Consider the following 67,709-nt stretch of genomic DNA (forward strand, 5'->3'; position numbering starts at 1 on the left):
TGATTTTCATAAAAACAAATAACAAAGACAACCTACGGGAAAGAGACTGGCTTATTATTCTCTCTAAATACCAAGCACTTGTCATTCTGTTCACTATTCGCGACCTCTTGTAACTTGTCTAATAACCAAGAACACGTATATAAAGGAAAACAATGGATGTAGGAATCCCTTTAAACATCCAAACCACTATAAAATTCTCACTGTCATTTATTATTAAGTCTTTGCATGTTATTGTAACCTTATATAACTCTCAAATTAATCACGTGTAACTTCTAAGACCCGCTTAGCATTTTGCATGTACGAGGTCGTTGGTGTCAAAATCAAGCATCAACAATATATATATACTTTTATTTATGTAGGAAATTTAAATAGAATTCATTGTTCCTTGATAACATAGCTTCCATTTGTTATGAATTCTCTATGGTAACTTTTCATTTAATCTTCTGGATTTAAAGAGGACATACACAAAAGAGGCTTCAAAACGAATGATGGTGAACACTAGAAGAAAATATTTCTGCTACGAGCTAACCGAATTTCGGGACTTGGAACAGTTTTTAATAAACATCAAATCAGGCATTATAGTTATAAATAGGTTATGGATACTTGTGATGGCTGTTTGGAGAATCCTCAAAATAATACATCATATGACATATATGATATCTGCACTCTTGACAAGCTAACTAAAAGATAAATAAGAAATCATAGTCCAATAAAATGCAATGTATTGGTTTCAAATAATATTGGAGTAGTTCGGGATTTGAAAACAAATACATGACAACAGATCATTTGGATGTTTGCTTTTCTAGTTCATCTGCATCGGCAATGGAATCACCTCTCTGATTCCCTCTTGTGGTTGTCTGTCTCGAGAATCACCCTGCAAACCGTAAACAACAGGGAAGAGCAAGCAGCAATAGAAGTTCATGTTTGGAAATTCATAAGTGCAGATTTCCCTCAAAGATTGGGTCCTCAAATCGTAAGTGACAATACTACCAGGGAGACGCAGGTACATTGTTTGAGAGTTTCCAATGTAAGCGAATGGAGATATGAAGTAGGGCTCCCAGTGTGACAAAAGATTGTTTCTCTGTCTAATACGAAGAAAGACATCAGAATTTTGTGAAATCAAGTTCTGGTGTCTAGCAGTATGAACTAAATTCCACACATAGTTAGAATAGAAGTCATGATCTTGTTCCTTGATGAGAATCCAAATGTGGATTCCTTCAGAATCAGAGTAGCAGTAGTGCAGACGTCCTTCAGACTCAAACAAACATTGCCCAAAAGTCAGAGAATTCCAAGACCATCTTTGGGGATAGTTTGGCAGCTCAATCACCCTACAGAGCCCATGATTGACATGATAAACCAGTAAGTATCCACCCAGTTCCCAATAAATAGCTCCGTTTGCAAAGAGAGGGGACATGTCGAGCTTGGGAAGATCAGGTGGCAGACGAATTAAAGGCCTGTATCGTCTCCATATGTTAGTTTCAGATGAGAAGATCTCCATTTCTAGAAAACCATCACTTCCAGTTGGAGGAACTGCGGCTGACGACGACTCTGGGGCACATTCTTCTTCAACGTCAACGCTGAATACTCGTACAACTTGATAGCGAAATCCATCAAAAGCCAAACCTGTTCTAATACTACGTCTAGTTATCTGGGGTCGTGGAAGAACCTCCCTTCTCTTAGAAAATAGATTGAATAGATTATAGCTCACCTGGTTATCCTGAACACTTGACAGCAGAAGCAAACCATTGGCAGAAGCACAAACGTGTAGATTTCTTGTAGTACAAAAACTCAGGGATCGGTTCACAACGGCAGACCCTTCATCAACCAAATCCAGGAAAACATATTGAGCGGAGCCATCACTGAACAAGTAATGGCACAGAAGATTCTCACTATAATTTCTGGTGCCAACCCAGTTGGGTTTAGACCATCTTTCCATGGTTTCTGGCAATACAAAACTACTCCTTGATTTTGTAATAGAATATAAACAGCCTTCTTAAAGAAGGATAAAGATGACAACACTATTAGCCAATCAAGCAACATAGTGACTCATCACCAGGGCAATTGACAGTATGAGCCTGAAGACAGAAGCACAGCTTCGATAATTGCAATGACATCCTTTCATTGGCATTTCCACCTATAATATCCATACAAAAAAGGATGCTCACATTGACTACTTCAACAGCATTATTTTATACCAAGAATTGGCATGTGAGTTTTTCTAATCTCATGCCTTTGTCATTATAAAATCTCGTTTTTCAACCTCAACCTTACAGCCGAAGGATGTTCGGTGGACACATGCAATAGAATTTAAGAAATTAAAAAAATACTAGAAAATATGAAAATATAACGCAAACCAAATGAGACTCATTTTGATTATCTTCTAAAGCGTAGACATACCAATTGCATTAAACGAGAAAATAAAAGCAAAATTACTAGTCCATTTTAGAGAAACTGACAACTGAGGCATCACTTTTGAAGCTCTGAAATCATAGATTCATCAGTATAGTATATAAATCTCTCAAGTTTTCAGTGAATTTTAATTACTGTGTAGCGTTGAAGGATCATTGGGATTACAAGTCAAAAGAATATGAAAGTAACTATACAACAAATAAGGCCAGAGCATTTGCTCTGGTTTCTGTCATTCCATAAGTGTAGAAGAATTGGTAATAAGAATCGAGATAAACAAAAATAATATTACCAGAGACCATAAAAGGATTGAGCCTTTTAACTGTAGAACCACCTCCTTTCCCTCCAACATAATAACGAAGGATTAAAACTAAGGGAATCATTCCAATCTACAAATCGTCTTTGACTTATTTTATTGGAAAAAAGCTTATAAGAACAGGATTTTGTATGATTGGAGGCTCTACTTTGATACAAGGCTCCTCTCTCAGTGATTACAATGTGTACAATTTGAAACGTAATTAAACAGTAAGAAAATCATCCAGTAAAGTTAACCCACATCCCACTTGAAGCATTGGAGCTGATATTGCGGGACATAGCATATAAACACTCCCAAGCAGTTGGATTCATTTGTAAACTGGAGAGAATTTTTCTCCATATCAGTCACTCTCTTGTCAACACTTGGCGTAACCCATGCTGCTGCTGTACTCTCGTTCAGCTTGAGCATGGCATTCAGCCTTCGCAATACTGCTTTGGTATTCTCATTCAGCTTCTCTGGAAGGGCATTCAGCCTTTGCAACGCTGCCTCTGTATTCTCATTCAGATTCTCTGGCATGGTGTTCAGTCTCAGCAAGGCTGCCACTGTATTCTCATCCAGTTTATCGGGCATAGAATTCAGAAGTTCGTAGATCTCATCCTTCATTTTTGCATGATTATATAGTTCAATCATGCAAGTATAATGTTCTAAAATAGGCATGATACCATAATTTTCTATCATATACCAGAAGTAATGACAACCCTCATCTACATTATTTGTATGTACACAAGCACATAAAACACCTACAAAAGTGATTGCATCCGGTTGAACATTTGTGTTCTCCATCTGCGCAAAAAGAGCAAGGGCTTCCTCGCCATGCCCATGCACACCCAAGCTAGTAATCATAGAATTCCAAGTGGCTAAGTTCTTAATTTGCATCTTGTCAAACACTTTCCTAGCATCCTCCAAACTACCACATTTGCTATACATGTCAATAAGAGCAGTCCCAAGGAAAACTCCAAGTTCGAACCCATTCTTTAAAGCAAAGTCATGAATCCAACTACCCAATTTTAGACTTCCCAGGTCCGTACATGCTTGTAACAAGCTAACAAGTGTAAACTCATTTGGCCTGACATTATCAAGCTGCATTCTCCAGAACAATTCAAAAGCCTCTTGAGGTTGTTGATTCCTAACATACGCATTAATCATAGCCGTCCACGAAACAACATTTCTTGATTCCATTTGCTCAAAAACAGCTCGGGCAGAATCCAAATCCCCACAAGCAGCAAGGCCAGTAATCATAGTTGTCCACGAAACAACACTACGAACACGCATTTTCTCAAACACCTTACTTCCACTATCTACATCCTCACACTTGAAATAAAGATCCATCAAAGTATTCTGCACAAACATATCTCGGAAAAATCCTGTTTTAACAGCCAAACCATGGACCTCTTTACCCTTCTCAACATCAAAAGCGGCCAAGCAAGCTTTAATAACAAACGGGAAGGTGAACTTGTCAGGTGCACAACCTTTGCACATCATAAGGTTAAACAAATCCATAGCTTTCCGGGACCTGCCACTGTTAGTAAGTGCCCTAATCATAAGATTCCAAGTAAAGGCATGAGGGCGCTGAATTTGATGAAAAACCAAAAGGGCATAATCCATTTTACCATAAGAATAGCAAATATCAAGTAATTTTCGAACAAGTAACTGGTCATCAGTGAGGCCGTGGCGGATAATTCTGGCATGAATTAGCTTCAATTGATTAAAAGTTGTGCATTTTCGAAGTAAAAACAGAGCTTCCTGAGAATTGAACCTCAATCTAGAGCTAAAGCTTATTGAGGTTTTATGGGGAACAGGGTCAGGACAGTATGAAAGGCATATAGCCATGATTATTGGAGAAAATTGTGGGGAGTTGTGGAGAATAGATGTATGTGAGACTTCATTTACCTCTCCAACGGTGCTGGACTCGCCGGCCGGGCGCCGAGATTGAAGAAGAATTGTGGGCCGCAGGCGTGGCCGTCTAATCACTCGACAAACTGGATATTTGTAGAGGAGTTGTAATTTTTAATTTTTCACCCTACTGACACGTGTGAGAAAAGGGTGATAGTTATTCTACTCCTCCGTCCTAACTCCTAACAAAAACTCATTAGTTTTAATATTCTTCAAAATTTAATTCTATTCTAATCAACTCACCTATTAATAATTTTTTTTTTAATAAAAATTTTAAAATAGACAAAAACACTCCACTCAACCACTATCAATCGTCGAAATCGTAACAATATATGATCGACTAAATCTGACCGATCGTATGTTGATTTGTCCATTTTCGTAGATCTGATCGTTGATAGCTAGTTTTGGACGATCAAATATCTTAGTGATCGTTTGTCCGTTAGATTTGTGACTGTAGATCTAATCGTTTCTGACCAGATCCACAAGAGATCTAGCCAAAAAAGCTAGATTGACGCCATTGGTTCGTACACTATTATGACAGATTCTGACCACCTTCCGATAATGATGGCCAACTGTCAACAATATATAGATGAATAGGAGTGTTTTTGTCAATTTATAAATTTTTATTGTGAGAGTGTTTAGTTAAATAAACAAATCTTAAGATTAAACTAATCTAAATATTTGAAAAAAATATTACCAGAATCCTATAATATTTTTCTAAAAATGCTATTTTTAAAAGCTAACCAAGCGGAGCGGTAATTTTGAATTTTGGTGGGATGACTATGCAGTTGCAAGGCTTTGTTTGGGAAGTGGATTGACATTATCCTGGTCTGGTAATAACCCCATTGGAAAACACTAGGTGTATCGCAGATTTTTTCCTTATTAATTGTTGTTATTCACAGCATCAAAATTTAAGAAATTCAATGTTGACTAGAAATCAATCAGCTGTTAATAATATACACCACACCAGGCAACGTGAATCGATTTTCTCATTAGTTTCTTATATTTCATCGTTTTTAAAAAAAAAAAAAAAAAATTAACTTGAAAGAGAAAATGAAAGATGTAAAGTGCTAATATCTCCATCTGCAAGTCGATTTCAAATGAATTTTGTTGCAAGGAAGTAGGCATCATATTAATCGGGAGATGTTCATGGCTTAACTAGAACTGATTTTGCTGCATCCATCCAGATGGTTCATGTCATGCGACAGTTCCCAACAAGAAGTTCCGTGAATCCGTGTGCTGCTCTTCTGTACGTATTTGCCTGCACATAATTCAGGATGATCATCAAGAAAGACAAATTATGTGTCCTTACTTCAATAATGAGAAGTTATATATCGTAAGGTTTAATTTACTTGGGGTATGGTATGGATGATTAAAATTTTAACACTTTCAGCTTCAGCTATTACAATCGTTTGTGCCAAGGTCTAAAGATTTTTACTTGTGTCAAAAAGTCCCCTTTCAATGAACTGATTAATTGTTGAGGTAAATAAAGAACAAGAATAAACCTGCTCCTTGACAATTGAATAGTAATCCCTAGTCGAGATTATATTGAATGATGTCAGAATATAAATGTGATCATTCAACCAACATATTTCTGCAGATATACCTCCAAGTTGTTGTTTTCGTGGAAATAGTTACTTTCTGTGCTTTGACCAATCAAACAAATTTTCTTTCCCAGGCTCTCCATGAGCAACAGCCATAAATTAGAAAGCATGTTGCATGAAACAATCTCTCTATCTGAATTCAGAATGGCAAAAAGAATCTCCTCTTCAGTACTTCAGGAGAAATTCATAAGCATACGACAGACTTATCTCTTTGATGATAATCATGCACATTATGTGTTGAGGAAATAAATATATGCATGTGCTTCTATATATAAATGAGAAGATTTGTTATTAGGAAATTCCTGAAAGATTGCATGATGACATGTTCACAGTTTACCTACAAAACAAGGTGGTACCGGTTGATTACTGCTAAGCATATTGCTTCTCTATTCCCTGTATCTTCTAACTATAAATGAGGTAATCAGGAAACAAAATTTCATGTAGCTATTCTGTGAGGGTCTAGGCAACAATCAATAACCTTAGATATCCATTAGGGCAAAACAATTATATATCAATTCTAGCTTACACTTCTAGAAAATTTATTTTGCAAAGAATTAGAATTGGAATATTTGGTAACTTTCACAAGACAGCAGCTTACAATACTGCAACTATCAATGTGTATAGTCAAGTGAATATATTGAAATAAGCAATTTTTGTAACCTTCAGTATCATTTGATGGTCATGACACAGGAACTGAATGGTGACAGTTTTGTGTAGTTTGTCACGCACACTATACAGAAATTGCCTGTATCAATGAATAAATAAATAAATAAATTGATTCCCTCAGGCTTCAAAGAAGGGAAAGATGGATGAATTGATTGAGCAATAAGGATCGATCATCGTAAAGACAAACATTTTCAATATTTAAACCCATAAGATTCTCAACAAAGTTGGAACGAAACTTATGCATGCATACATTCATACCTGATGTGACTTATGCAAATTAGCCCTACAACCAATTACAAATTCCCTTCGCAAATGAGAATAATAATAATAATTTGCCAAAGCTGATTCCTGAAGTTATTTTTGTGTCTAATTTAGATAAACACTTATTAAGTGTTGGTCAATTAATGCAAAGAGGTTATATGCTTGAATTTGCAAATAATGTGTGTAAAATAAAGGATTCAAATGGCGTGAAGTTCATGTTTGTGCCTATGAAGAATAGAAGTTTTGTGGTGAATTGGAATTCTAGTGATAAAAATGCCTTGACTAGTATATTAGAAAGTGAATCTTGGTTATGGCATAAGAGGTTGGGACATTACAACCTCAACTCCATTAAATTGGCTGAAGAAAAAAAAATGGTGATTGATTCAACCATAGAAGTTAGTGTTGTAATATGTGAGAGTTGTCAATTAGAAAAGCAACATAGAATGCCTTTTCCTAATTTTTCAACTTGTAGAGCCAAGAAGAAATTGCAATTGGTTCATTCCAATTTGTGTGGACCAATGAAGACACCTTTCCTAAATGGAAATAGATACTTCCTTATGTTTATTGATGATGCAACAAGGATGACATAGATTTATTTTTTGTGATTGAAGTTTGATGTGTTTGGAGTGTTCAAGAATTTGAAGGCAATGGTTGAAACTCAAAGTGGTGTGCCTTTGAGGAGTTTGAGAACTGAAAATGGCAAGGAGTATTCCTCTACCGAGTTTGATTTGTTTTGTGCAGATTTTGGAGTCCAGCATCAATTTACAGTAAGCTACTTTCCACAGCAAAATGAAGTAGCTGAGCGAAAGAATAGAACTGTAATGGTGATGACGAGATGTTTGTTGGCTGAGAAGAAAATGCCTAAAGAGTTTTGGGCTGAAGCTGTAGGTTGAAAAATGGAATGCATGGAGAATGATACATGTGATACTATAACATGTATATTAGTATTTTGCAAAAAAATTCAATCATATTGAAAACAAGTAAAGTATAACTTGTTACCTTAAGTTTTTAGTAACCTTGGAGACTTTTAATTTCAAGAGAAATTAAATAAAAGAGTATCCGCACTAAGGTAAAAGAAGAATTAGGCCAAGAGAGACATTTAGGGTTCATAGAAATTTTGATCTCTCTACTAAAATTGATATATCATTTTCTTTATATATGTAGCCTTGTAAACAATTCAATAATTGTTTTAGACTTTCTTAAACAATTCCATAATTATTATGAAGTTATAAACTTCTTTAAATAATAATATATTCTTTAACATTTAATCACAATTCATGGTATGTCAAAATCTTTATCTTAATTTTATATCAAATTGACAATCAATACATACAGAAGGTGTCACCATGAAACAACCTTTCAGGTAGCATTTTATATACCACGGTCGGAGATTTCCCTTTGCCAACGTATCTTGACATTTATCTAGAAACTTGATATCAATCTATACCAAGTCAACGCGTCCCATCTTGACTATCACTTGTCTTCATACATAAACAACACATGGCTAAATCGGCTTATTAACACATGACATGATTAACCTCATGTTTATACACCATATGAGCCATATGCATTTATGCAGAATCCAACCATGATATCTCAGGTCTAAGGATTAATAATACACTAGTGCGATCTTATGATGCATCATTGACTATATTTTAAATGTCCATGTGATTCATCATAAATGGTCATATTCGATAAACAGTCCACTAACCGCTTATCCATGCTAATGCCCTAGTGATATAACTTTTATAATCACCCACACTAATACCATCACATGATATTCAACGGAGGCATTCAACATGCCTACTATGTAATATTATTGCCCAATTAATATTACTTATGTAGGGAATACTTTGATGATTTTGATCTTCTAAAGATTTGTATCATCCGGACATTTCACATATAATACATATATATAAATGAAGCAATAAACCACATGTGAAATACGAACACTTTCTTTTATTAATAAGATAAAAATGTATATACAAAATATATACATTAACATATATATACAAAACATAATACCCTAGAACTAACAACACGATTGGTTCCTAGGGCATACACTAACACATATAAAACAGTGTATTTGTTGAATAGGTTACCAACCAAGGCTGTGAGGGAGATGACTCCGTTTGAAGCTTGGTGTGGGATGAAACCAACACTAAAACATACAAGAGTATTTGGTTGTGTGTGTTATGTGAAAGTGCCAAATGTAAAAAGAAGTAAACTTGATGAGAAGGCGAAGAAAGAAGTGTTTATCAGGTATTGTAGCCAAGCCAAGAACTATAGAGTCTATGACCTGATTTTGAAAAAAAATGCAGTTAGTAAGGATGTTGTGTTTGATGAAGGAGCATCCAAGGAATTAGAAGACTAAAGATGAAAATAATGTTGTGACTTCCTTGAAAGAAGAATGTGTAGAAAATGAGAGAATAGATGAAGTAGCCGTGAGGGGTACTAGGTCTTTTGAAGATGTCTATCAAAGGTGTTGTAGTGCAGTGTTAGAACCAGCATCATATGAAGAAGCAAGTAAGATAGAGGGCTGGAGAGATGCAATGGAAATTGAAATAGCAATGATAGAAAAAAACAAGACATGGGAGCTTGTAGATGCACCAACCGGAAGGTAAGAAAATAATCGATGTAAAATGGGTTTATAGAACTAAGTTGAATCCTAATGGAACCATTCAAAAATTAAAGGCTAGATTAGTGGTTAAAGGGAATGCTCAAATGGCAGGTGTAGACTACTTTGACACGTTTGCATCGATGGCAAGGTTAGACATAGTTAGATTGATTATTGCATTGGCTGCTCAAAGGAAGTGGGAGATACTACACTTGGATGTCAAGTCGGCGTTTCTAAATGGTTGGCTTAAGGAGGAGATATATGTTGCTGAACCGGAAGAGTTTGAGGTACAGGGAAGTGAAGAGAAAGTTTACAAGTTGCATAAAGCCTTGCATGGGTTGAAACAAGTACCAAGGGCTTGGTATAGTAGTATTGATTCTTGGTTTGTGGTTCAAGGATTCAAGAGGAGCCAAAATGATGCAACATTGTATGTAAAGGAAGATGGAAGAACTATGATTGTTTCTCTGTATGTTGATGATTTGTTGATTACGGCTGATGTTAAAAAGAAAATTGAAGACTTTAAGAGAAGTGTGATGAAGGAGTTTGAAATGAGAGACTTGGGGGAAATGAATTATTTCTTAGGTCTTGCAGTAAGTCAAGAGAAGGATTGCATTTTCATATGTCAACAGAAATACGCTCAAGGGATTTTGAAGAAATTTAAAATGGAGGATTGTAAACCTACAGTAACTCCCCTGCCATTAAATTTGAAGCTTTCACAAGTTGATGGAAAAAAGAAGGCAAATGGAAAAAATTATAGAAGCCTTGTTGGAAGTTTAATGTACTTGACGGCAACAAGGCCATATATTATGTTTTCCACTAACCTTTTGTCTAGATTTATGCAAGAACCAAGTGAAGAACATTTTCACAGAGGAAAAAGGGTTTTAAGATACTTGAAAGGGACAAAGAACCAAGGTATTTGGTTTAAAAGAGTTGAGGAGGAGAAGCTGACAGGTTATGTTGATAGTGATTGGGTTGGAAGTGCAAACGACATGAAGAACACTACTAGTTTTTGTTTCACTCTTAGGTCTGGGGTGTTTTGTTGGTGTTCAAGAAAGCAAGAGATTGTGGCTCAGAGTACATCAGAGGCTGAATATGTTGCAACAACAACAGCTACAAACCAAGCCTTGTGGATAAGGAAGCTCATGAAAGATTTAGGAATAGAGTAGGAAGAAGCCACTTCAATTTTGTGTGATAACAAATCAGCCATCTTTATTGCTGAAAATCCAGTCCACCATGGAAGAACAAAGCATATTAATATAAAGTACCATGTTGTTCATGAAGTTGAGAAGATGAAGGAAATCAAGATGATGTTCTGCAAATTGGAATTTAAAGTTGCTGATATCTTTACCAAATGTTTAACAAAATCCAGATTTGAGATGTTAAAAGACTTGCTTGGGATTAATACCAAAATGGTTCAAGGAGGAGTGTTAAAAGATGAACCATTTTTGGTTGAAGGAGTGATTGCCACAATGGTGAAAAAAGGATGTCACAGCGAGTGTGATGATGTTCTCTGAAATAGAAAAGAGAACGATCGCTGCGGCAACAAGAACTGTCGCAGCAAGCATTGGGCAATTAACGCAAATGTTGGGCAATTGACGATCGATGTAACAAAAGTTTTTATCACTGCAGCGAGTGTTACTTCATGAAGATAGCGACGTTCAGATTCTTTTGGATAATTGTTGGAGAAGTTACAACTTCCTCTTTCTAAACTGATTGTTCAATTATTTATTATTATCTTAGCTTTTAGATAAACTATATATGTGTGTAACGTTGAATTAGTTTTAAGTTTTTGATGTAGTTGATTTTTAATGAAACTATTCTTTTAACTCATCTGTCTTTTGTGTGTTCTTTGTTTATTTTTTGCTTCCAATTCTAACAATGGAAAGATCTTCACTATTCAATTCAAAATGCTAGAACTAGCTGCTGCTCTCTTCGTTGCAAAGCATTAATCTCCTTGATAACCATTGATCTGTCTATTTCAAACTCTTCATTATCAATATCAAAGCCGCCCACGAATTGAAAAAGCTTGCTCCTATTTCTGAGTAGGACAGTTTTGATCTCCTGAGACTTGCTTTCATTCGCAACAAACATGGTGAAAACATGAAAGCTTTCCAACTGTATACATTTGTTTGAATCTTTGAGAAGATTCATCAGCACTAGCATGTTCTCCAATGAACTCAAATATTTTACCCTCACATTAGAATTCGATCCATGAAGTAAAATATCTCCCAGCAACTTCACCGCTTGCCTTCTGTTAATGTAATTACCAGTTTCCAACAACCGCGAATTGTATTCTTGGAAAAACCATTCATAATTCACAAAAAGAAACTGAGCCACAATAGTTCTATGCCTCGCTAGAAGCCCTTTAAAAGTTGCTTGCGCATCTGAAGCCACGTTAAAATCCGGATTTTGTAGATACACAAAGAACTTCTTCATATGCGGTGATTCTAATACATACTTCGCAACACACTAATGACGAACATACTCTCTCGCAAGAGCGCCATAAGTGAGAGTAATATCATCATCATCAGGTTCATAACTAGGTATCAAAATATCCATAATATCCAAGTTCTTTTCCAAATATTGGCAAGCAATCAAGTGTGAATTAACCTTTTGCTTCAGAAAATTAGCGATCACGTGAATCACATCGAGTTGAAAACCTAACTCCAATTTCGAAAAACAAATTACGATCAGACGGAGTTTGTCTTCTCTAAAGAACTTGCTCGTCAATTCCTGACAAGAATTCAAGTTTGGTTCTGAATCCTCATTGCCAAAAAGAACGGTTCTTAGTTCCAAGATAGATTTATTTAACTCAGAAATCTTGCGCTCGCATGCCGTTTTGGTGTTCCTGGTAACGTAGAGGAGAAGTTCTCGGAGGTGTTTCACCAGCTCTGCCGGCGTCTTCGTCTTTGTCGTCGGCATTGACTTCGAATTCTTGAATAATCTCTTCATCAGTCATCTTTGATCTTGCGTCGAGTGTTTAGAGAGTGTTGGCGTATGATTGTTTTGAAAATTGGGGTTTTTATATGTTATCGCCAGGAAAAAGGAGTATTTGGCGGTAATCAAGTAGATTTTACATTTTAGAATATACGTTGTGTTAATTCTTTAGGGAGTAATTTAATGGGCCAAGATTATTAGGTCGGTGTTGAATGGGTAGGGCCAGATAGCCCAAAACAATTATATTTATAAAAGACTTGATGAATTAATAGTTTTTAGTTTTGTTGAAAAAATAGAAGAAAATAATAAAATTGCATACACCAAGGTGTAAAGCTCGTAAATTCATTCAATTTGGATGGAGTTGTTACAAAGAAATATATATATATATATAAGTTGATGGTATTTTTTGCATTAATGAGAAGTACGAAAATCTTTTGAGGAGATTTACGCAAGGGCTTGTTGTAAACTGGAAATTTTGGTGCTGGAGTAATATGAAAATGATAAAGAAATACAAAGCACAAGGAATTTTTAAAGTGGTTCGGATGCAAGGTGGAAATCCTATGTTCACTGTTATGTTATTGCTTTTTTTTTGTTTTTTGCAAGTACAAACGACCTCAATTTTAAGTACAAATGAAGTGATTTCTTACAGTAGAAAAAAAATATTGTTGCCCAAGATTGAAAAAAGGAACCCTTCCTTAGCGTGTGAGACCCTTTTATATACTCTTGCCTTGGTGGACTTATTGGCGAAGTAATCATTTCAAAGAGGGACACGCAGCCTAGGGTGATCTCGTATATGAAGTAACCTTCTCAGAAGGGGACATGCGGCCTGACTGACAACACAAGTTGCTATTTACCAATGAAGTAACCTTTTGGTAAACTTAGAAGTGAAATGGCCTCTAATGGAGTGACAAGCGGCCTGGTGACAATGCATCCCTAAGACACGTGGCGTGAATCTAGGCAAGATGGATTTATCACACAACTAAATTTTATGTCCGCCCAAGTTACCATTAAAGCAAACCAAGGTTGGAAAACCCGGCTAGGGGTGAAACCCAACAAAGTAGCCAGGTCTCGGGTTGACTGGTTGAACCGGTTTGATCGGTGGGTGAAACCGGTGACGTTAGCATATCCAAATATTTGAAATCCAGCAAAAATACTCATGAAAATTACACAGAAGTCCCTATTGGTTTAAAATCCTGCAAAACACCCTAAGTTACACCGTCGGTGTTGACAACCCAGGCCAAATAGGGCATGTTTCTAGTGTCAACAACACACCCCATCACCACGCAAACTCTCCCCTCAGCCTCCTGGTCAAAACCTATCTCATCCCACCCCCGTTTGCCTCGCCAATCGCTGACAACAACCGATTATTTTTGCAATTTTTGGTTGTTTCATTTAGTGAAAATTACCTTCGTCGCCACCTTTCGACTCACTAGCCCTTCCTCTTCAAAACTCCCAACATCCTAGCCACCAATTGTTTGCCGATCGTTGTCCTAATCTCTAGGGTTTGCCATGAATAGTAAAATTAGTAACTCGGCCAAGTGAAGGCCTCAGGTCCTGGTTGAATCGATTAAATCGGTCGGGCCGGGTTTCAAAACTATGAAACAAACAACACTATTAGCATTTCCTTATTAGAAGGAAAAATCAATGGGATAAAAATATAAATAAAGTAAAACAAAATTTTAATGTATTTAGTAGTATTTGATGTGTTTAAACTAACCCTTTTATTTTTTGGAATATTATACATAGATTGGATGATATAAAAGAATATAAGTCCATCTAAAATCCACCAGATTGCGCTAAAATTTTCAAAAAAAAAAAAAAAATTGTTGACAAATATGTTATTTAATATTGCATTATCATAATACCAAATGTCTTAATTTTATATTAGAGCACAAGTTGTGGCATTATTTTCCAAAACCATTTGATAATCGAAGTTTCGATTTCACTAATCACTATCACATGAGACGGTCAAGTAGTGGTTTGACAAATGTGTTAAGAGTCTTGAGTTGGCCACAATTCCGCTCTTCTTATCTCTAGCATTCGCCAACTCATCATCCCTCAGTTTCAGATATCCCCATATTGACACACAAGTATCCAAAATATGGGTGCTAGTAGTGACCCGAATCTTGATGGTTCGGACGAGCAGCAGAAAAGATCCGAGATCTACACCTACGAGTCTCCATGGCACATCTACGCCATGAACTGGAGCGTCCGTCGCGACAAGAAGTACCGTCTCGCTATTGCCAGCCTCCTCGAGCAGTACCCCAACCGGGTCGAAATCGTCCAGCTTGATGATTCCACTGGCGAGATCCGAGCCGACCCGAATCTTTCTTTCGAACACCCTTACCCGCCCACTAAGACCATCTTCATCCCTGATAAAGAGTGTCAGAAACCCGACCTTCTCGCCACCTCCAGTGACTTCCTCCGCATCTGGAGGATTTCCGAAGAAGACCGGCGCGTGGAGCTTAAGAGTCTCTTGAACGGCAATAAGAACAGCGAGTATTGTGGGCCGTTGACGTCTTTTGACTGGAACGAAGCTGAGCCTAAGCGAATCGGAACATCAAGCATCGATACCACCTGTACAATTTGGGATATAGAGAGAGAAGCTGTTGATACTCAGCTTATCGCACACGATAAAGAAGTGTACGACATAGCGTGGGGCGGCGTCGGAGTTTTCGCTTCCGTTTCCGCGGACGGTTCCGTTAGGGTTTTCGATTTGCGCGATAAGGAACACTCGACGATTATCTATGAGAGCTCGGAACCGGACACGCCGCTGGTTCGGCTGGGCTGGAACAAGCAGGACCCGAGGTACATGGCGACGATAATCATGGACAGCGCGAAGGTGGTGGTGCTGGACATTCGCTTCCCGACGCTCCCGGTGGTGGAGCTTCAGAGGCACCAGGCGAGTGTGAACGCGATTGCGTGGGCCCCGCACAGTTCCTGCCACATATGCACGGCGGGTGATGATTCGCAGGCGTTGATATGGGACTTGTCGTCAATGGGTCAACCCGTGGAGGGTGGATTGGATCCGATATTGGCATACACAGCAGGGGCTGAAATTGAGCAGCTGCAGTGGTCGGCTTCGCAGCCGGATTGGGTTGCTATTGCGTTCTCGACCAAGCTTCAGATTCTTAGGGTATGACCAGATATTGTTTTGTTGGGACGATCATGTATCCGAATATTAGTTGGATTTCTATTCCTAAATGATCAATTAAGAGTGTAAGACTCGAGGATCAATATAGTTTGTCTATTTTGCATGCATGCTGTGTCTTTTTGTTAGATATACAGAGCATTCGAGACTAAACCTAGGTATAACAACTTAGATACTTATGTAATGAACTTATTCAATTTAACACAGTAGGAATGATTTTGCTCATGAATTTAAGGATATAGTCTGCGAATATGCATTAATTTTCTTCTTCTTTGTTTGGGTAATAATGTGGAATAGATGAGTTGCGACCATAGAACTTGGTTTTGGGTTGGCAAACTTCTTATTAATAGAAAAGAGAGTTATTTATTATTTGTGTCAATGAAGGGTTTTGAGGATATGGTGTTGACATTAATGATACTGACCTGATGGCAACAAAAGGATAAGTTGACAGCTGAAAGAACAGGGTAAAAGAAGTGAGATTTGATTTTATGATTAGCTTGTTAATGGAAACCAGGTTTATTTATCTGACCTCTAGTAGTTGGGTGGATTTGGTTTAATAGGGTTAAGTTAATTCTCATTATGGATATACTGCTTATAATTTTGTCATCTGTTATCGTTGTAAGTACTGGAAAATTGTAATATATGTATGCGTAGAATGCAACTCTAACATCCTAACAGTGCCACTACGGATGTTGCTGGTGGTTTCCTCATGTGGCCAAACCTTTTTTTTTTTTTTTTTTTCCAGTGGTTGGTTCTATCTTGTGTCTAAATTGACATATAAGCTTGTTCTTGTGGTAGTAATTAGTTTATCAGGTAAGATTGGGCTATAATCCCACTTTTGTTGATGCCTGTTTTTCCTAACTTCGAATTATTCCAAGTGGACATATTCACCCATTTGATAGTTTGATTTTAAAAAGCCTCCACGAAATGTGATCACTATATAGCTACTAGTTGGCTGCAGTGAAAAGATTCCAATCCGATTTCGTTTTTAATCCTTTCCTGCGCGGTACATAATTTTATAAAGCATCGCACTTGTTCACCTCCAGTCAAGCTGAAAGGTGAAAGGTCTAAAGCTTATGCATACCTACCTCAGGGATCAAAGTAAAAGCCAACCCACAAGGATTTTCTATCAATTTGACATTTGCTTTTTTGATAAGGCTCCCAATAGGTTAATGGGACGTTATAGTGATGAATATTCAAGGCTTTTGTTAAAGAGTTAAATTGGGAGGAGAGTAAAATGGGATGCCCATAGCCATTAATGTTGTTGATTGAGGCTTGGGAATCCTTGACCACCACTTTGTAAATCATGCCAAAAGAATGGATGTTAATCAACTATTGTAGTAGACTAATCTAGATAATCATATATTATACTCGAAGTCATTGAATTACAGGAGGAAAAAAGAATGAAGACGGTTACAAAAGAGAACCTTCAAAATGAATAATAGAACAAATAAATATTACACCTTTGAAATTGAATCCCCACCTCAGAACCTACATCACTGAGCATCCTACGGTGTTATCATCACTAAAATAATCCTCGACTCGTGTTGCTGGAGCCAGGAATGATGGGTGAAATACTGGCCTTTCTGGGCAGTAATATTGCTGAGCAAAACATGTTGGAGGGAGAGGATGGGTTGTGTATGAAGGTATTGCATAATAAGGAATGGCCATTGGGTGTGCCTCAACCATGTAACAACACTGATTGTTAGTTCTGAGATTACCGGCATCGTTCAAAGTGTTTGGATATATTATGCCAGTCATTTCTTGCTTTGTTGGAATGAAATTTTCATTCTTAGTTACTTCAGGAGTGGAAGAATTTGCAGTGATTTCCTTTGCTTTGTATTGCTCATCCTTTTTGGTAGTTTTATCTCCGTTTCCATCTCCGCCAATTTTACTTGCTTTATCTTTATCAGTTGTTTTGGCACATGAGTCTGAGGATTTTGCTTGCTCACATTCAGGTTTTGATATTATTTTCTCTTCTGATGTGGGCTTGTCTACTACTTCTTTCTTTTCCTTGGCAGCATTTTGATTACCATTGCTCCATAGTTCTGCTTGCTTTCCAGCTTTAAGAAGCTTTTTGATCAAAATTTTTGGATCAACATTTCCCAAGGCGGTTACTTTGGGCTGCAGAGGATCGATTTCTGTCTTCAACACTCCTGATAAATTTGTTTCCAAGTAAATTAGCCTCTAGTACTTTAAGAAAGTACAAACAAAAGGGAAAAGTGAAAGCTAAGCATTAGCTTGTAGTTGTTACCTTCAACGCCCTGCAACGCCTTCTTAACTTTCCTCTTGCAACCGTCACAGCAGCTGACAGAAACCCTCAGTTCAATCTTCTGGAACAAAAGATAAATGGAACTTAAGTTTAGACGAAGAAAAACTAAGAATTGGAATGGAGAAACTAAGAGGAGTAGTCATCAGGATATAGCACCTTCAAGTCAGCTTCTTTCCCCGCCATGCTTCTCAGTAGCTTACAAAAGCCAAAGCGCAGCTGCAAGTAGAAGAGCCCAAGAAGAAAAGAGAGGGAAACTGTAAAACAAAAAGCTCTCTTTGCAACTACTTGTTGGACCGTTTGAAGGTATTTATATGGCCAGAAATCTTCATCGTAGGGTCAATACATAGTGGAATTTGTTTAATAGCCTTTGCTTTTTTTTTTTTAATAATAAATGTTTCTTTATAAGTTGTTCCAACCCAAAAAGCATCAGAGACAGCTTTCTCTGCAAGCAAAAAAATGCAACCTCACCCTTCTTTGAATGTTCACAAATGCATTTCCTCTCCTGTCTGTAACACCCCCATGTAACTTAAAAAGTATATTAGTACCTTTAGGTACATTGAGCAGTTTAACATTTGATTGCTCATTATCAGAAACTTGATATTGCTCTGACAATCACCCAGAAAAAAACCTTTTCAATTTCAGCATCTGCATCTGTTCCAGTCTTTGGCCCAATTCCAATATAATAATAAAAATAATTATTTAGTGTTTGACCTTGATTTCAAACATATAGACTGTCACTTACTGAGGTTAAGTTGCAGTTTCAACCTGTCTTTTTTCTTGAACAACAAAGCAAAGCAAATCTAATGTTTAGGACTGTTGGTTTATTCTGGTGGATGGATGGTAATGACAACAAGGACCCCATAATCAGTATTAATTAAACATTAAATCAACCGTAACCACTCTGGCTTTATCTGATATTTGTGTTGCGAGGGAATGAGAGCCGTTCACCTGGAATCATTTACATATAAAATTTTCGTTTAGAAAACAAAAGAAATGAGTGCAGTTGAGTTTGACCCTCAAACGGTGAATAAACAAATAAAAAAATGGGATTTGAAGCTAAGCTAGCAAATGTTGATTCCATAATATAAATATACACAAAAGCACTGGAAGTAGCTTTGAATCACATCATATGCAATTTATATACATCAAACTGTTAAACAAGTGCAGGGAATTTGTACGCAGAGATTAATATACGACTGGGATTTTGTTCGTTTTGGGTAGACCTTACGTGTTTGTGTTGAGACAAGAAAAGATACTGTACCTTTTCAACCCAACTCTCATGTTTATTTGAAACTACCTATGTTTTACTTGAATATTCTGCTATAAAATTTTGTTCGCCATGCCCAACTTTTGCTTCTTTTGAATTCGACCTCAACTCTTTCTCTTTGTCATACACATTTTCTACCACACCCCAACCCCAACAGTAGCCAGTAATTTGATATTCAACTGTGTTCTTGAGAATCGGCATTAAAACCCAACAATTATTTTCATAATGACGCCATTGTATGTTTTAGTTTTGTTTACTTTTGGACTGTATATTTAATAAAAATGTAACTTCTGATTCCTTGCTTTCTCATCAGGCTTCCTCCTTAATGCATCAGGCATATTTTAGAAAGCTTGATTAACAACCAATGCATGTGCAAACATTCTTGATTCCATTGCTATTTTAAAAAATTAACAAAACAAAACATATATACAGTACTATCTCTGAATATTATAACTTTTATATACTAGAAGTTTCGTCGTTATCTTTGAGATATATATATATATATATATAGAAGCCATTTATTTCTTATATATTCTGAGTATATAGCCATACAATTAGAATGTAGAGATTGTTGTGATTTTATAGATTTCCAATGCCGTTTGATAAATAACCACACAAGATGATGCAGAAAATTGTGGTTGATGATTAAGTGGCTGAGAAGAAGGATAACAAAACCCAAAAGCTCATGTCGAGCCAAACAAAGATAGGCCATGCATCCCATCCCAGATCCCACTCACCATTCACTTCTCAAAATTTGTTCCCACTGTACATATATATACTTATTCGATAAACAATGGCCTCCCATAAGATTTTTAATACAATTGGGAAAGTAAATTTCTGAGAGTTAAGTGGCCATACATAGTTCATCTTTTAACAAGTCAACTCATAAGTTGGACTTACTGATGAATAGACTTTTCGAAAGGATCTAAATTAAAAGAGTTGGATATTCCTAACCAAACACACGAGACAATGGTTCTCCTCTATTTTACTCTTAAGGAATTACAAATTACAATACCAATCTTATATCGACCCTGAATATATATTTTGATGGAGTAGCATCAAGCATACAAGTAACAAGATAATAGTCAAACTGTAAAAAATTATGTTAATTACAGTCGGCTAAATGAAGGTTAACTGAGAAGAGTAAATATTTATCCAATATTTGAGAATGAAATTGTATCCACAGACTGAAATGGCAGTAAGTTGGCCCACTAGAGCCAAACATTGAAAAACAGTTGGGAGTCATATGACGAAAATTGAAATAGTTAGAGAGATTGAGAGACACTAACACTAGCCACAAACTACAACCATACGTTGGATGAGAGGCTATCCATAATCTCATCCTCTCTTTCGCATCCACCATTTCACTCCTACCCACTTCATTACTTGATCACATTATAATCTTTTCAGCATCTTCTCACGTTTGTCTTTCCTGCTACAACTCCTTTGCTAGCTACCTTCTCCTCCCATAATCAACATGGCTTCGGCTACTTTCTCTGTAGCCAAACCATCTCTTCAGGTTCACTTCACTTCACCTCACTTAACTAGTTTCTTTTTTTTTTTTTGCTCTTTTATCAGTTTTACGTGTAAATTCTTGTGAGATGATTATGTTTAAGTGAATATTTGTTTATATGTCTTGCAGGCTAATGGAAAGGGATTTACAGATTTCTCTGGTCTACGCAACTCTGCAAGCCTTCCCTTTTCGAGGAAAACTTCAGAGGATTTCCTTTCAGTCATTGCTTTCCAGACTTCTGCTGTGAGTACACTTGTTTTTTTAACTCTTTACTCTTCCTGCAGATTTTGTTTCATTTTATGTGTCAACTGTAAACTGTCAACTGAAAGACTAAATATTTTCAGTTAGTTCAACAATGTCATTTGATCACTTATGTTACTGTTTTCACTACTATTATATAAAATAGCAAACATTAAATGATAGCTACTATGTCCCAGAATCCTACATAGATTAGGTTCTATACCAGCTGAATCTCTCCAGGATTAAGCATATCCTACCAATGTCAACACTCGCATCATTCTTATGTCACCAATCCTTTTATCAAAATTTTGATTGGATAACTTGGAATAAACATTGGAACATTGTATTCTGTCTAGACAAAATCTGTTTTTAATATAAAAACTCATCAGATGATGTGTGACATGTGAACAATGGTCAATGTGTTAATATTAATTCTCTTGTTTTACTCCCTGTCCATCATAAAGAAAAGTGTGTATCCTCATATCTTTTTCAGGAATTTGGAGTGTTTCAAATTCAGTAATATGTTATGGTCATCTGTCCTGCAAAAATTGTTTGAAGTTTGTTACTTATATGGGATTTGGGGAATTTACCCATGACTTGTGATATTCTACAGGTAGGAAGCAGTGGATACAGGAAAGCTGCAGCTGAGGCAAAGCTAAAAGTGGCAATAAATGGGTTTGGTAGGATTGGGAGGAACTTCTTAAGGTGCTGGCACGGACGCAAGGATTCCCCCTTGGACGTCATTGCCATCAATGACACCGGAGGTGTCAAGCAGGCCTCCCACCTTCTCAAGTACGATTCCACTCTTGGCATATTTGATGCCGATGTCAAACCTGTTGGTGACAATGCCATCTCCGTAGACGGCAAGGTCATCAAGGTTGTCTCTAACCGCAACCCCGTCAATCTCCCCTGGGGGTAAGTCAGTTTATTCTCTCCTCTTTTCACTTTATTAGGTTTCAAATGGATACTATTCACATACTAACCAATTGAAACCTTTAAGCAGCATTTGCTATTCAATAATGATTTTATATTTTGATTGAAATGATGATTGTGATTCAGGGACTTGGGCATCGATCTTGTTATTGAAGGAACTGGAGTGTTTGTAGACAGGGACGGTGCAGGCAAGCACATTCAGGCAGGTGCCAAGAAGGTGCTCATCACTGCCCCTGGCAAGGGTGACATTCCAACCTATGTCGTTGGAGTCAATGCTGATGCCTACAGCCCAGATGAGCCCATCATCAGCAATGCTTCTTGCACAACTAACTGCCTTGCCCCCTTCGTCAAGGTCCTTGACCAGAAGTTTGGTAAATTACTCTGACACTTCTTTATCTACCACTTTTACCTCTTCTTGGCACGTTTTAATTGAGTTGGCTATCTTAAAATTAGCTGAAAATGGAAAACAATGGTATTTTGGTTGTAAGAGACAAGAAGTATAGCAGGACTCTTTTAGTGTGGAGATATAATTTAACAGGACAAAATTTGCAGGTATTATCAAGGGAACCATGACTACCACACATTCATACACTGGTGACCAAAGGCTGCTTGATGCTAGCCACCGTGACCTCAGACGTGCAAGAGCAGCTGCACTCAACATTGTCCCAACTTCAACTGGTGCAGCAAAGGCTGTGGCCCTTGTCCTCCCATCTCTCAAAGGAAAACTTAATGGCATCGCCCTTCGTGTGCCAACACCAAATGTCTCAGTTGTTGATCTAGTGGTCCAGGTCTCCAAGAAAACCTTTGCAGAAGAGGTGAATGCTGCCTTCAGAGAAAGTGCTGACAAGGAGCTAAAGGGTATCCTTTCTGTCTGTGATGAGCCCCTTGTTTCAGTTGACTTTAGGTGCTCTGATGTATCCTCAACTGTTGATTCATCACTCACCCTGGTAATGGGAGATGACATGGTTAAGGTGATTGCCTGGTATGATAATGAGTGGGGTTACTCACAAAGGGTTGTGGATTTGGCTGATATAGTTGCCAACAAGTGGAAGTGATGAGATTGGGTGCAAGTTGCAATGTTGTTTTTCATTTTTGGTTGCCTCATTCCTTGTTCTGCTTTAGAAGTTGTATTTTTGTCAAGAATGTATAACTATATCATGGAACCATTTCTCTTGTGTCATTATGCAATAAAATTCTTACTTCCACACTGATGGATAACGATCCCCAAGCTAGACGTTTATTATTTGCGCGGAAAGAAACACCTTTGCATCAACTTTTGTTTCTTGTTCCTGATTTGAAAAGCTTTTGACGATATAGTTGCCTTTGTTTGGCAAGGGTGGCAATTAAGGTCCCAGATTCTGTAACTGCCCTGTACCAGAATGCAATGAAAATTCTGTTTGTATCATGATTTCAGCCACCTTAATGAACATATATTGTTGAAGCTCATGTCAAAATTCTGATGTTCTTGATTGAATGTGATGATGTTTAGATCTTAAATGGTTTTCTGGAGTAGAAATTTAAGGAAATAGGTTTCTTGGTTCAAAGGAAGTTGAGAGAAAATCTAGATAATGCTCTAAAAATTTTGCTCGTAAACTGTGTCTACATGCCCATTGTATAGACCTTGGACCTTAGAACCGCAGAAAAAAGACAGAGAAAGGTATGAGGACATACCTTTTTATCTATATTTGGGCTCATACAACTTAGGCCTATTTTTCATTTTTCGAAGCCCATCTTATTATAAGTCCTCCTAACTTCTATATTAGGGTTGAAAACGAGTCTCCCAAACCAAGCGTACAAGAAAGGATTAGACAATCTTCTTTCTGATATGAGACGCTCAATATGATTCCATTTCATTTCTGAGCCAAAGATTACCTGATCTGTTCACTGCTTCTTGAGGCTATTTAATTTGGTTTAAAACATGACGTACACATAACAGATAACAACCTGAATAGATAAGAGCCGTAAAATATGCAATAACATCAACAGAGTTGACGGCTTGACGCTAATGACATAGCCTCACTGACTGCTGAGTTTTAAACCCAAAAATGTCAATTGGGTAGACCTATTTATCTGCAAAGGACTTGCTCGTGAAGCCGGTAAGTGACACACCAAAATCCAAATGGCAGCCGTGGCTACTTCTGCTACGAGGACTCTCCTTAGTTCCCATCACAAACTCTTTATCTCGCCAACTTCCACAAGTTCAAAGATAACTAACCTTTTCCTTAACAATTACCGAAACAAAATTAAGACTTCTGTTTGCTTTTCTTCCATCAGCTCCCTCCAATCTTCTCAAGAAACCCAAACCCAAACTCACAGCCGTCTCAATGTAATTGATATCCTTGAAAAACGAGGCTTGCTTGAATCAATCACCAGTGACAATCTCAGGTCTCTCGCTTCTTCCCGTGACAAAACTCTCAAAGTCTACTGTGGTTTCGACCCTACTGCCGAGTCTTTGCACTTGGGTAATTTACTTGGCATCATTGTTCTCTCTTGGTTCCTCCGCAGCGGCCATCAAGTTGTCGCCTTGATAGGCGGCGCCACCGCTCGTATAGGAGACCCATCTGGGAAATCGCTTGAAAGGCCGGAACTTGATCCCCAAACATTGGATAAGAACGCTTTAGGTATCACTAATATTATTTTAACGATTTTTAATTCCAGTAATGTTGTGATTTTGAATAACTATGATTGGTGGAAAGATGTTTGCTTGCTGGATTTTCTCAAACAAGTGGGTCGATTTGCTAGAATTGGTACCATGATAGCTAAGGAAAGTGTGAGGAAGAGGTTAGAATCAGAGCAAGGGTTGAGTTACACTGAGTTTACATATCAGTTATTGCAAGGATACGATTTCCTTTACTTGTTTCAAAACAAGGGTGTTAATGTTCAGATTGGGGGAAGTGATCAGTGGGGTAATATAACTTCTGGGACTGATCTTATTCGCAAGATTTTGCAGCCAGATAGTGATAATGAGGCTTATGGCTTGACATTCCCTCTTTTACTTAAGAGTGATGGCACCAAATTTGGTAAATCAGAGGATGGTGCCATTTGGCTCTCTCCATCAATGTTGTCTTCCTACAAGTTTTATCAGTATTTCTTCTCTGTTCCGGATGCTGATGTGATTAGGTTTCTTAAAATTCTTACTTTCTTGGACCTGGAGGAGATTGATGAGCTGGAGAGGGATATGAAGAGACCTGGTTATGTCCCTAACACAGCTCAGAAGAGACTTGCACAAGAAGTTACCCGTTTCGTTCATGGTGAAGAGGGTTTGAATGAGGCTCTTAAGGCTACTGAAGCTTTGAGGCCTGGAGCTGAGACTAAGTTGGATGTGAAGACCATTAAGGCTATTGCTGAGGATGTGCCATCCTGCTCTTTAGCCTATGATCAAGTTCTAAATATTTCACTTGTTGATCTTTCGGTTTCTGCTGGTTTGTTTGATAGTAAATCGGCTGCCCGGCGTTTGTTGAAGCAAGGTGGACTTTACTTGAACAACAGCAGAGTTGATAGTGAGAGTAAGAGGGTTGAGCCTCAGGACATTGTGGATGGCAAAGTTCTCCTTTTGTCTGCGGGCAAGAAGAACAAGGTTGTTGTACGAATATCTTGATTTATTTATTTTTGTAGCTGATTGTTTATTACAAATTTGTTCAATTTATCTTGTGGATTGAATTACTTCCCTCATAACAAAATTTTGAAGTTCCTGCTAGGCAGTAAAATTTCTAAGAAGCTATTTATGAAATGGTTATTTTAAGTTTTGTTAAATTGTTAGTTTAGAGTTACTGTATTATATTTGCAATCTGACAGAAGTATGTTACTTGCTCCTGCGATGGCTGGAGAAGGCTCCAATTTTGAATTTTGAAATCTGGATTGCTAGATAAATGATTAAACCCAAAGAATTTCCTTAAGACCGTAATTGTGGATAATTATATTATAAAAAAGAAATTGGGTTTTTGGAGCATTTTTCCTTAACAATGAGGACATTTAGAGAAGTGTGTTATTTGAAAATGAGTTTCAAATTTGGAACTACGAACTATGAGTTTCTATAGAAACTGGTTTAGAAACAATAGACACATTTTTTGCTTCACTTTCAGGCTTTTTTTTCTCAAAGAACTGTTGGATTGTGAACACCTATTGGTAGAAATTGAAATTGCTGTGGCTGAAGAAAAGAGATGGTGTAGCAAAGAAGATGATGAAAGGCTGGAAAACTTCCAAAATGCTTAATGCCTAGGCATGTTTTAGACAATTTCAGTTTTAGATAAAATCAAATAGAAGTCATTTTCAGTTGAATTATTTTGTAACTTCTTTGCAATGGTTGTGTTTCAGTTATTCTCAGTTATCCCTTTAAACATATAAAAGGGTTTTATTTAGTGAAGAGAGTTTTAAGATGGTGTCTCTTCCTTAGTGAAGAGAGATGTGAGATAGTTTCTCTTCCTCATAAATAAATGAGAGATTGTTAGTGTTTATGATGAATAAATGTTTTCTCTTTCTTTTACACAAGTTCTTCTCAATGCAATTTTATTTTTCAATTTCTATTTGTTTCAACACTCCTCAAATTTCTAACAAGAACTATTGAGCTTTAAAGTCCTAGATTTTGTTGTAGACCAGTTTCAGACTGCTGCAAACGTAGTTTCTTTCACTCAATGGATAAGCTTGAGACCTTTCTTTATTGTTAAGATGCTTTTAATCCTTTATGGTTCGAATTTTTTCTTTCCCCTTTTTTCTTATGACCTGAAGCAGTGAAAACATGAGAGTATTGCTTATTTCAGTTTTACAGTTGGGTCTTGTAGAAAGTAATAGATTTATGAGAATATACTTGATTAATATAGGTTTAAGTAATTGAAAAAAGTTCTGATATGTTGAAGTCCTACTTATAAGAGCCTAAGTAAGTCCTCGTGATAATTTTGAATTATGATTAGTTTTTGAAATTAAAGCAGTGTCACTATTTGTTTCCCAGATGTTATACCTATCCTGAAGTTTGCTCTGGCTCGAAAGAAAAAGGTGCTCTGTAGTAAAACCATTCCGGATAAGATTTTGTTGTCTCCTTTTATCTCAAACTAAAGATGACAGTCGGTCACAGGGATCACATGCTTCCACTCTGCACTCTTACATTTTCAGGATGCCTCATATGGGATGTCAACTTCTGGATTCGCTTTTTTTTCTTCATATTATATTGATGTTAAAAGTTGCTGGGTTCTTTTGTCATAGACATAAAACCAACCGTCCAAATAACCACCACTCCTTCATCTGGTCCTCAGTGTTTTACCCAAGTTAAATATAGCTTATGGACCTTGTTGAGTTGCAGAGAAGATGGATCACTTTTCCGAAATTCAAAATTTCTGCCCTTATTTTCTATTAGTTTCTCACTGCTTTTATCTCACGAAATTCATGTGTTCGATGGGATTCTTTCTTAGATTAATGATCATCAGTGGTGGTGTTTCAGTTCCTTAACGTTCACTGAAGATTTCTTCAAAATAGTAGTTGGTTGCTTACTAAAAAGTTCTGCTCTAGCCATGCTTTGATCTATTACCTTTGTTTTTTTTCCTTTCTCTTTTGAATGTCTTGATGATTTCCTGGATTAAGCAGACCACCATATTCAAATCATTGCACCCTTAAATTCTGCCAAAAATATCTATTTGCTAATAAATAAGTATTATCATTGGTAATTGAAATTTTGATGCTTGCTTGATGTGGTTAATCAGATTTTTTGTCCATCTCATACGGAGCTTAATTTTAACAGTCAAATGTCGGATTTCCTGAATTGCTGATGCATGTAATTCCAATAGGGAGTATATATACATGCAAATATGGACAAAAGATGTAGTCATAAATCTTTCCCTCGTTGCCAGGTCAAATATTTAGTGCCTCCAAATAGATGTAGGCTTCCAAGTTCAAAATTTTTATGTAGGGTACATGGTTCCTTGATAATCTCAGCGGAGATAGCCATGTGCTAAAGAGTTTTTTGGCCCCCCTTTTGCTTAAATATAGTTTTGTGTATCTCGTATCTTGAGTTGACTGTTGGACAAAAGTCCTTGATATCTGTAGATTGCAGTCTAGCGCCGCTTCGCACCACATCACGTGTAATGGGCATTTTGGGTTTAGTGAAACTCAATAACATCAACACATGTAAAAGGCATCCCATCTAACATTAATACACTTTCAAAACACATCTCATGTAAATATTATTTATCCGTAGAAAGAATATCGAGACGGGGTTTGGAACAATTTGAATGAAAAAGAAAACAAGTCAAAGCTACTTGTCTTCTCATCTAGCAAGAACAACTTAAATGTCACGATCTCTTTTGCATTCAGGAGCAGGTTGAGGAAAGCGGACACGATCAGTGCAGTAGTTGTAAATGGTGTATTTCTGGCGAACCCATTTGAGTCTCTTGTATTGATATGCGTCAAGGTCTCGATACTCCTTCTGATCCCACCATTCCTTGCCCTGTGTCTCACAGTACTTGTCATTCACAGATGCCTCACATCCGTCGATGTGAAACCCCCTATAGGACGCCATGAATGGGGCCTTGGACCAGTCTGTCTTCTCCAAACCGCCCCTAGTAGCCCAGTCATCTGCATTCCAAAGGCTTGAATATAACTTCATGGACTGGTTGAATGGGAACTTTACTCCCAAATCTTTGCTATTCTTGAACACCCTTATTGGCACATCGTCCACAAAGAACCTGCAATGAATATTCATTACAAATATCTCAATATTATCACATCTCACAAACACAATCTAAGAATTAGAGTACTTACACAATCTGATAAAGATTCCAGAGAACCGAGTAAGTGTGGTAAGCTTTGGAAGGATCAAACCACAGATATATTCTCTGCTCTCTGTTTCCGCCCCCTCCAGTGAACACATTTGTCTGCAGAATATAGGGCTGTCCACTTCTGTTGCCCAGGAACTCAAAGTCTATCTCGTCGTGCTCTGAGTTTTGAGAAGATAACTGCACAGCAAGCAATACAAAGTGAACAAATGGTCTTCAGGCTTACATCATTGAATATTAGAAGTAGAAGCACTTACATAGAAAGCAGTCACTGTTCCTGCAGAGTCTCCGGGAACCATCTTTATGTGCATGCTGAAGTGACCAAACAAATAAGATCCCTTGGATTGAAAGCCAGTCCCTTTTTTATTATACAAGAGTAAAACAGTGAGATTTTTAAGTAAAATAAAAAAGGAAGGGTAGGAATTAAACAAAAACACAAAGTATCTTAGATGGGGGTTTCTTATTCAATACCTGTGTATTTATCCAGGACCAGCTGAATTTCATTGCCCCCATTGTTGTATTTGATGTGATCAAAAGCCCAAGTTGGGACATAGTTTCTGCCGAATGGCACATCCACAGCCTTCTTTGGAGTAGCGCTTCTAACTCCAGCAGCTAAAAAGAAGAAACTTAGGCACACAGTAAACAGAAAAGAAGCCATCTTTTTTCACAAGAAGAAGCCACATGTTTCATAGTCCAACAGAGTCCCACATATATAGTATATGCAGATACCTTTTGTCTACAGTAATAGGTAAAAGCGAGATGAAATGTGATACTAAATAAAATAATTAAATACTTCACGAGACAATCTGTCAGATATTACGTTGTAATGTGTATATTGTATTTGGTTTTCTTTCAATGAGCCAATGAGAAATCATAGAGTGAAATCTGTTGCATGTAGATATCTTGAGCCACTCCAACCTGATTGACAGATTGAGTAATATTGATTTTTAATTTGTGGGGATTCCTCTGACCGTATAGCATAGGCACATGCATTTTTAAAGAAAGGCTCAGCTTCTTTGTCCCTCTCTCTCCTTCTGTTGCAATCCAAGGGCCGAGCACAATTGGTCACAAACAATCATACCCATTGCCATGCTTTTGTTTCAGGTTCTTTGAAGGTTAAGTGCTGGTGCAATGCCATTGGACCAATTAGCTTATAAGGCAGCAAATAAAATTACGACACTCAAGCACGAGTCTAGACCACACTTCACTACAGCCTTTTAAGTGAATGGGTTAAAAAATGCGAAAAGAAACAGCAGAAAGAGCAAGGCATGTGCGTCGGTTGCGATATGCTTTGATCAATGAGAAGAGCTTACGGCACATGGACAGGATTAGGTTGACACGAACCATGTTCACTTAATTGTTTACTCGTTCGGCACCGGTTGTTGTGCCCTTATTGAGGGAGATAACTCATAATTAAGAGTTCCTAACTGGGCTAGTTGTATCCTAAACAAGGTGGCTTCAAGAGGACTATCTCCCTCCCCATTGATTTCCATCACACTTCACTCATGAATTTTTGGATTCTATATTCACTTTAAGTGTTAAGCAAGACCTAGCAGAACGGTTGTTAATATTGTTGGCCACGAATTGTAAGGTTTATCCTATTTCAGAAACTTTGTTAAGGGTCGAAAGATTAATCAAGATGCGTATAAACTAATATGAATACCTCTGACATAAAAAAAAAAAAAAAAAAAAGACCAAAGGGTGATGATGCTTAGCAATTGATTTTAGTTATTAACATGTAAAATTATTGATCAGTGCAAGGGTGGCATATCTTTTTTTGTACATAAGAACATGTTTTTGCCATTAAAATCGATGGCTTCAAACTGTTTTGTTTTCTTTTAGGTGCAAATATCAATATTCTTGGGGACTTGGTCCGATAAGGCAGATACACAGGCAGCATGTGCCTGGTGTGCTGCCCAACCACGTGTGCTTATATATTTATTATTAATCTGTCCACTCTGCTGGACTCCAGCAATCGAAGACAGTTTCTTTTCTAAATTGCCGTTGTTTGTATAATATTAAAAGGTATATCAGCTTTGGATCTCATAATTTTGATATTAATTAAGGAAAATAAGATAGTGTATTGAATTTATGCATCAAATGACGTGATAAAGTTATGATCGTTGATTAATTTAAATTTAATATCAATCAACGATCAAAATTTTGTCACATCATTCTATACACAAATTTAAATATAAAATTTGACAGTCACAGTTAATGAATCAATTTGATATATGCTGTCAGAGAACATTATCATATTTATATATCAAATTGTGATCCTAAAATCCCCTGGTTTACAACTAAGAATAGGGTTCTTCGATCTCATAATTCATAAATCTGTCATGAATGAAACAATAATAAAATTATTGTTTACAGGAAAAAGCTGCAGCCCGCACTTCATTTTATGGCAAAGCCTAGAAATTGGCAAGAGATTGCTTTAAGATAGCCAACCTACCAGAGATGAGCTATCAAAATAAGAGAGCCAAATGCTGACAGAGAAATGAATTTAGATTAATGGCAATCTCAAGGAGTTTTTGCGGTGTCAGAAGCATTAGAAATAGAGTTAGGATTTTATTTATTGTAGTGGATGAGAATTAAGAAGAACAATAAGGGCAACCCAACTACCATCGGCATAGATACAGAGTTCCAAGCATAATGGAGTTTTCTGTTTTTTCCCATGATTCTGCAGGTTTAAGTTTACCGAGGTTTTTACATGAAGATCCCATAAATTTCAGAAATAGACTTATANGAAGCACTTACATAGAAAGCAGTCACTGTTCCTGCAGAGTCTCCGGGAACCATCTTTATGTGCATGCTGAAGTGACCAAACAAATAAGATCCCTTGGATTGAAAGCCAGTCCCTTTTTTATTATACAAGAGTAAAACAGTGAGATTTTTAAGTAAAATAAAAAAGGAAGGGTAGGAATTAAACAAAAACACAAAGTATCTTAGATGGGGGTTTCTTATTGAATACCTGTGTATTTATCCAGGACCAGCTGAATTTCATTACCCCCATTGTTGTATTTGATGTGATCAAAAGCCCAAGTTGGGACATAGTTTCTGCCGAATGGCACATCCACAGCCTTCTTTGGAGTAGCGCTTCTAACTCCAGTAGCTAAAAAGAAGAAACTTAGGCACACAGTAAACAGAAAAGAAGCCATCTTTCTTCACAAGAAGAAGCCACATGTTTCATAGTCCAACAGAGTCCCACATATATAGTATATGCAGATACCTTTTGTCTACAGTAATAGGTAAAAGCGAGATGAAATGTGATACTAAATAAAATAATTAAATACTTCACGAGACAATCTGTCAGATATTACATTGTAATGTGTATATTGTATTTATTATATTTGGTTTTCTTTCAATGAGCCAATGAGAAATCATAGAGTGAAATCTGTTGCATGAAGAAATCTTGAGCCACTCCAACCTGATTTACAGATTGAGTAATCTTGATTTTTAATTTGTGGGGATTCCTCTGACTGTATAGCATAGGCACATGCATTTTTAAAGAAAGGCTCAGCTTCTTTGTCCCTCTCTCTCCTTCTGTTGCAATCCAAGGGCCGAACACAATTGGTCACAAACAATCATACCCATTGCCATGCTTTTGTTTCAGGTTCTTTGAAGGTTAAGTGCTGGTGCAATGCCATTGGACCAATTAACTTATGAGGTGATTCTGGGTTCTTTCCATCTCAGTTCAGCAAATAAAATTACGACACTTAAGCACGAGTCTAGACCACACTTCACTACAGCCTTTTAAGTGAATGGGTTAAAAAATGCGAAAAGAAACAGCAGAAAGAGCAAGGCATGTGCGTCGGTTGCGATATGCTTTGATCAATGAGAAGAGCTTACGGCACATGGACAGGATTAGGTTGACACGAACCATGTTCACTTAATTGTTTACTCGTTCGGCACCGGTTGTTGTGCCCTTATTGAGGGAGATAACTCATAATTAAGAGTTCCTAACTGGGCTAGTTGTATCCTAAACAAGGTGGCTTCAAGAGGACTATCTCCCTCCCCATTGATTTCCATCACACTTCACTCATGAATTTTTGGATTCTATATTCACTTTAAGTGTTAAGCAAGACCTAGCAGAACGGTTGTTAATATTGTTGGCCACGAATTGTAAGGTTTATCCTATTTCAGAAACTTTGTTAAGGGTCGAAAGATTAATCAAGATGCGTATAAACTAATATGAATACCTCTGACATAAAAAAAAAAAAAAAAAAAAGACCAAAGGGTGATGATGCTTAGCAATTGATTTTAGTTATTAACATGTAAAATTATTGATCAGTGCAAGGGTGGCATATCTTTTTTTGTACATAAGAACATGTTTTTGCCATTAAAATCGATGGCTTCAAACTGTTTTGTTTTCTTTTAGGTGCAAATATCAATATTCTTGGGGACTTGGTCCGATAAGGCAGATACACAGGCAGCATGTGCCTGGTGTGCTGCCCAGCCACGTGTGCTTATATATTTATTATTAATCTGTCCATTCTGCTGGACTCCAGCAATCCAAGACAGTTTCTTTTCTAAATTGCCGTTGTTTGTATAATATTAAAAGGTATATCAGCTTTGGATCTCATAATTTTGATATTAATTAAGGAAAATAAGATAGTGTATTGAATTTATGCATCAAATGACGTGATAAAGTTATGATCGTTGATTAATTTAAATTTAATATCAATCAACGATCAAAATTTTGTCACATCATTCTATACACAAATTTAAATATAAAATTTGACAGTCACAGTTAATGAATCAATTTGATATATGCTGTCAGAGATCATTATCATATTTATATATCAAATTGTGATCCTAAAATCCCCTGGTTTACAACTAAGAACAGGGTTCTTCGATCTCATAATTCATAAATCTGTCATTAATGAAACAATAATAAAATTATTGTTTACATAAAAAAGCCAGGAGAAAGCTGCAGCCCGCACTTCATTTTATGGCAAAGCCTAGAAATTGGCAAGAGATTGCTTTAAGATAGTCAACCTACCAGAGACGAGCTATCAAAAGAAGAGAGCCAAATGCTGACAGAGAAATGAATTTAGATTAATGACAATCTCAAGGAGTTTTTGCGGTGTCAGAAGCATTAGAAATAGAGTTAGGGTTTTATTTATTGTAGTGGATGAGAATTAAGAAGAACAATAAGGGCAACCCAGCTACCATAGATAGAGAGTTCCAAGCATAATGGAGTTTTCTGTTTTTTCCCATGATTCTGCAGGTTTAAGTTTACCGAGGTTTTTACATGGAGATCCCATAAATTTCAGAAATAGACTTATACCCCTCTAGTTAATTTAATAGGAATTAGAGGGTAAAGCTGTTAAAACACTCCGTATAATAAATACATAATAAACTTCTTTTTTTTTTTCTCCTTCTCTCCTCCCTCGTCTTCATCATCTTCTCTCCCAAATAAATGAAAACCCTAGAAACCGACCAAATCTGTGTAATTAAAATTACTTTTGATTTTTTTTAAAACTTCTTCTCATAACATCCATCAATTTGAGGGGTGCAAGTGTAACTTTCCTAAACTTGTGGATCTTGTGGTACTTTTACTAATCCTGACGGGTGTCCAAAAAAGCAACATTAAAAAATCACAAGGGTCATCATCGATCTAGGGTTTTACTCAGTAGGTCAACATAGCTATCAGATTTCCATCTTCCTATTTTTTTAAATTATCAAGAAACTAACCCAAAAGGGAGAAACAGTAGACAATTTTATTGGAAGTCTACCTCTAGTTGATGGAATCAACAATACCCTTCTTCACATAATCACATGTTACCTAAACTTTCTTAATTAAGAAATCAACATTAAAAATGGCTGTCATGATAATCATAATTCATTAGTAATCTTAAACTGTCCACTGTAAGGAAGCAAGAGATCCAAAAAATGCATCTGCCAAATAAAGTCAACAGTTCAACAAGATTCCATCTATTAGATCAATGTTGGGAATGTGCACTGCTACTACTAACATATTAGTAATGTCCTCGACTTTCATGGTTGGCAAAACTCAAATGTGTCAACATCAATTAGATATTATTTGCTAGCTATTGAGATGAGAAATTTGGCAGTCGATATCAAATAACTATTATGGTGTTACGCAATAATTCTTGCCATGGAACATGAAGATAAGGTCCAGAAAAAAAAATGCATCAGGTTTAATCGAATCATCAAAATTTCACAGTCAAGCCAACCTCAAGGCCGTACCATTTCAAGGTACCCATCTAAACTCAATTTTTCCACCCCCATGATATGTATAGAAATAAAAATTTGGAGGCACAAGAAAATTTCTGAATTTGTTTTTCCTCTGTTATCAGTCAAGGAGAGCAAACAATCAACACTATCAAAAGTTTTAAATGGTAATTTTAATTATTACTTTAATATAAATTGCACGAGATAAAATAAATAAGCTTCTCCCAAATGGAAGACAAAAATTAGTCTTGAAGCAAGAATATGATGAACATGGTACATCTCAAAACTATCGTATAGTATTTATAGTAGTAAAATCAAACTATCGCTGAAGAATATAATAGTAAGAATTAAGAAAAAAGAATATAATAAATATATAAGAAAACAAAGGAAAATATGCACAATACTAAAATGTATTCAACCTCATGAATGCTTTGACAAAATAACCTATCTGCTTCCTCTAGAACAACCAGTGTTTCTTCCTAGGCTTTTGTTGAACTGGAGCATCTACAAAATAGACAAGAAGCAAAATTTATTCTACTTGACAACCCATGTTATTTGGAACTCCCAGAAGTCAACTAGACAACGAGATTTTGAGATCAAACAAACCTCGGATTTCATATAGTGAGTTGTAGTGTACCTCTGACCAAAAACTTAACCATAACTCTGCATCATTTATAAACAAGTGGAAAAAAAAAAAGAGGATAACTGTAAGATTGTGTCCACAAAACTATTGAACAGACAGCATGAGGAGGACTCTCAAAGTCTTACTTACCATGTTTAGGTGCCTGGTATTGTGGAGTAATTTCAACAAAACAAGTATCCCTGAATGACGTTAAGAGGCATATCTTTGCTGCAAACTGCATATGCAAAAGCAGCATAATCAGTGCTAGTACTGGCATACATGACATAACATTATAAGTTACTGTCTTACACAGTGACCAATAATAAAGTACAAGCAGGTCTTATAGCATTTCACTTATCATGCGAAATTCAGAATACATCTACACGATTTCTACGCATCTCTAGTCATGCATTATCCTTGCATGTATATTCAACATTATTTGCATCATCATAAAATGACTAACTATCAATGCATCGTATGTACATTTTGCCATAAGAAATCATTGACAAAGAATTTTTGGATACTAAAGATGAAGTATCACAGTTATTTAATACTACAGTCGCAGCACAAAGAGTCAATTATAATGGTTTGAGAAGAGAATGCTAGACCTTATCAGCTGCTGCTTGTAAAGTGACATGATCCCCCCATTCACCAGTTCTGCATGAAACATTAAATTAGGAAAGACAAAAGAAAACTTCCCTACTGCTAATTAAGTATTATTAACTAGAATGTAGAAGTATCCTTTGAACTTGGAAGTAAAGGCTTATAAAATCCAAAAAATGGAAGTGCTGACACTAAATAGACCGACATACTTTTCCATTTTCTTGTAGTAACGTTTGTACTTCATTGGAATGTAGCCTTCGTACAAAGAGCGATATTCTTTCAGCTGGAACGGGAAATAATAGAAAATAAGCAAATTTTATACCAAATGATCTCATTTTTGTACATAAAAACTAAACTCCCCGATGACCGGCAAAATATTTTTCATAAATCTATTAAGCATGTAGCACTTTCTTTTTACTGGCAAACAGTTAACATCCAAAAAGCCCACAAAATTGTGGTCAGACAGAGCAACTTCTAATTTAAAAAGAGATAATATAGCAATAAATGTATAAAATGAAATCTAATGATAACCCCCCATCCTAAACAGCTTAAAAAATTACGTCCTCTGAGTTAAATATCTCAAGATTCATAAACAAGAAAACTGCAAGAGCACATTTGGTTCAACAAAGTACAGAGACTTTATATTTCTAATCAGAGTTGGAAATTTTAGAATTGGATGAATTCAGTTTTCTGGATCACTCGATGAGTTTTAAAGAATAAAGATGAAGTTGTGGTCATAAAGATGGTGGGCAAGAGGTAATTGACACAAAGCACCTTAAGAAACTGATAGCTAATTTTGATAGTGGCCGGTCAGGCATGCTAGAGATAGTTTCATGGATTTTAGCAGCTGGCTACTGGCAGGTTGCAGTGATAGGGGGTATATATTCTTGGCTTCTTGCCACTGCTGGTGGTTATGGGTCACTGCAATGATTCAATGGTAATTCATTAGAATAACGCAGCAATGGCAGTGGTTATAATGAAGGTTAACATTACTGGCAGTGAGAGAGTCTTGAAAGTTCGGAGTCACTGGTCACAGAAGGGTTTTACGACCATGGAAATCATGATAGCCACAGCATATAGGCATGAGAAAGAGAGTGGAAGGTCGCAGCAGCTGCAATTCTATTCTGAATCCAGTGATGGCAGCAAACATGGAAGTGGCACAAAAGTGGCAGAGATGGTAAAGAGAAGTATTAACAATGACTATAAGCTAGCAACAATGATGTCTGTAGTGTTCTAAAAACTTTCTCTGTTCTCAAATTCTTAAAGTTACATAATAAAGTTGACATCTCCTCCACAAGATTTGTATATCTTTATTTTGTTAAGCATACACCACCACAAAAGCAGGGTGAAAATTCTTTATCACGCAGAGGTTTCACCATAATCAATGGGATCGATATTAAGGACCAAAATTTAGATTATTACACAAATTTTCTAAACCGAATCCACCCAATGGTCACATTGTTTGGACACTTCAGAGAAAATCTACCTGTTTCACAATCTCTTTTCTAACATGCTTGTGATACTCAGGTGACTTGTACATCTGTTCTGAAAGTGCACGGAACTGCAATAGAAGGTTGGAAAAGAACTTTTTTAGAAAATCTCAAACAATAAGAAGGAGAGAGAGAACATTTCCACCATAACTTTAACATTGACAATACCTGACAATTTCCATCCCCAGAGACCTTCACTTCACATAAACCATAGACTTGTAGCCTGGTAGAAAATTATTAGAAATTTACTTAATACCTTCACAAAACTGAAACCTGAGGGAAAACAAAAACAACGGCATCTCCAAACCCCTTCCTGCTAACAACTTCTAGCATAGACTTTCACCTATTATATACTAATAAACGTGTAAAATGTAGAAAAAAAAAGTGCAACTCCAAATGTTAAAACATGCAGACAAATAGTAGTTGCTTAACTTGAGGTTCTACCACTTGCAGCAGATAAATCTTCTGCAAACCTCTTCACAAGGGATATTAACTTCTTAGGATCATTTTTTGCCAGTCACAGTCAGAGATGTTAATTTTTCCTGTAAAAAAGATCTACAACTTGCAGTTTCCACCATGAAGTTTTCTAAGTTGAGAATCATTCTCAGGACTCATCTTCCCAGTTTCACAAGAGAGTACTAAGTTGTAAATTTTGCTACTGCGTAATTTCATATAATTATCCTTTTATTTATTTGTTTCCTTATGCTCTCCCACTAATGCGAGTGATTAAACCTGCATCAGCATTTAACTTATAAATTCATGCTGAGCACCTAAAATAGAATTTACTTTTCATATGGGTCATGCCTTTCAACATCTTCCCATGAAATATAAATATTAAGATCAATTGAAACCTTATACATAATTCCCAGATGAAGAAATCACTAAGGTACTCTAATGACCAAGTACAAGACATACCTCTGGAGAAGCCGTTGGTGATCCAAACTGGCATCACTTAAGTTGGGGATATAGGTATTTATCCGAGGCACATGCTGAAATTCCAAGAAATGCTTGATGAGAAATTCAGAAAAGAATCTTCTTTTGATAAAAGAGTGAAGTTACATTTTATAACAATTAGTGGCAGGGTTGATCCTGCTGTTGTTCATGAATTATAAAAGGATTGTCCCAAAAGAAAAGAAAAATGTTCGGTTCTTTGAGCCAAATTATAAAGAATCAGGCATCTTACAGGAACAGGGGCCAGGTTGGAAAGGCGCCTAGCAACAACACCATCTAACTTAGCATACTCTTCTGAAAGTACGAAGGCAATCATTTGGTCATCCTCAACATCCTGCTGACTGCTCAAGGAAGTTGAGCTAGAAGATTCACCAACACTCTGAGTTCCATTCCACATAATGTAATCACGCAAGTACTGCTAACTTCTTTAAGTGATAACACCAACTACTATGGCCTTCTACGGCAGACTGCCGGAGTTAAAAGCTTTACTGCATCATCATCAAATTACAGATTGAAAATGTTGACAAACAATCAATAGAATAGACATATGGTATATCAAATATGTCACCACGTCACCATAACATAAGCATAAAAAATGATAAAATAATTATAATTCCACAAACAATTCATCTGATGATGGAATCATTCTCAATGGTATCACTTTATGAATAAATGTGATTAAACATGACCCAATCCAATAAAGGCTTTTCCCAGTGTGAACTCATCCAATACAACAGGAGAAACCAATAATGGCAAAAAAATAAAAACATAAACAGGGGCTATTCGTGAATTGATCATGAATCCGAAAACACCACAAATGGACCGCAGATCGATTGTATCAAAGGAGGATTAAAACCAACAAAAAGAAGAGGCCAAACATTCATGCAAGTAAAGCTAAAAAAAAAGCAAATAACAGTAGGGTCATATAATCATAACCACAACAGCAATTGATCAAGATTCAAGAGGCAACCGATGCTAACGAGAATGAATTCGAATAAAAATTAATCTTTACGCAGGAAAGAATCAAGGAAAGGAGTGAAGCATGTCACCTGTTAATAAGATTGAGACGCGGTAATTTGGATTGGATTTGGAGAGATACTTCTAAAAAATAAATTACCCACAAAACTTTTTCTCGTGATGATTTGGTGGGTGATGGTGGGAGTTGAAAAGAAAGAAAAAGAAACAATATTTATTACGTATTTATTTATTTCGACTGTTCCGCAAAACCAAGTTGTTGGCATGATCTCACTCGGGAGGCGTTGGTAGTTAGGCTTTCGCGGTTTCTCGGTAATGAGACAGGTTCTTTCCCATCACGACACGTGTCTGTTCTCTTTCGTGTGTCCTTTCTATTTTTTCTTCTTCTTTTTCTTCATTTGCAAGATTTATCCCTATAATTGGTACTTTTTCCTGAACCCGACTCAGAAAAATCTGAATATGTTTGTGGTCTATACACAATTGATTCCAGAATCTGTCTAAGATTTAGAAAGAGAACAGTTTTTTCTGCTATATATATCCTGCTTAGATTTGATATTTGAACATTTAATTTCATACCAGCAGTATATTTAATAGACAGTTGCCGACATTCCAGGGAATCTACGACCTCAATATTATTGTATGAAGCCAAAATTGTCTTCATCATCAATGTACATATAAAGAAAATTTAACTTGATTAGGCTAAATATGTAAGCTTTTGGCACACTACATATGTATATGTATTCAGTCGCATTCAGCATTAAAATTCACAACAAAATCAGTCACTAAATTTATTTCAATGTCACCTTTCGTCAAAACTTTATACATCTGGGATGTTATCTCCCTTTATCTTCTTAGGATACAAAATTGGTTGCTCTGCAATTATATTTTTGTAAGGAGTACTAATAGATTCCTTGTGTCTGGCAAGATCATTGCTGGCACCACCGATTCACCCAACAACAGACTACATAACAACAAGGGCAGTCGTTGAGCTTTGGCATTTCATTCTCTAAGGGCGGAAAACCAATAAAGATCAGGCAAACTATCTGAGAACCCTTACTCTTGCTTCCACAACCCCACCATCATTATCCTTTGCCAAACAATGCTCATTGTCCGTCCTTTTGTACTTTCCGATCTAGTCAAGTCCCCAAGCTCAATGATTGCAACTGTATTGACTCCTTGTATTGATCCAATCAACTCAAACGATGCTGAAATAGATGTTGGAGTGAATGATCATTGAACTGGGAAATCTGGCAGAACATTCAACTGAAGAAGGAATTTTAGTGATAAGAGGGAAATTTTAACACAACAATGCACCTTCAAAACTTCCACCATTACCACCACATGTTAGCTGAAAGCAAGCAAATTACGTTGGCTTTCAGTCATACTTCTGACAACAGCATGAAGATATTAGAATACTTAGTTGAAAATTAGGCCCAGAACCTAATATATTTCCTGAAATTTCAGCAACCATGCTTCCTCTTTTTATAGCCCCTGCCAAATGAACCCACTGTAGATAGTGAATTAATAAGTTCTCGAGGAACAGCTGCTCCAGAAGATTTTAAAATTTCAACCAACTCTGGAAACAAATTTGTATTCTCCTCATTCACAAACACAATTGCCGTACCCTCCTCTCCCAGTCTAGAAGCCCTACCAATCTGATGGACATACTCCTTGATAGAATTGGGCATGTCAAAGAGGATAACCTGTCTCACACCCAAGAGATGAACTCCCCGACCCAAAACCCCAGTGGCCACAATCACAGGAACCTCTCCCACTAAAAATGACTGTATGATCTCCCTTCTCTCATTCATGGGTTTCTCCCCATGGATTGATAAGGTTTTAATTCCTGTGGTGACAGTAATCGCATTTGACAGGAGATCTGCCCCAAGTCTTGAACCCACATAAACCACAGCTGGTGGCATAAAATGCTGTTTGCTCGTCAATATGTCAAAAAGCTTTTGCTTCTTTTTCTTTGACTCAACCCAGATAGGAAGCTGCTTAACAGCCTTATTTGGCTGGTTAGGCTTGCCAACAGAGACAACAGCGATATCCTTAGCCATGGAGGCCGCCATTTTCTCTACCTCTTGTGAGATTGTTGCAGAAAACATTAAGATCTGGGGTTGCGAAAGGGCCCTGAAAATCTGCATTACTTGATCTCGGAAGCCCCTTTGAAACATACAGTCTACCTCATCCAAAACAAACATCATTATGTCATCTAGTTCAACATCATGCTTCACTAACAGGTCAATGAGCCTGCCTGGAGTTCCCACAATTAATTCTACACCTTGCTGAATGCGGTAGATCTGTCCAGCCATAGCGTCACCACCGACCACAAGTGCTGTTTTAAATGGCAAACCTTTTCCAAGCAACTTGGCTTGTTCCTCAACCTGGATACACAACTCTCTAGTTGGAGTTAAAACCATTGCTAATGGCTTTTTCTGTTTCGGTAAGTGCTCAAGACGAAAATTTGCACAGTGAGAAATAACAGGGACTAGAAAGGAAGCAGTTTTCCCTGAGCCTGTGTCAGCAGAAACAAGCAGGCTTTTGCCAATCATAGCAGCTGGTATCGCTTGCATCTGAACAGGCATAGGCATGTCATAGCCAGCAGCTTCAATATTTTGGAGAAGCCTCTGTTGTAGATTGCAAGAGGAAAAGGAGAGAATGGGAGCCGGAATTACATCACCCTTCACATTTATTTCAAGCTTCCTTCTAACTAATTCATTCTGATAACTACTGAAATCTTGATATCCTGAATTATTATCTGATTCCTTAACGTAGTAGCACTCATCAGTGGCAGGTAATCTTTGAGGAGGTGCGGGAGCAGCCCGCATCCCCTTGTTGGCAACTCTGCAAAGAAGAGTTTGCTTACATTCCAAGCTGCAAATATCGTCATCTGTCTCATCACAAATATACTCACCATAGCGGCCACATATAACACACTTAGGCTCGCCTGGAAGAGCTTCTCTCTGATCCCTACTCCTTTCTTTCACCCCATTCCCTCCATCTGATACTTGAGAAACACAATTTATGCATAAATTAAACTGCTTATACTCTTGAAATGCAAATATAAAAACATTACAACAGACAAAAACAAATTCAAGCAACTGTGCAACTCTAATAAACAAGATTGTTCAAATGTGACGCGATGAATAATAGAAAGTTGAGATAATTACCATATACTTCACCCACTGACTGATTAATTTCCATGTTTTGATTCTACTTGACAAAAACCCAATTTAACAGAAAACCGAAAACATGCTGAAAAAGTCCAACAAGAAAACTCTATCAGCGATTGATTTGACGGGTTAATTACTCAAAATATATTGCAATTATTCATAAATACAATAACAAAATAAAGGTTTGCATCAGCGCACTCGATCGAGAAATGATAATAGAACTATAATCGAAGCTGCAAAACGAACCTTTCCCCAGAAAGAGACGTAAGATGCGATTCGCTTAAGGTGGTCGGAAATTGCAAGACAACCTTCTGATATTTCCTTCACTCAAAAGTCTTGCACGATCCAAAGGGCGCGTTATTGCTATTCCATCCTAATTAATTAAACCGCTTAAACTCCTGAAACGACGTCGTTTTGAAAGAACCTTCGTTAAGGCAAATACTTTATTCTTACACTTTGATAATAGAAGTCATAAGGCAAATACTGTATTATGTAATTAGAATTTTAATTTTAATTAAGGGAGAACCACATTTTCCCACCCAAGGTTTGGCAAAACAACCTTTCCCACCCGTCAAGTTTTAAAATGACACTTTTCCACCCTTCATTAGGTTTTATTAGTGTTTTCTGTTAATATTTGATTGAAAAAACAAAAATAACTTTAAATAGTTTATTTCTTAATTAGTTTATTATAAATTAAAATTTAATTAAGTAAGTCAAAATCTTTAGTACTCGATTATTTATTAGTTCAAGTGTAAAAATATATTTTTTTATTTGTTTATTTAATTAATTAATTAGGAATATTGATTTTCTATGTTAATTAGTAAAAATAAAAAACATTATAAATTTAGTAGATTATTAAATAATGATGATAGGATATTGATAACATTATAAATAAATAAATATTAAGGTAATTTAACTTTAAACAATTCTATAATATTACTCCTAACTTTTATGGTGAGGCTAACTATTTTTAATTTTTTGACTTTTTGGCTAATTAAAAAATAATGAAAATTTATAAAGTCAAATATGTAAGGGTATTTTCGTTTTTTAAGTAAAATATTAACGGAAAATATAACATAACCTAACAAAAGGTGGGAAAGTGTCATTTTGAAACTTGAAGGGTGGGAAAGTGGTTTGGCCAAACCTTGGGTGGGAAAATGTTGTTGTTCTCCCTTTAATTAACTTAAAGCCTTTGAATAATATTAAAAGTTCTAGCATAAGTATTAATTAACTTAAAGCCTTTGAATAATATTAAAAGTTCTAGCATAAGTATTAATTAACTACACACTGCTGCTTATTGAGGAAAATATTAAGTTTACAGTCAAAGATCCGCAGAGTATTTGATACATCCATCAAGCACATAGGAACAAAATAAAATATATGTTTATTCAAATCAAACATAACTAATTTTAGACTTTGAGTTTGAGTTCTTCCATATATGGTAAAGTCCTAATTTTAATATTAAAGAAAAAGAGGGATTTAGCAAAACAAAGTAGTGTATATATTAAATGTGTGAACATTACAAGAAAGCATACACAGAAATGGCTCGATAAAATTGAGCCACATCTCTTACTTATTGCCCCCACAAAGTTACAATCTCAACACCGTCAGTGATTATAATACTAACTGGAAATTAAGTACACTCTTCATTGAATCGTACGTCCATGTTGGTTTAATTAGAGTTTCATGATCTTCACCATTTTAATGAATCTCCATGAGAACACCACAAGAATCAAATAACGAAAATCACAATAGAAGGTTGGAAAAGAATTTTTTAGAAAACTCAAACAAATAAAGGAGAGAGAGAACATTTCCACCATAACTTAACATTGACAATACCTGACATTTCCATCCCCAGAGACCTTCACTTCACATAAACCATAGACTGTAGCCTGGTAGAAAATTATTAGAAATTTACTTAATACCTTCACAAAACTGAAACCGAGGGAAAACAAACAACGGCATCTCCAAACCCCTTCCTGCTAACAACTTCTAGCATAGACTAATAAACGTGTAAATGTAGAAAAAAAAAGTGAACTCCAAATGTTAAAACATGCAGACAAATAGTAGTTGCTGACTTGAGGTTCTAACCACTTGCAGCAGATAAATCTTTTGCAACCTCTTCACGAGGATATTAACTTCTAGGAATCATTTGCCAGTCACAGTCAGAGATGTTATTTTTCCTGTAAAAAGATCTACAACTTGCAGTTTTCCACCATGAAGTTTTCTATTAAGAATCATTCTCAGGACTCTCTTCCCAGTTTCACAAGAGAGTACTAAGTTGTAAATTTTGCTACTGCGATATTTCATATAATTCCTTTTATTTATTTGTTTCCTTATGCCTCCCACTAATGCGAGTGATTAAACCTGCATCACATTTAACTTATAAATTCAGCTGTGAGCACCTAAAATGAATTTACTTTTCATAGTGTCATGCCTTTCACACCTTCCCACAATAAATAATATTAAGATCAATTGAAACCTTATACATAATTCCCAGATGAAGAAATCACTAAGGTACTCTAATGACCAAGTACAAGACATACCTCTGGAGAAGCCGTTGGTGTCCAAACTGCATCACTAGGTTGGGGATATAGGTATTTATCCGAGGCACATGCTGAAATTCCAAGAAATCTTGATGAGAAATCAGAAAAGAATCTTCTTTTGATAAAAGAGTGAAGTTACATTTTATAACAATTAGTGGCTGGTTGATCCTGCGTTGTTCATGAATTATAAAAGGATTGTCCCAAAAGAAAAGAAAATGTTCGGTTCTTTGAGCCAAATTATAAAGAATCAGGCATCTTACAGGAACAGGGGCCAGGTTGGAAAGGCGCCTAGCAACCACACCATCTAACTTAGCATACTCTCTGAAAGTACGAAGGCAATCATTTGGTCATCCTCAACATCCTGCTGACTGCTCAAGGAAGTTGAGCTAGAAGATTCACCAACACTCTGAGTTCCATTCCACATAATAATCACGCAAGTACTGCTAACTTCTTTAAGTGATAACACCACTACTATGGCCTTCTACGGCAGACTGCCGGAGTTAAAAGCTTTACTGCATCATCATCAAATTACAGATTGAAATGTTGACAACACAATAGATATACATATGGTATATCAAATATGTCACCACTTCACCATAACATAAGCAAAAAATGATAAAATAATTATAATTCCACAACAATCACTCGATGATGGAATCATTCTCAAGGGTATCACTTTATGAATAATGTGATAAAACATGACCCAATCCAATAAAGGCTTTTCCATTGTGAACTATCCATACAACAGGAGAAACCAATATGGCAAAAAAAAATAAAACATAAACAGGGGCTATTCGTGAATTGATCATGAATCCGAAAACACCACAAATGGACCGCGATCGATTGTATCAAGAGGAGTAACAACAAAAAAAGGCCAAACATTCATGCAAGTAAAGCTAAAAAAAAGCAAATAACAGTAGGGTCATAAATCATACCCCACGACAATTGTCAAGATTCAAGAGGCAACCGATGCTAACAGAATGAATTCAATAAAAATTTCTTTACGCAGAAGAATCAAGGAAGGAGTGAAGCATGTCACCTGTTAATAAGATTGAGACGCGGTAATTTGGATTGGATTTGGGAGATACTTCTAAAAATATTACCCACAAAACTTTTTCTCGTGATGATTTGGTGGGTGATGGTGGGAGTTGAAAAGAAAGAAAAAGAAACATATTTATTACGTATTTTTATTTCGACTGTTCCGCAAAACCAAGTTGTTGGCATGTCTCACTCGGGAGGCTTTGGTAGTTAGGCTTTCGCGGTTTCTCGGTAATGAGACAGGTTCTTTCCCATCACGACACGTGTCTGTTCTCTTTCGTGTGTCCTTTCTATTTTTTCTTCTTCTTTTTCTTCATGCAAGATTTATCCCTAAATTGTTACTTTTTCCTGAACCGACTCAGAAAAATCGGAAAGGTTTGTGGTTATACAAATTGATTCCAGAATCTGTCTAAGATTTAGAAAGAGAACTTTTTTTTTTCTGCTATATATCCTGCTTAGATTTGATATTTGAACATTTAATTTCATACCAGCAGTATATTTAATAGACAGTTGCCGACATTCCAGGGAATCTACGACCTCAATATTATTGTATGAAGCCAAATTGTCTTCATCATCAATGTACTATAGAAAATTTAACTTGATTAGGCTAAATATTTAAGCTTTTGGCACACTACATATGTATATGTATTCAGTCGCATTCAGCATTAAAATTCACAACAAATCAGTCACTAAATTTATTTCAATGTCACCTTTCGTCAAAACTTTATACATCTGGGATGTTATCTCCCTTTATCTTCTTAGGATACAAAATTGGTTGCTCTGCAATTATATTTTTGTAAGGAGTACAATAGATCACTGTGTCTGGCAAGATCATTGCTGGCACCACCGATTCACCCAACAACAGACTACATAACAACAAGGGCAGTCGTTGAGCTTTGGCATTTCATTCTCTAAGGGCGGAAACCAATAAAGATCAGGCAAACTATCTGAAACCCTTACTCTTGCTTCCACAACCCACCATCATTATCCTTTGCCAACAATGCTCATTGTCCATCCTTTTGTACTTTCCGATCTAGTCAAGTCCCCAAGCTCAAGATTGCAACTGTATTGACTCCTTGTATTGTCCAATCAACTCAACGATGCTGAAATAGATGTTGAGTGAATGATCATTGAACTGGGAAATCTGGCAGAACATTCAACTGAAGAAGGAATTTTAGTGATAAGAGGGAATTTTTACAACACAATGCACCTTCAAAACTTCCACCATTACCACCACATGTTAGCTGAAAGCAAGCAAATTACGTTGGCTTTCAGTCATACTTCTGACACAGCATGAAGATATTAGAATACTTGGTTGAAAATTAGCCCGAACCTAATATATTTCCTGAAATTTCAGCAACCATGCTTCCTCTTTTTAAGCCCCTGCCAAATGAACCCACTGTAGATAGTGAATAATAATTTCTCGAGGAACAGCTGCTCCAGATTTTAAAATTTCAACCAACTCTGGAAACAAATTTGTATTCTCCTCATTCACAAACACAATTGCCGTACCCTCCTCTCCCGTCTAGAAGCCCTACCAATCTGATGGACATACTCCTTGATAGAATTGGGCATGTCAAAGAGGATAACCTGTCTCCCACCCAAGAGATGAACTCCCCGACCCAAACCCCAGTGGCCACATCACAGGAACCTCTCCCACTAAAAATGACTGTATGATCTCCCTTCTCTCATTCATGGGTTCTCCCCTGGATTGATAAGTTTTTAATTCCTGTGGTGACAGTAATCGCATTTGACAGGAGATCTGCCCCAAGTCTTGAACCCACATAAACCACAGCTGGTGGCATAAAATGCTGTTTGCTCGTCAATATGTCAAAAAGCTTTTGCTTCTTTTTCTTTGACTCAACCCAGATAGGAACTGCTTAACAGCCTTATTTGGCTGGTTAGGCTTGCCAACAGAGACAACAGCGATATCCTTAGCCATGGAGGCGCCCATTTTCTCTACCTCTTGTGAGATTGGCAGAAAACATTAAGATCTGGGGTTGCGAAAGGGCCCTGAAAATCTGCATTACTTGATCTCGGAAGCCCCTTTGAAGCATACAGTCTACCTCATCCAAACAAACATCATTATGTCATCTAGTTCAACATCATGCTTCACTACAGTCAATGGCCTGCCTGGAGTTCCCACAATTAATTCTACACCTTGCGGAATGCGGTAGATCTGTCCAGCCATAGCGTCACCACCACCACAAGTGCTGTTTTAAAGGCAAACCTTTCCAAGCAACTTGGCTTGTTCCTCAACCTGGATACCACACTCTCTAGTTGAGTTAAAACCATTGCTAATGGCTAGTATTTATAGTAGTAAAATCAAACTATCGCTGAAGAATATAATAGTAAGAATTAAGAAAAAAGAATATAATAAATATATAAGAAAACAAAGGAAAATATGCACAATACTAAAATGTATTCAACCTCATGAATGCTTTGACAAAATCACCTATCTGCTTCCTCTAGAACAACCAGTGCTTCTTCCTAGGCTTTTGTTGAACTGGAGCATCTACAAAATAGACAAGAAACAAAATTTATTCTACTTGACAACCCATGTTCTTTGGAACTCCCAGAAGTCAACTAGACAACGAGATTTTGAGATCAAACAAACCTCGGATTTCATATAGTGAGTTGTAGTGTACCTCTGACCAAAAACTTAACCATAACTCTGCATCATTTATAAACAAGTGGAAAAAAAAAAAAAAGAGGATAACTGTAAGATTGTGTCCACAAAACTATTGAAAAGACAGCATGAGGAGGACTCTCAAAGTCTTACTTACCATGTTTAGGTGCCTGGTATTGTGGCGTAATTTCAACAAAACAAGTATCCCTGAATGATGTTAAGAGGCATATCTTTGCTGCAAACTGCATATGCAAAAGCAGCATAATCAGTGCTAGTACTGGCATACATGAAATAACATTATAAGTTACTGTCTTACACAGTGACCAATAATAAAGTAAAAGCAGGTCTTATAGCATTTCACTTATCATGTGAAATTCAGAATACATCTACACGATTTCTAAGCATCTCTAGTCATGCATTATCCTTGCATGTATATTCAACATTATTTGCATCATCATAAAATGACTAACTATCAATGCATCGTATGTACATTTTGCCATAAGAAATCATTGACAAAGAATTTTTGGATACTAAAGATGAAGTATCACAGTTATTTAATACTACAGTCGCAGCACAAAGAGTCAATTATAATGGTTTGAGAAGAGAATGCTAGACCTTATCAGCTGCTGCTTGTAAAGTGACATGATCCCCCCATTCACCAGTTCTGCATGAAACATTAAATTAGGAAAGACAAAAGAAAACTTCCCTACTGCTAATTAAGTATTATTAACTAGAATGTAGAAGTATCCTTTGAACTTGGAAGTAAAGGCTTATAAAATCCAAAAAATGGAAGTGCTGACACTAAATAGACCGACATACTTTTCCATTTTCTTGTAGTAACGTTTGTACTTCATTGGAATGTAGCCTTCGTACAAAGAGCGATATTCTTTCAGCTGGAACGGGAAATAATAGAAAATAAGCAAATTTTATACCAAATGATCTCATTTTTGTACATAAAAACTAAACTCCCCGATGACCGGCAAAATATTTTTCATAAATCTATTAAGCATGTAGCACTTTCTTTTTACTGGCAAACAGTTAACATCCAAAAAGCCCACAAAATTGTGGTCAGACAGAGCAACTTCTAATTTAAAAAGAGATAATATAGCAATAAATGTATAAAATGAAATCTAATGATAACCCCCCATCCTAAACAGCTTAAAAAATTACGTCCTCTGAGTTAAATATCTCAAGATTCATAAACAAGAAAACTGCAAGAGCACATTTGGTTCAACAAAGTACAGAGACTTTATATTTCTAATCAGAGTTGGAAATTTTAGAATTGGATGAATTCAGTTTTCTGGATCACTCGATGAGTTTTAAAGAATAAAGATGAAGTTGTGGTCATAAAGATGGTGGGCAAGAGGTAATTGACACAAAGCACCTTAAGAAACTGATAGCTAATTTTGATAGTGGCCGGTCAGGCATGCTAGAGATAGTTTCATGGATTTTAGCAGCTGGCTACTGGCAGGTTGCAGTGATAGGGGGTATATATTCTTGGCTTCTTGCCACTGCTGGTGGTTATGGGTCACTGCAATGATTCAATGGTAATTCATTAGAATAACGCAGCAATGGCAGTGGTTATAATGAAGGTTAACATTACTGGCAGTGAGAGAGTCTTGAAAGTTCGGAGTCACTGGTCACAGAAGGGTTTTACGACCATGGAAATCATGATAGCCACAGCATATAGGCATGAGAAAGAGAGTGGAAGGTCGCAGCAGCTGCAATTCTATTCTGAATCCAGTGATGGCAGCAAACATGGAAGTGGCACAAAAGTGGCAGAGATGGTAAAGAGAAGTATTAACAATGACTATAAGCTAGCAACAATGATGTCTGTAGTGTTCTAAAAACTTTCTCTGTTCTCAAATTCTTAAAGTTACATAATAAAGTTGACATCTCCTCCACAAGATTTGTATATCTTTATTTTGTTAAGCATACACCACCACAAAAGCAGGGTGAAAATTCTTTATCACGCAGAGGTTTCACCATAATCAATGGGATCGATATTAAGGACCAAAATTTAGATTATTACACAAATTTTCTAAACCGAATCCACCCAATGGTCACATTGTTTGGACACTTCAGAGAAAATCTACCTGTTTCACAATCTCTTTTCTAACATGCTTGTGATACTCAGGTGACTTGTACATCTGTTCTGAAAGTGCACGGAACTGCAATAGAAGGTTGGAAAAGAACTTTTTTAGAAAATCTCAAACAATAAGAAGGAGAGAGAGAACATTTCCACCATAACTTTAACATTGACAATACCTGACAATTTCCATCCCCAGAGACCTTCACTTCACATAAACCATAGACTTGTAGCCTGGTAGAAAATTATTAGAAATTTACTTAATACCTTCACAAAACTGAAACCTGAGGGAAAACAAAAACAACGGCATCTCCAAACCCCTTCCTGCTAACAACTTCTAGCATAGACTTTCACCTATTATATACTAATAAACGTGTAAAATGTAGAAAAAAAAAGTGCAACTCCAAATGTTAAAACATGCAGACAAATAGTAGTTGCTTAACTTGAGGTTCTACCACTTGCAGCAGATAAATCTTCTGCAAACCTCTTCACAAGGGATATTAACTTCTTAGGATCATTTTTTGCCAGTCACAGTCAGAGATGTTAATTTTTCCTGTAAAAAAGATCTACAACTTGCAGTTTCCACCATGAAGTTTTCTAAGTTGAGAATCATTCTCAGGACTCATCTTCCCAGTTTCACAAGAGAGTACTAAGTTGTAAATTTTGCTACTGCGTAATTTCATATAATTATCCTTTTATTTATTTGTTTCCTTATGCTCTCCCACTAATGCGAGTGATTAAACCTGCATCAGCATTTAACTTATAAATTCATGCTGAGCACCTAAAATAGAATTTACTTTTCATATGGGTCATGCCTTTCAACATCTTCCCATGAAATATAAATATTAAGATCAATTGAAACCTTATACATAATTCCCAGATGAAGAAATCACTAAGGTACTCTAATGACCAAGTACAAGACATACCTCTGGAGAAGCCGTTGGTGATCCAAACTGGCATCACTTAAGTTGGGGATATAGGTATTTATCCGAGGCACATGCTGAAATTCCAAGAAATGCTTGATGAGAAATTCAGAAAAGAATCTTCTTTTGATAAAAGAGTGAAGTTACATTTTATAACAATTAGTGGCAGGGTTGATCCTGCTGTTGTTCATGAATTATAAAAGGATTGTCCCAAAAGAAAAGAAAAATGTTCGGTTCTTTGAGCCAAATTATAAAGAATCAGGCATCTTACAGGAACAGGGGCCAGGTTGGAAAGGCGCCTAGCAACAACACCATCTAACTTAGCATACTCTTCTGAAAGTACGAAGGCAATCATTTGGTCATCCTCAACATCCTGCTGACTGCTCAAGGAAGTTGAGCTAGAAGATTCACCAACACTCTGAGTTCCATTCCACATAATGTAATCACGCAAGTACTGCTAACTTCTTTAAGTGATAACACCAACTACTATGGCCTTCTACGGCAGACTGCCGGAGTTAAAAGCTTTACTGCATCATCATCAAATTACAGATTGAAAATGTTGACAAACAATCAATAGAATAGACATATGGTATATCAAATATGTCACCACGTCACCATAACATAAGCATAAAAAATGATAAAATAATTATAATTCCACAAACAATTCATCTGATGATGGAATCATTCTCAATGGTATCACTTTATGAATAAATGTGATTAAACATGACCCAATCCAATAAAGGCTTTTCCCAGTGTGAACTCATCCAATACAACAGGAGAAACCAATAATGGCAAAAAAATAAAAACATAAACAGGGGCTATTCGTGAATTGATCATGAATCCGAAAACACCACAAATGGACCGCAGATCGATTGTATCAAAGGAGGATTAAAACCAACAAAAAGAAGAGGCCAAACATTCATGCAAGTAAAGCTAAAAAAAAAGCAAATAACAGTAGGGTCATATAATCATAACCACAACAGCAATTGATCAAGATTCAAGAGGCAACCGATGCTAACGAGAATGAATTCGAATAAAAATTAATCTTTACGCAGGAAAGAATCAAGGAAAGGAGTGAAGCATGTCACCTGTTAATAAGATTGAGACGCGGTAATTTGGATTGGATTTGGAGAGATACTTCTAAAAAATAAATTACCCACAAAACTTTTTCTCGTGATGATTTGGTGGGTGATGGTGGGAGTTGAAAAGAAAGAAAAAGAAACAATATTTATTACGTATTTATTTATTTCGACTGTTCCGCAAAACCAAGTTGTTGGCATGATCTCACTCGGGAGGCGTTGGTAGTTAGGCTTTCGCGGTTTCTCGGTAATGAGACAGGTTCTTTCCCATCACGACACGTGTCTGTTCTCTTTCGTGTGTCCTTTCTATTTTTTCTTCTTCTTTTTCTTCATTTGCAAGATTTATCCCTATAATTGGTACTTTTTCCTGAACCCGACTCAGAAAAATCTGAATATGTTTGTGGTCTATACACAATTGATTCCAGAATCTGTCTAAGATTTAGAAAGAGAACAGTTTTTTCTGCTATATATATCCTGCTTAGATTTGATATTTGAACATTTAATTTCATACCAGCAGTATATTTAATAGACAGTTGCCGACATTCCAGGGAATCTACGACCTCAATATTATTGTATGAAGCCAAAATTGTCTTCATCATCAATGTACATATAAAGAAAATTTAACTTGATTAGGCTAAATATGTAAGCTTTTGGCACACTACATATGTATATGTATTCAGTCGCATTCAGCATTAAAATTCACAACAAAATCAGTCACTAAATTTATTTCAATGTCACCTTTCGTCAAAACTTTATACATCTGGGATGTTATCTCCCTTTATCTTCTTAGGATACAAAATTGGTTGCTCTGCAATTATATTTTTGTAAGGAGTACTAATAGATTCCTTGTGTCTGGCAAGATCATTGCTGGCACCACCGATTCACCCAACAACAGACTACATAACAACAAGGGCAGTCGTTGAGCTTTGGCATTTCATTCTCTAAGGGCGGAAAACCAATAAAGATCAGGCAAACTATCTGAGAACCCTTACTCTTGCTTCCACAACCCCACCATCATTATCCTTTGCCAAACAATGCTCATTGTCCGTCCTTTTGTACTTTCCGATCTAGTCAAGTCCCCAAGCTCAATGATTGCAACTGTATTGACTCCTTGTATTGATCCAATCAACTCAAACGATGCTGAAATAGATGTTGGAGTGAATGATCATTGAACTGGGAAATCTGGCAGAACATTCAACTGAAGAAGGAATTTTAGTGATAAGAGGGAAATTTTAACACAACAATGCACCTTCAAAACTTCCACCATTACCACCACATGTTAGCTGAAAGCAAGCAAATTACGTTGGCTTTCAGTCATACTTCTGACAACAGCATGAAGATATTAGAATACTTAGTTGAAAATTAGGCCCAGAACCTAATATATTTCCTGAAATTTCAGCAACCATGCTTCCTCTTTTTATAGCCCCTGCCAAATGAACCCACTGTAGATAGTGAATTAATAAGTTCTCGAGGAACAGCTGCTCCAGAAGATTTTAAAATTTCAACCAACTCTGGAAACAAATTTGTATTCTCCTCATTCACAAACACAATTGCCGTACCCTCCTCTCCCAGTCTAGAAGCCCTACCAATCTGATGGACATACTCCTTGATAGAATTGGGCATGTCAAAGAGGATAACCTGTCTCACACCCAAGAGATGAACTCCCCGACCCAAAACCCCAGTGGCCACAATCACAGGAACCTCTCCCACTAAAAATGACTGTATGATCTCCCTTCTCTCATTCATGGGTTTCTCCCCATGGATTGATAAGGTTTTAATTCCTGTGGTGACAGTAATCGCATTTGACAGGAGATCTGCCCCAAGTCTTGAACCCACATAAACCACAGCTGGTGGCATAAAATGCTGTTTGCTCGTCAATATGTCAAAAAGCTTTTGCTTCTTTTTCTTTGACTCAACCCAGATAGGAAGCTGCTTAACAGCCTTATTTGGCTGGTTAGGCTTGCCAACAGAGACAACAGCGATATCCTTAGCCATGGAGGCCGCCATTTTCTCTACCTCTTGTGAGATTGTTGCAGAAAACATTAAGATCTGGGGTTGCGAAAGGGCCCTGAAAATCTGCATTACTTGATCTCGGAAGCCCCTTTGAAACATACAGTCTACCTCATCCAAAACAAACATCATTATGTCATCTAGTTCAACATCATGCTTCACTAACAGGTCAATGAGCCTGCCTGGAGTTCCCACAATTAATTCTACACCTTGCTGAATGCGGTAGATCTGTCCAGCCATAGCGTCACCACCGACCACAAGTGCTGTTTTAAATGGCAAACCTTTTCCAAGCAACTTGGCTTGTTCCTCAACCTGGATACACAACTCTCTAGTTGGAGTTAAAACCATTGCTAATGGCTTTTTCTGTTTCGGTAAGTGCTCAAGACGAAAATTTGCACAGTGAGAAATAACAGGGACTAGAAAGGAAGCAGTTTTCCCTGAGCCTGTGTCAGCAGAAACAAGCAGGCTTTTGCCAATCATAGCAGCTGGTATCGCTTGCATCTGAACAGGCATAGGCATGTCATAGCCAGCAGCTTCAATGTTTTGAAGAAGCCTCTGTTGTAGATTGCAAGAGGAAAAGGAGAGAATGGGAGCCGGAATTACATCACCCTTCACATTTATTTCAAGCTTCCTTCTAACTAATTCATTCTGATAACTACTGAAATCTTGATATCCTGAATTATTATCTGATTCCCTAACGTAGTAGCACTCATCAGTGGCAGGTAATCTTTGAGGAAGTGCGGGAGCAGCCCGCATCCCCTTGTTAGCAACTCTGCAAAGAAGAGTTTGCTTACATTCCAAGCTGCAAATATCGTCATCTGTCTCATCACAAATATACTCACCATAGCGGCCACATATAACACACTTAGGATCGCCTGGAAGAGCTTCTCTCTGATCCCTACTCCTTTCTTTCACACCATTCCTTCCATCTGATACTTGAGAAACACAATTTATGCATAAATTAAACTGCTTATACTCTTGAAATGCAAATATAAAAACATTACAACAGACAAAAACAAATTCAAGCAACTGTGCAACTCTAATAGACAAGATTGTTCAAATGTGACGCGATGAATAATAGAAAGTTGAGGTAATTACCATATACTTCATCCACTGACTGATTAATTTCCATGTTTTGATTCTACTTGACAAAAACCCAATTTAACAGAAAACCGAAAACATGCTGAAAAATTCCAACAAGAAAACTCTATCAGCGATTGATTTGACGGGTTAATTACTCAAAATATATTGCAATTATTCATGAATACAACAACAAAATAAAGGTTTGCATCAGCGCACTCGATCGAGAAATGATAATAGAACTATAATCGAAGCTGCAAAACGAACCTTTCCCCAGAAAGAGAAGTAAGATGCGATTCGCTTAAGGTGGTCGGAAATTGCAAGACAACCTTTTGATATTTCCTTCACTCAAAAGTCTTGCACGATCCAAAGGCCGCGTTATTGTTATTTCATTTTTCGCTTTTCTAGTTCTTTCAAAACGACGTCGTTTCAGGAGTTTAAGCGGTTTAATTAATTAAAATGGTTTATCACACATAGATCCCCTGAAGTTTCAAACTTTGATAATAGAAGTCATAAGGCAAATACTGTATTATGTAATTAGAATTTTAATTTTAATTAAGGGAGAACAATATTTTCCCACCCAAGTTTTGGCGAAACAACACTTTCCCACCCGTCAAGTTTTAAAATGATACTTTCCCACTCTTCGGTAGGTTCTATTAGTGTTTTTTTTGTTAATATTTGATTGAAAAGACGAAAATATCCTTAAATAGCTTATTTCTTAATTAGTTTATTATAAATTAAAATTTAATTAAGTCAAAGTCTTTAATACTTGATTATTTATTAGTTCAAGTGTAAAAATATATTTTTTCATTTGTTTATTTAATTAATTAGGAATATTGATTTTCTATGTTAATTGGTAAAAATGAAAAATATTATAAATTTAGTAGATTATTAAATAATGATGATAGGATATTGATAACATTATAAATAAATAAATATTAAGGTAATTTAACTTTAAACAATTCCATAACATTACTCCTAACTTTTTTTGTGAGGTTAAATATTTTTTATTTTTTGACTTTTTGGCTAATTAAAAAATAATGAAAATTTATAAAGTCAAATATATAAGAGTATTTTCGTCTTTTCAGTAAAATATTAATATAAAACATAACAGAACCTAACAAAAGGTAGGAAAGTGTCATTTTGAAACTTGAAGGGCAGGTAAATTGTTTCACCAAACCTTGGGTTGGGAAAATGTTGTTCTCCCTTTAATTAACTTAAAGCCTTTGAATAATATTAAAAGTTTCAAAGATCCAGAGAGTATTTGATACATCTATCAAGCACCTAAAAACATAGGAACAAAATAAAATATATGTTTATTCAAATCAAACATAACCAATTTTAGACTTTGAGTTTTGAGTTCTTCCATATATGGTAAGTCCTAATTTTAATATTAAAGAAAAGAGGGATTTAGCAAAACAAAGTACTGTATATATTAAATGTGTGAACATTACAAGAAAGCATACACAGAAATGGCTCGATAAAATTGAGCCACATCTCTTCTTATTGCCCCACAAAGTTACAATCTCAACACCGTCAGTTTTTAACCTATGATTATAATACTAACTGAAAATTAAGTACACTCTTCATGGAAAAGCTGTATATATCATTGAATCGTACGTCCATGTTGGTTTAATTAGAGTTTCATGATCTTCACCATTTTAATGAATCTCGATGAGACAAGAATCAAATAACGAAAATCAGGTGCTTCTTTCGAGCATTTCCTGATACCTCTTGAAGGAAAGTTGCTTCTGTATCCTCATCTGACGATGGAATCTCTTTATGAACAAATCCGCAACATGGTCTATCTCGTCTTCCAGCTTGAACTCTTCCCCTTCCGGCTTTGAGTTCTTCACCAAGTCTATCACAGACCCTCCAGGATCCTCAGAGTCGAGATCTTCAGCTTCAAACAGGGAGTGGGTAAGGTCCGGATACTTGTTATTATCATAATCATAATCATAATCCAGGAACTCTGTGTGAGACGGATTGGGAAGAGATTCGTGAGACATGGCATTATAGAGCACAATAGCATTATTCCCTTCAGGTTGATCGTCGCCATCTTGCTTCGTCTTGTCTTCATGCTGCTGCCCCATCAGGACACGGAGCTTGTCGGAGATGGAGCTCATCATAATCTTCTTGTTCCTCAACAAGGAGAATATAATCAAGCGGGTCTTGATAGCCCTGGTTTTGGTCTTGAGAGCCAGTGTCTTCGCCTTGGCTATTGTAGTTATAAGCGAGATTATCTGCTTCAAGAACCCGGAAGCCTTGTTCTTCATGTTTACTTTTTAATAAAATAAAATCTTTGAGAGAAATGAATAAAAAGCAATGATTTGGCATGAAGGAGGACAAGAGGGGTGGGTGGTTTTTATAATGGGATTGGGAAGGGCAAAAAGGGGTCAAGTTTAATAGAGAGAGAGAGAAAGAGTGGGGAAGAAGCAAAAGAAAAGTGAAAGTAAAAAGTGATAAAGTAGTAAGGACAGTTGGCTAAAGTCTAAACTGAAGGATTTTGGGAAGCAGTGAAAGTTGTGTTTATTGAAATTAAAATTTCTTAGTGGAGAGGAGAAGAGGCTCGATTGTATTTTTCACATTTCTCAGATTCCACTTGGTTTTCTTAATGCCAAGGGGAAAGCAAACCAGGCCCACCCTGGCCACAATCAAAATATGGCTAGATTTTTTTATTACTTCAGTTTGTAATCATAAGAATTTCTGAAGAAAACGAAATCTTCAGAAATAAGATATGCACAATTAAAAACTGAAAATGGCAGCACCAGAAACTGGAAGAGAGAGCCGTTGATTAAAGGCACGACTTTATGTTTGTTTCTTTGTTAATGACAAAAATAAGCAGAAGCTACTTTTTTATCTTCTCAAATGAAATGCCCTATTCTATTCCTTAAGTGGGTTGTGTTGTTTTAAAATACCTACTTCAAAAGCTACTAATTATTTGAGCAAATTGTGGCTTTTTCCGCCATGTGCAAAGTCAAAAATATCTTAAAAACCGGCGTCTTCTCATTCCGCTGCACCTAATTTGTAAAATTCTTTTGACTCCTTTCCAATACTTAGCCTCGAAGTATATAGTTTTTATATTTCATTTCTCTTTTTGTAATTCACCTCCCTACTGATTAATTAATTTATGTTACATTGGATTGAAGAAGGTATTTATATTTATATCGAAAACTTTAATTATAATTATTATTATTAATAATGAGGTATGACCAGAAATCCAACATATAAATATCTTGTTAGATTAGTTTAATTTTGTTGGATTTAAAGTGCCACTAACTAATATCTTAATAGACTTTTTTTTTTTTTATCAATTTGACTAATGCATGAATTTAAAACGGTTCCCACGTTGTTTTCATGAATTGCACGCCTCAGGGAAAAGTGTTAAAGCTACACCACCACCTGATATTCGAAATTTAATTAACTCTTCTCGGTGCTCTAGAGCTTTAAGCCAACACAACCCATCAACAATTTTATTTTTAATTTTGATGCCCACAATTCTCAACATGAAAGAATTATGTGAGTGATTCGTTCTTCATCTCAAATGAATTTAGTTTGGCCTTATATTGTTTTAGATTAACAGGGCAAGACCATGTTCATCTGATAATTAATTAGGAATAATATTACATGTTGTTAGGGCCAAAAATCGTCTCCGTCCCAAATAAGAAAACGGGTCTGACAATGACGAAAAGACCAGGCCCAATCTCGATGCAGCCCAATCCAAAACTCACCGGATTAGGCCCATTTGATACGAAGCACAATCAGCCCAAATCGTCCAGACACAAGCCTCCTAGTCCCAGTTCACTTGCTAGACCTATGAATGAATCCACAGCCCGTGGTCAACCACAAATCACATTCCTATCCGAGCACAGGTAAAGTAGCCCATTACAACCCCAACTCCTCCAAGGTCCGCGTCAAAGTCATACTTGGACTTCTCTTCACGTTGGGATAATGGGACCAAAGGATTTATCCCGAGAGGGAACGGATTACTACGAGAACTCCCAATCCCACTAGGATTGGGAGACCAGACAATCACTATTTAAACAGAGGTCAACCCTCTCACAAGGCAGATTACACTACACCTACAAACCCCGGAGTTCTAGCTTGAGAACTTCGCATCACAGCCGTAGTCACAGTCCCCGACTAGACTTCTGGTAACCTCTCTACTCCCTAGCCCTCACTAAATCAGCCTTTCAGCCTTGCTGACTTGAGCGTTGGAGTGCCTACGGCAAACACCACTCTGGTGTTTTTCGTCACTTCACACGTGTTTCTTTACTTGTGCAGGTACAATAGATCGCTAGTGGCCTCAACCTCACGGGATCAGTCCCTCCTTCCGTACAGGTAGATTTTTATGTCTACAGTTTGGCGCCCACCATGGGGCCTGTAGCAATCATTCGGCTCGACAAACCTTGCTACGTAGAGGAACTTTCCATGGCTGACAATTCTGACAACTCTAACCCGGCCTCGAGGCCAAACTGGAGGCTCTAACCGCCTTCATGCAATAGAACTCAGACAAGGTAGTCGCATTGGAAGCTGAGAACACTGCCATCTGGACCGAAAACGCCTCCATCATGGCCGAGAACCAGTCTTTGAAAGAAAAGGTAAGCCAGTTTTATGACCTCGAGCTTCTGCCTTCTCAGGTACCACCCAATCGGTTCCGTGTCTTGGTTCCATCTATGCAACCTCTCCAAACCCTAGAGCACGGGCCCGCGACTTCAGATAAAAGATCACGTCAACTAAGTTTGTTGGTGGTCGACGATCCGGTCCTGATTCAGGGAGGAAAAGATCTGTCAACAGAACCCCGCTCAGCTAATCCATCACAACCTCGAGATCAAGACGCCTAAGTGACAGAAAACCCGCTCTAGCAAGACCAGCCCATCCTTGCCATCCCACCTCACCTTCAGTCGACCATCCCTACACAAACACCATTCGGCTCGGCTCACCCTCGCGGGTTGAACAGCCACCCAAACCAAAATATACCACTCGAGTCCATCCATCATAACGAGCCAAACGAATACCAAACAACCCCCCTGACCATCCATGTAGGACGAAACACCCGATTAGTTACAATAGGAGTCATCCCACCAGAGGGAATGAATGGCGATCTAAGCTACCAAGAGGTACACGAAGGAATGATCCGCCATTACACGACGTGGAATGACCCAACAAAATATGCCGAGTGCGAATGCAATGGTCGACCCAGTCAAACGAGATGACCTAGTGGTATCCCCCTCTCCTATGGAATAGATATTGGCTAAGAGGCTGGGTGATGTAGAGGTAGTGATGAGGTGAATACCAGGAATGTCGATCCTCACCAAGAAGAGCAGACCTCACTGCTACGCTGATTCACCCTTTGTGGATGCAATCGCCCTAGCCGACATGCCCCACAAGTTTACTATTCCAACATGAAGCCCTATGACAGCACAACTGACCCGGATGATCACATAGCCTCGTACAAACAGCAGATGTTCACTATCTCCATACCCCGAGCGCTGAGGGAAGCCTGCATGTGTAAGAGTTTTGGTTCAAGCTTAGCCGGCCCAGCACTCCAATGGTACACATATCTCCCGAACGGTTTTATCGACTCATTCGCATAACTCACTGACACCTTTGTGGAATAGTTCGCCAACAGCAAGAAGCTCGAGAAATTGTCGACTGATCTATATAGAGTATACTAGAAAAAGAGAGAACCACTGAGAGAGTACGTCAGCAAATTCAACAAAGAGAAAATTTCCATTCCTTCCTACAACCCCGAGATAGCCGTAGACACATTTAGAAAAGGCCTCCTCCCGGATGGGGAATTGTACAAAGAATTGACGAAGCTTGGTTGAACAAAGATGGAAGACACCTTGGCCAGAGCGGTGATACAAATAAGGTGGGAAGAAGATGAGATGAATCGAGCAATTCACGCCAGGTACAACCCAAGGCAGAATGATAGGAGGCCATAGGTCAAACCAACGGAACCCCGTTACTAACCCCCTGCGCGTTACTTGAACAAAGTCAGGAAACCATATGACCTCTAGCCACAATATGACCGTTAGCCACCCATAACCGACAACAGACAGGTCAGACCGAGCCGATACAAAATACCAGACTACACCCTCAACGTTGAACCAGCCTAAGTGGTGGCAATCATGAAAGGAATGGGATCTAGTGTTAAGTGGCCAGGTAAGCTCAACGCCGAAGCAAGAAAAGACACAACCAAATGGTATGAATTCCACGGCAACCATGGACATAACACCCCGGACTGCATTGTCCTGCATTTGGAGGTCGTCGTACTATTGAAGAGGGGACATCTCCGAGATCTGCTGAGAGATAAAGGGAAGCACACCATTGGCCAGAAAAGCACTAAAGAAACATTTCCACCCCGGTGAGAGCCCACACCAAAAGGATTCTGCTCACTCATCTCCGGGGGATCAGAAATCAGCGGGGTCAGTTCTCATCAGCCAAACGATACGCCAGGGCCAGCAGCCACCATGAGATCCAGTCCATCCACCCGGTTTCTCGATCACACTCCCATCATGTAATTCAGTTTGATGACGACGAGCTGGTCACCCTGGCCGCCCCTCATCATGATGCTCTAGTCGTCTTTCTCCAAATCGCCAACATCCTTGTCAAGAGGATATTCATAGAGGGGGGGTCATCAACGAACATTCTATTCCTTGCCGCAGTGAAGGCTATGGGTTTGGAAGAAGAAAACATCAACAGAAGGCCGACCCTACTGATTGGTTTTAGTTCTGAGCAGAAGTACACCATCGAAGAGATCGTCCCTCCTATCTATGCTAGTGTAGTAAACAAACAGACTGTCTTCCAAGTGATCAACGCCCCTTCACCCTACAATGTCATCTTGGGCCAACCTTGGATCCATGACATGCAAACGGTCCTATCCACTTTCCACCAAACAATCAGGTTTCCTACCAAATGGAGAGTACAAGAAATCAAGGGCGACCTGAAAGCTTTCAGAGATTGTTACAAAAATGCCTTCAAAGGCAAGGGTAACGCTTCATAGTAATTACAGTCCCATCCAACCCTTCCGACCGAGCCAGATCAACCATCTATGGAAGAGTTGGATGAAGTGTAGATACACCTGGATGATCCTGCGAGAAAGACACAGATAGGTTCCCGTCTAGGGCCCAAAACAAGAGAAAAGCTGATAGAATTCCTCAGACAAAATTAAGACTGTTTCGCTTGGTCCCACACCAACATGACAGGAATAAGTCCAGAGGCCATGGTTCACCATCTCAAAGTAGATCCAGATCACCAACCAGTGAAGCAGACGAGAAGGAAATTCTCACTAGAGCGCAACCGGATCGTCAATGAAGAGGTTGAAAAGCTATTGAGCAACGGTATGATTAGAGAGGTCCACTACCCCGAATGGCAGACAAACGTCGTGGTTGTAAAGAAAAAGAATGGAAAGTGGAGAGTCTGCATCGACTTCACGGACTTGAACAAAACGTGCCCTAAAGATTCCTTCCCACTCCTGCATAACGACATGATGGTTGATGCGACCGCAGGCCACGAGCTCCTTATTTTCATGGATACTTTCTCAGGTTACAATCAAATCTTGATGCACCCGGATGACCAAAAGAATACAGCCTTCATCACGGAAAGGGGAACCTACTGCTACAAAGTGATGTCATTTGGTCTGAAGAACGTCGGGGCTACCTATCAACGGCTAGTCAACAGGATGTTTGTCAAACACCTCAGGGATACTATGGAGGTTTACATCGACGACTTGCTAGTCAAGTCCCTGATATACGACCAACACCTTGACCACCTCAGCCAGGCTTTCGCTGTCCTAAGGAAGTATAACATGAAGTTGAATCCAGCCAAATGTTCATTCAGCGTATCATCGGGTAAATTCTTGACTACATGGTAACTCAGCGAGGGATTGAAGCCAACCTCGACCAGATCAAAGAGGTCCTCAATATACCATCGCCAGCCTTGCAGGACGAGTAGCCGCCTTAAGCTAATTCATCTCCAGATCCGCCGACAAGTGCCACCTTTTCTTCTATGCACTTAAGAAGTCTGACAAGTTCGAGTGGACCCCCTCCTGTGAGGAAGCCTTGCAACAGGTAAAAAGGTATCTGACCTCCCCTCCGCTCCTTTCCAAACCTGTGGAAGGGGAGAAGCTTTACACCTATCTGGCGGTCTTAGAGACAGCGATCTCAACAGAGGATGCGAAGCAGCTACCGGTCTACTATATCAGCAAGTCACTCCTCGACGCAGAAATGTGGTACAGTCAGCTGGAGAAATTGGCCCTCGCGCTCATTCATGCATCAAGGAAGCTCAGGTCGTACTTCCAGTGCCACTCCATAGTCGTACTCACCTCCTTCCCACTCAAGAAGATATTGTACAAACCAGAGCTATCAGGCCTGAAAGAACAGCATGCATGTATGAAGAGTGGTGGAAATGGAGAAGAAAGCATAAAAAATGGATTCAAGAAAACGGTTTTAAAAACAAAGCTTGAGAAGAAATTATACCTACTCCTTTGCTTTGGATTGATGAAGATTAGCTTCAAAAGGATGAAACCTCCACACTTTAACACCACCTTGAGAGATTAGAGAGTGGCCATGGGTTTGAGAGAGAGTTTTGGTTTGTGTTTTTGTGAACTAGTCAAGAATGAACAAAAATGCAACCTTTTGCACTTATATATATACTTGGGCAATATTGTAATTATTTATTTTTCACTTCCAAGCCCAATAAAATCTTATTTTATGAAGGGACCCCACGAATTTAATATGCTACCCTTTGAATAATCAATATTATTCAAGGGTCAATGTAAACTAAACTAGTTTACATTAACAACCCAAAAATTTACTCATTTTTACCCTTTAACTATTAAAAGGTTATTTTTGTTCATCTCATTAATCTTAACACTTTAAGATATAATAATTAAATATAATTAATTATTGCTTGACCATTTTAACCCTTAAAATGTCACAAATGATTTCTATGTAACTATTACTATAGAAATCCCGTTATTACCCTCGGAAGGTGCTAGCCCTCTTCGGATAATCATTTCTCTCTCTCATCCTTCTCTAACTTCCCAAGGCTATTGGTGTGACCATGTAGGTCCACCGTGGATTAGCCGTGAGCCGGTTCTGGATGAATCCGGAAACCTGTCCGGAGGCCCAACGACTATGGTAAACATCTAGCAATGTGCCATAGTCCCTAAACCACGATGAAGAAATACTTCATCGAACCCATTTCAGATCATACGTACCATGCAGGTAAAGTCCCTCCATTGAGATATCCTAATCGAGTATGGATTCATGGAACGTCAAAATCCTAAACTCGATCTTCTACCGAATTGTCGATCAATATGTCCGGAACTTGTCATCACAAACTTACTTTTGTATGACTAATAATAGACTCTGGCCAGAGATTCAGTTTTCTGACATTTATCGATGTTCGTCTAGGAACTCGAATCCGGATGGAGTCAGCGGTACTCCCGATCCTATATTTTCGAGTCAATGGATCCCCTCTTGACCATCGTTCGTTTCCGCATATGAACAACGCATGACCAAATAGGCTTTATTGTACGAAACATGATTAGTCTCGTACTTATACACCGTATGAACCATACGCATCCATATCGGATCCGACTACAATGTCTCAGGTCAAAGGACTACATCGTGCACTGATATAACCAAACGATAAATCATTGACTACATGCTTTTCCAAGTGATTTGTCGTTATTCGGTCACGTTCGAAAAACAGTTCACCAACCGTTAATCCATACCAATGCCCCAGTGACATGACTATCATCGTTATCCGTACTTATATCAACTCATGATATCTTTCGGAAGCATCCAGTATGCCTACTGTACAATATAGTTGCCCAAATTTATATTGCTTCTGTAGGGAACCCTTTTCGATAATTCATTTACCTATTAAATGAATCATCTGGACAATTCATATACATACTTTATTTTAAATGCATGACTGAATAAAGGAAGCAATTTACATATATGAATTGAGTTCTATATATGAATTGAAGAACTCTTTCTTCTATTATTTATGATATATAGATACAAGACAAAATGCTCTGAAACCGACAACACGAATGGTTTCTAGGGCATACACTAATATACACTAACAAGGCCAACTCATACAATGGACAATGGAGCTTAGTGAGTTCGACATATCACACCAGCCTCGCACTACCGTCAAGTCCTAAGCATTTGCAGACTTCATTGCTGATTTCACCCCGAGCACCACCATGCGAGCATAGGAAGAAATATTATGCATGGACAGTGGGTTACCCTCCAAGTGGACTCTTTCAGTGGATGGATCAAGTAATGTGAATGGAAGCGGACTCGAGTTAGTACTAACTACACCAGAGGGAGACGTCATCCAGTGGGCAATACGGTGTGGGTTCAAGTGCACAAACAACGTAGCTGAATATGAGGCTCTCATCACTGGACTCTCCCTAGCCAAAGAAATCGGAGCGAAGAGACTGGAAGTGAAGTCTGACTCCTAGCTCGTAGTCAACCAGCTGTAAGGTACTTACCAGGCACGCGACTCGAAGATGATGGCATACTTGAACCTAGTCAAAGAACTGCAGGCCCAATTCGAAGAGTTCTTCATCGCCCAAGTCCCAAGAGCAGAGAACTCTCATATTGACGCCCTTGCCAACCTCGGCTCAGCACTCCAATGTTCTTCCCAGTCATCCATCCCTCTCTTATTCCTACAATGGCCAGCCAACTGGAAGGAGCAACCACCAAACAAGTCGCCCAAGGAAACAATGGATATTGAGCTAGCCAACTGTTGGATGACCCCAATAGTGAAGTACTTAGAGCACAACGAACTCCCAGCTGACAAGAGCGAAGCACGCCGACTGAGAGCAAGAGCTGCCAGATTCACCATCTATGAAGGCCAACTCCTCCGGAAATCATTCTCGGGTCCCTATCTCAAGTGCGCAAGCCCAGAGGAGGCCAAATGTGTTCTCGCCGAACTCCATAAAAGGTAATGTGGAAACCATGCTGGCGGACGCAGCCTTGTACATCGGCTGATCACCGCTGGGTATTATTGGCCAACCATACGCACTGATTCAGCTTATGTTAAAAAGTGCGACAGTTGTCAGAGATTTACTCATGTCTCACACCTCCCACCCAAGCGACTCCACTCCATCCTCACACCTTGGCCCTTCATCAAGTATGGGATGGATATAGTGGGGAAACTACCGACCACACCCAGACAACGAGTCTTCATGTTGACTGTGACAGATTACTTCACCAAGTGGATCGAAGCCGAAGCTTTCGCACAAGTCATGGATAGAGAGGTAAAAGCTTTTATGTGGAAACATGTCATCTACAGGTTCGAGATACCGAAGAAAATCGTCACCGACAATGGATCCCAGTTTATCAGCTCAGGCTTCAGGGATTTCTACAACATGTGAGGGTTCAACTTAGCTTCTCCAGCCCCCGCAACCCCTAGTCCAACGGTCAGGCTGAG

At 37.6% G+C, this 67,709-nt stretch overlaps 12 protein-coding genes and 3 pseudogenes across 17 annotated transcripts; 3 read left to right on the forward strand and 12 right to left on the reverse strand.

Annotated features, from left to right (window-relative positions):
- Positions 1-1,261: 1,261 nt before the first annotated feature.
- On the reverse strand, positions 1,262-1,942 carry LOC116146927. Its single transcript, XM_031432355.1, has 2 exons — positions 1,709-1,942; positions 1,262-1,623 (listed from the first exon to the last, which is right to left on the reverse strand). Exons 1-2 carry the CDS (start codon positions 1,934-1,936, stop codon positions 1,501-1,503), a joined length of 351 nt encoding a protein of 116 aa, XP_031288215.1. The 5' UTR covers positions 1,937-1,942; the 3' UTR covers positions 1,262-1,500.
- Positions 1,943-2,953: 1,011 nt separating this feature from the next.
- Positions 2,954-4,642, reverse strand: LOC116146915 (pentatricopeptide repeat-containing protein At3g26630, chloroplastic-like). The gene has a single exon (XM_031432347.1). It carries the CDS (start codon positions 4,550-4,552, stop codon positions 2,954-2,956), a length of 1,599 nt encoding a protein of 532 aa, XP_031288207.1. The 5' UTR covers positions 4,553-4,642.
- Positions 4,643-11,665: 7,023 nt separating this feature from the next.
- LOC116146916 lies at positions 11,666-12,685 on the reverse strand (annotated as a pseudogene).
- Positions 12,686-14,721: 2,036 nt separating this feature from the next.
- On the forward strand, positions 14,722-16,103 carry LOC116146930 (WD repeat-containing protein LWD1). The gene has a single exon (XM_031432356.1). It carries the CDS (start codon positions 14,802-14,804, stop codon positions 15,840-15,842), a length of 1,041 nt encoding a protein of 346 aa, XP_031288216.1. The 5' UTR covers positions 14,722-14,801; the 3' UTR covers positions 15,843-16,103.
- A 1,144-nt stretch (positions 16,104-17,247) lies between these two features.
- Positions 17,248-18,385, reverse strand: LOC116146950 (heavy metal-associated isoprenylated plant protein 35-like). Its single transcript, XM_031432380.1, has 3 exons — positions 18,280-18,385; positions 18,106-18,184; positions 17,248-18,007 (listed from the first exon to the last, which is right to left on the reverse strand). The coding sequence occupies exons 1-3, from the start codon at positions 18,304-18,306 to the stop codon at positions 17,343-17,345; spliced, it is 771 nt and encodes a 256-aa protein (XP_031288240.1). The 5' UTR covers positions 18,307-18,385; the 3' UTR covers positions 17,248-17,342.
- Positions 18,386-20,675: 2,290 nt separating this feature from the next.
- On the forward strand, positions 20,676-23,297 carry LOC116146945 (glyceraldehyde-3-phosphate dehydrogenase A, chloroplastic). The gene is made up of 5 exons (XM_031432374.1): positions 20,676-20,909; positions 21,033-21,146; positions 21,757-22,058; positions 22,203-22,447; positions 22,629-23,297. The coding sequence occupies exons 1-5, from the start codon at positions 20,868-20,870 to the stop codon at positions 23,129-23,131; spliced, it is 1,206 nt and encodes a 401-aa protein (XP_031288234.1). The 5' UTR covers positions 20,676-20,867; the 3' UTR covers positions 23,132-23,297.
- Positions 23,298-24,062: 765 nt separating this feature from the next.
- On the forward strand, positions 24,063-27,562 carry LOC116146951 (tyrosine--tRNA ligase, chloroplastic/mitochondrial). 3 transcript variants are annotated; one of them, XM_031432381.1, is made up of 2 exons: positions 24,063-25,653; positions 26,159-26,436. In XM_031432381.1, the coding sequence occupies exons 1-2, from the start codon at positions 24,196-24,198 to the stop codon at positions 26,189-26,191; spliced, it is 1,491 nt and encodes a 496-aa protein (XP_031288241.1). In that variant the 5' UTR covers positions 24,063-24,195; the 3' UTR covers positions 26,192-26,436. The 3 variants fall into 3 exon arrangements, with proteins under 3 accessions (XP_031288241.1, XP_031288243.1, XP_031288242.1); XM_031432383.1 differs by lacking the exon at positions 26,159-26,436 and adding an exon at positions 27,022-27,562 and having other exon boundaries at positions 24,064-25,653; XM_031432382.1 differs by lacking the exon at positions 26,159-26,436 and having other exon boundaries at positions 24,064-26,143.
- A 644-nt stretch (positions 27,563-28,206) lies between these two features.
- Positions 28,207-32,116, reverse strand: LOC116146936 (probable xyloglucan endotransglucosylase/hydrolase protein 5). 2 transcript variants are annotated; one of them, XM_031432365.1, is made up of 4 exons: positions 31,812-32,116; positions 31,598-31,698; positions 28,824-29,017; positions 28,207-28,747 (listed from the first exon to the last, which is right to left on the reverse strand). In XM_031432365.1, exons 1-4 carry the CDS (start codon positions 31,996-31,998, stop codon positions 28,348-28,350), a joined length of 882 nt encoding a protein of 293 aa, XP_031288225.1. In that variant the 5' UTR covers positions 31,999-32,116; the 3' UTR covers positions 28,207-28,347. The 2 variants fall into 2 exon arrangements, with proteins under 2 accessions (XP_031288225.1, XP_031288223.1); XM_031432363.1 differs by lacking the exons at positions 31,598-31,698; positions 31,812-32,116 and adding exons at positions 29,095-29,195; positions 29,309-30,423.
- A 3,076-nt stretch (positions 32,117-35,192) lies between these two features.
- Positions 35,193-40,163, reverse strand: LOC116146941 (OVARIAN TUMOR DOMAIN-containing deubiquitinating enzyme 12-like). Its single transcript, XM_031432372.1, has 10 exons — positions 39,754-40,163; positions 38,937-39,192; positions 38,669-38,742; positions 37,922-37,976; positions 37,750-37,824; positions 36,473-36,546; positions 36,269-36,317; positions 35,811-35,895; positions 35,645-35,701; positions 35,193-35,542 (listed from the first exon to the last, which is right to left on the reverse strand). Exons 2-10 carry the CDS (start codon positions 39,099-39,101, stop codon positions 35,496-35,498), a joined length of 681 nt encoding a protein of 226 aa, XP_031288232.1. The 5' UTR covers positions 39,102-39,192; positions 39,754-40,163; the 3' UTR covers positions 35,193-35,495.
- A 123-nt stretch (positions 40,164-40,286) lies between these two features.
- On the reverse strand, positions 40,287-42,886 carry LOC116146917 (DEAD-box ATP-dependent RNA helicase 41-like). The gene is made up of 2 exons (XM_031432349.1): positions 42,853-42,886; positions 40,287-42,731 (listed from the first exon to the last, which is right to left on the reverse strand). Exons 1-2 carry the CDS (start codon positions 42,884-42,886, stop codon positions 41,140-41,142), a joined length of 1,626 nt encoding a protein of 541 aa, XP_031288209.1. The 3' UTR covers positions 40,287-41,139.
- Positions 42,887-44,531: 1,645 nt separating this feature from the next.
- LOC116146919 lies at positions 44,532-45,825 on the reverse strand (annotated as a pseudogene).
- Positions 45,826-47,792: 1,967 nt separating this feature from the next.
- LOC116146920 lies at positions 47,793-48,740 on the reverse strand (annotated as a pseudogene).
- Positions 48,741-48,755: 15 nt separating this feature from the next.
- On the reverse strand, positions 48,756-53,573 carry LOC116146940 (OVARIAN TUMOR DOMAIN-containing deubiquitinating enzyme 12-like). The gene is made up of 10 exons (XM_031432371.1): positions 53,169-53,573; positions 52,352-52,607; positions 52,084-52,157; positions 51,337-51,391; positions 51,165-51,239; positions 49,888-49,961; positions 49,684-49,732; positions 49,226-49,310; positions 49,057-49,113; positions 48,756-48,954 (listed from the first exon to the last, which is right to left on the reverse strand). Exons 2-10 carry the CDS (start codon positions 52,514-52,516, stop codon positions 48,908-48,910), a joined length of 681 nt encoding a protein of 226 aa, XP_031288231.1. The 5' UTR covers positions 52,517-52,607; positions 53,169-53,573; the 3' UTR covers positions 48,756-48,907.
- A 128-nt stretch (positions 53,574-53,701) lies between these two features.
- Positions 53,702-56,641, reverse strand: LOC116146939 (DEAD-box ATP-dependent RNA helicase 41-like). 3 transcript variants are annotated; one of them, XM_031432369.1, is made up of 3 exons: positions 56,517-56,641; positions 56,268-56,352; positions 53,702-56,098 (listed from the first exon to the last, which is right to left on the reverse strand). In XM_031432369.1, the coding sequence occupies exons 2-3, from the start codon at positions 56,299-56,301 to the stop codon at positions 54,555-54,557; spliced, it is 1,578 nt and encodes a 525-aa protein (XP_031288229.1). In that variant the 5' UTR covers positions 56,302-56,352; positions 56,517-56,641; the 3' UTR covers positions 53,702-54,554. The 3 variants fall into 3 exon arrangements, with proteins under 3 accessions (XP_031288229.1, XP_031288228.1, XP_031288230.1); XM_031432368.1 differs by having other exon boundaries at positions 53,702-56,104; XM_031432370.1 differs by lacking the exon at positions 56,517-56,641 and having other exon boundaries at positions 53,702-55,941; positions 56,012-56,098; positions 56,268-56,289.
- A 1,017-nt stretch (positions 56,642-57,658) lies between these two features.
- Positions 57,659-58,594, reverse strand: LOC116146943. Its single transcript, XM_031432373.1, has one exon. It carries the CDS (start codon positions 58,523-58,525, stop codon positions 57,950-57,952), a length of 576 nt encoding a protein of 191 aa, XP_031288233.1. The 5' UTR covers positions 58,526-58,594; the 3' UTR covers positions 57,659-57,949.
- Between the last annotated feature and the right edge of the window lie 9,115 nt (positions 58,595-67,709).

This window comes from Pistacia vera, unplaced genomic scaffold (assembly GCF_008641045.1).
Source record: "Pistacia vera cultivar Batoury unplaced genomic scaffold, PisVer_v2 Contig485, whole genome shotgun sequence".
Taxonomy (NCBI): domain Eukaryota; kingdom Viridiplantae; phylum Streptophyta; class Magnoliopsida; order Sapindales; family Anacardiaceae; genus Pistacia; species Pistacia vera.

What these genes read in the sequence shown, in the direction of transcription:
- LOC116146927 (XM_031432355.1), bottom strand. Translation starts at nt 1,936, where the DNA reads ATGGAAAGATGGTCTAAACCCAACTGGGTTGGCACCAGAAATTATAGT. An exon ending in CAAGTGTTCAGGATAACCAG is followed by an intron (nt 1,624 to 1,708) that starts GTGAGCTATAAT and finishes GTATTAGAACAG; the next exon opens with GTTTGGCTTTTGATGGATTT.
- LOC116146915 (XM_031432347.1), bottom strand. Translation starts at nt 4,552, where the DNA reads ATGGCTATATGCCTTTCATACTGTCCTGACCCTGTTCCCCATAAAACC.
- LOC116146930 (XM_031432356.1), top strand. Translation starts at nt 14,802, where the DNA reads ATGGGTGCTAGTAGTGACCCGAATCTTGATGGTTCGGACGAGCAGCAG.
- LOC116146950 (XM_031432380.1), bottom strand. Translation starts at nt 18,306, where the DNA reads ATGGCGGGGAAAGAAGCTGACTTGAAG. An exon ending in GGAAAGAAGCTGACTTGAAG is followed by an intron (nt 18,185 to 18,279) that starts GTGCTATATCCT and finishes CTTTTGTTCCAG; the next exon opens with AAGATTGAACTGAGGGTTTC. An exon ending in GGCGTTGCAGGGCGTTGAAG is followed by an intron (nt 18,008 to 18,105) that starts GTAACAACTACA and finishes CAAATTTATCAG; the next exon opens with GAGTGTTGAAGACAGAAATC.
- LOC116146945 (XM_031432374.1), top strand. Translation starts at nt 20,868, where the DNA reads ATGGCTTCGGCTACTTTCTCTGTAGCCAAACCATCTCTTCAG. An exon ending in TAGCCAAACCATCTCTTCAG is followed by an intron (nt 20,910 to 21,032) that starts GTTCACTTCACT and finishes TATGTCTTGCAG; the next exon opens with GCTAATGGAAAGGGATTTAC. An exon ending in GGTCCTTGACCAGAAGTTTG is followed by an intron (nt 22,448 to 22,628) that starts GTAAATTACTCT and finishes CAAAATTTGCAG; the next exon opens with GTATTATCAAGGGAACCATG.
- LOC116146951 (XM_031432381.1), top strand. Translation starts at nt 24,196, where the DNA reads ATGGCAGCCGTGGCTACTTCTGCTACGAGGACTCTCCTTAGTTCCCAT. An exon ending in CTGCGGGCAAGAAGAACAAG is followed by an intron (nt 25,654 to 26,158) that starts GTTGTTGTACGA and finishes CTTCACTTTCAG; the next exon opens with GCTTTTTTTTCTCAAAGAAC.
- LOC116146936 (XM_031432365.1), bottom strand. Translation starts at nt 31,998, where the DNA reads ATGGCTTCTTTTCTGTTTACTGTGTGCCTAAGTTTCTTCTTTTTAGCT. An exon ending in GGTCCTGGATAAATACACAG is followed by an intron (nt 31,699 to 31,811) that starts GTATTCAATAAG and finishes ATAATAAAAAAG; the next exon opens with GGACTGGCTTTCAATCCAAG. An exon ending in TGGAATCTTTATCAGATTGT is followed by an intron (nt 28,748 to 28,823) that starts GTAAGTACTCTA and finishes TATTCATTGCAG; the next exon opens with GTTCTTTGTGGACGATGTGC.
- LOC116146941 (XM_031432372.1), bottom strand. Translation starts at nt 39,101, where the DNA reads ATGTGGAATGGAACTCAGAGTGTTGGTGAATCTTCTAGCTCAACTTCC. An exon ending in CACCAACGGCTTCTCCAGAG is followed by an intron (nt 37,977 to 38,668) that starts GTATGTCTTGTA and finishes ATTTTCTACCAG; the next exon opens with GCTACAAGTCTATGGTTTAT. An exon ending in GAAAAGAGATTGTGAAACAG is followed by an intron (nt 36,547 to 37,749) that starts GTAGATTTTCTC and finishes TTCCCGTTCCAG; the next exon opens with CTGAAAGAATATCGCTCTTT.
- LOC116146917 (XM_031432349.1), bottom strand. Translation starts at nt 42,886, where the DNA reads ATGGAAATTAATCAGTCAGTGGGTGAAGTATATG. An exon ending in GTCAGTGGGTGAAGTATATG is followed by an intron (nt 42,732 to 42,852) that starts GTAATTATCTCA and finishes TTGCATTTCAAG; the next exon opens with AGTATAAGCAGTTTAATTTA.
- LOC116146940 (XM_031432371.1), bottom strand. Translation starts at nt 52,516, where the DNA reads ATGTGGAATGGAACTCAGAGTGTTGGTGAATCTTCTAGCTCAACTTCC. An exon ending in CTGGGGATGGAAATTGTCAG is followed by an intron (nt 51,240 to 51,336) that starts GTATTGTCAATG and finishes CTTCTATTGCAG; the next exon opens with TTCCGTGCACTTTCAGAACA. An exon ending in GAAAAGAGATTGTGAAACAG is followed by an intron (nt 49,962 to 51,164) that starts GTAGATTTTCTC and finishes TTCCCGTTCCAG; the next exon opens with CTGAAAGAATATCGCTCTTT.
- LOC116146939 (XM_031432368.1), bottom strand. Translation starts at nt 56,301, where the DNA reads ATGGAAATTAATCAGTCAGTGGATGAAGTATATG. An exon ending in GTCAGTGGATGAAGTATATG is followed by an intron (nt 56,105 to 56,267) that starts GTAATTACCTCA and finishes GTGTTTCTCAAG; the next exon opens with TATCAGATGGAAGGAATGGT.
- LOC116146943 (XM_031432373.1), bottom strand. Translation starts at nt 58,525, where the DNA reads ATGAAGAACAAGGCTTCCGGGTTCTTGAAGCAGATAATCTCGCTTATA.